This window comes from Phocoena sinus, chromosome 17, assembly GCF_008692025.1.
Source record: "Phocoena sinus isolate mPhoSin1 chromosome 17, mPhoSin1.pri, whole genome shotgun sequence".
Classification (NCBI taxonomy): domain Eukaryota; kingdom Metazoa; phylum Chordata; class Mammalia; order Artiodactyla; family Phocoenidae; genus Phocoena; species Phocoena sinus.
The window spans coordinates 77,988,038-78,051,593 of NC_045779.1; the positions used below are offsets into that span (position 1 = coordinate 77,988,038).

The following is a 63,556-nucleotide window of genomic DNA, read 5'->3' on the forward strand; positions in this document are numbered from 1 at the left end:
CTGAAGTGCCTATGAGGGGAGTCCCTGTACATTTGGGGCCAGAAACCCCTCCCCATGGCCGGGAGCCCCTGGGTCAGGGAGACTGACCCCAGGGGCAGCTGAGCCCTGAGCGCGGAGAGGGAGGGCCAGGTGTGACAGGACGGGCCTGCGCGCAGAGCCAGGGCTGGGCACACCCTGTGCAGGTCGGGCGAGGTGGCACCAGGCTGCCAGTCTCCCCTCCAGCCCCACAGCCCAGTCTGATCTGGGAGGGACACCTCTGCCAGACCGTGTGGAATTGGCCTCAGGCGCTGGAAGCCAGGAGCGGGGGTGACCTGGCTGCAGCCTGGCGCCCCCAGGTGTCCTCAGTCACTCACTGGCAATGACCGCTCAGGGCCTCGGGCTCTGGAACGGCACCCCGCGGAGATCCTGGCCACCTTGGAGCCTGGGCAGGGCCTTTCCCAGAGCATGGAGCCCTCTGGGGTCCCCAGGTTGACAGGTGGGGAAGCCAGAACTCCAGGGACCCCCCAGTACTCAGCCCTCCCCCAGAGCCGTCAGGATCAGCAAACCCGGTGCCCCCCACTGCCCTGAGGTCTCCCCTGGACGGCCCTGCTCGCCACCCACCCCCCAGCTTTCGAAGGAAGCCCAGCGCCCCCCAGTGGAGGTCCTTGTCCTCTGCGCTCTGGGCGAGGCAGAGAAACAGTGCGCCGAAACTGTGACTTCAAATTTTCTAGTAGTCACCAAAAAAAATAAAGAGATGAATTAATTTTAATCACTTTTTATTTAACCCAATATATCCAAAATATTACACAGTGTAGGAAGTATTCCATCCTCCAGGCAGATGCGATCAGGATGGCCCCTTGTCAGGTGTGCAGAGCTGGTGGGGGGAACGTGGCTGATGGCACAGAACAGGGAGGCACAGCCCTGTCGTGGGATGAGACCCCGTCTACTGGCTGGCTCTGCAGCAGCCGCACCAGCCCCTGAGGCCTGCATTCCACCCCCAAGCACCCCATCCACTGGCTGGGTGGGCGGGGCGGGAGGCGGGGGAAAGGGAGGAGTGAGGCAGCAGCTCAGCAAGGCCCAGCCCCGCCCTGCCCAGCCGGCTCTCCTCTCCCACCCACGCAGCTCATCGGGACTCCAGGCACGGAGCTCCCAGGTGGGCGGGAGGCCAGATGACGGGCGGGGGCTGCTGTCAGCAGTGCAGGCACCGACCCCCGCTTCCCCCACCCCCACCCTGGCTGGGAGCCCCTCTCCCCTCAGCCCCCCCTGGGTCCGGTGGCCTGTGTCCCGAGAGGGCTCTGGCCGTTTGACAGAGGCCCCCTCCCCTCCCGGCCAGTGCTGCCGTGGCAGGGATGGGGAGACGGACGAGGGAGGAGGAGAGCCAAGGCGACAGCAGGCACTGGTCCCCAGCGAGTCTGTGGGGAGCCGGGCCAGCGTCCCCACACTGGGCACTGAGTCTGATCCTGACCGCGGCCTGCAGGGGAGACAGGCCCAGCACCATCCCAAAGCCGCGACGGGGAGAGGGCTGGTTCAGCCAGAGCCACCCAACTCCCCCCAGAGGCCAAAGGAACGGGACCTCAGCGAGGGCAGTAGGGACAGGGCGACGCTGTGCCGTGGCCTTCCTGGACAGGGATGACCAGGCTGATGTCACCCGGGACCACAGGATGGTGACAAGGACGACGCAACCATGAGGAAAGGGAGGGTGGCCGTGACGGGGTGTGCCCTTGGTGGGGATGCGGGAGAATCACAGGAATGTGGGGTCTAATAGCCCCTCCCCCGCTCTGGACCTCCTGACCCCAATCAGGAAACCTCGGGGACCTTTCTCAAGCCCCGCCCACCATACCACCACACACGCATTTACAGACACACACACACATGCACACCCACGCTCCAGACGCACACACATGCACACCCACAGACACACATGCACACACACAGGTGCCCCGAAATCTGTCCATCACAGATGCTGTGGGTACCACAGCCTGGTTCCCATAGCAACACCTAGATGGTGGGGGAGGGGAGAAGAGCGGAAATGCGGAGAAACACTAACTAAAGAGCAACAACTTTAAAAAATGAGCACTCAGGGGGAAATAATCTTGGAGGGATGGCCCAGCCCTGGGCTGAGGGCACCTCTGCCCGTCACTCACACAAACCCACTGGCCAGCGCTGGCCGCAGAACGGCACTGCTGGAAGAGGACCAGCTCATGCAACGTGACTGAGTCCGTCGTGGGGGTGGCCGGGCCGGGTGTGTGGGAGGAGTATCCTGAGGGGCGGAGGGATTAGCTGGTCTTGGGGGCCTGGAGTGCCAGCCTGGGAGACCTCTGCTGTCCCTGCAGTGGGAAGACCGGCAGGACCGGAGCAGGGCTGTGATGTGAGTGGCTTGTCAGAGGTGACTTATTTGCTGGGCTCACCTGGATGAGAGCGTGCATGATGGCAGGCTTCCTAGAGGAGGCAGCCCAGGCGTCTGCCTGCAGAAGATGGAAGGATTGGAGCTGTGGTGGGAGCAGTGGGCTAGGGGAGGGCGTGACCAAGCGAAGCCGCCAGGCAGTGCGTGGGGTCTGCACAGGGTGGTGGGGGGGGATGGGGTGGAGCGGGTGAAGGGCCTTGCAGACCTGCCAAAGGGGCCCGAAGGAGGGTGCCAGGGGTACCTCAGGAGCAGGGCTACCAGACAACTTCAGGAGGCAGGGCTGAGGGGATGCATTGTGGTCTGGGGGTCGGGAGCTGGAATCCTGGGCGGGTGCTGGCCCCAGATCTTTGGGTGTGTCACCTGCCCCCCACCACCGGCTGAGACGCCTCATTCCATGTTCCCTTCCCATAGGTACCTCCAGCGCAAGGAAGGACTTAGAATCCCGGCCCCAGTCTGCAGTGTGGGCGCCCACGCCCCATCTGTTCCTGCTGGGGAAGCCCCGCAGAGCAACGGGTTTTCCTACACTTGCTAAAACGAGCAAACCCCAGGTAAGGTCGCCTCACAGGCTTCAAGGAGCAGCAGGAACATGGGGTCCTTCCTACCAAGGACGGGGCTCCAGGAGATGTAGGGGTCTGAGAGGACCTCACGCTCTTGCTTCAGCCAGGGACCAGAGGAGAGCAGTGTTTCTGCCCCCAAACCAGGTCCGAATCCTCACTGGGGAGAATTCACCGCACAGATGGCTCCAGTGCACCTCCCCCGCCAGGTTGTCTCTGAGGCTATGGGAGCACAAGAGTGGCTCATCGTCTGGGACCCCTGGTGCCCTCGATTGGGAGGTGTCAGAACCTCCTGTAAGGCCCCCTCCTGGCCTTTGTTAAGTGGAGCCACAGCGGACAGAACAGTGTGATCAGAGGAGGTTCTCTGACCACCATGCCTGACACCCTCCCTCCAGGGCAGGTGCCCCTCGTCCTCATTTCTCCTGAGTGCACAGAGACAGACTAACATTTTCCAGCAGAAATGTACCAAAAGCACCAGGGCAAAATAAAGACAAGATAATTACGGGGATAACAGAGGCTAAAAATAGCCTCCTTCACAGCCCAGACTCCTGGCATGGAAGATGCCAGACAATCCAGCAGCAGGTGCACGGAGCCCAGGGCCGTCCGAGGAGAGGAGGGGCAGACCCCCGGCGTGCGCAAGGGCCAGGAAGGGGTGCAGGGCTGGCACGGGGGCCTCTGTGCTCAGGGAGGGACCTCCGGGACAAGGAGGGATGGGATGGGGAGGACCCAAGAGGTGACATCCAGGGTGGGGGGCAGGGAGGTCTCCGTGGAGGAGAGGAGGAGAGCAGGGCTTTGGAGGATGAGTAGGAGTTTGGCAGACAGAGGCCATTCCCTGCAGAAGGGGTGGAGGCAGGAGTACCGTGGGCAGCTCCCAGTGGGACAGTCAGAAAGGCAGGCAAGCGTGGTGTCGGAGGGGGCCTCCGAGGTCCCTGGTCTGAGCCGTTTGGTGACCCTCAGCGTGGGGAGCTCACTCCATCCTCGGGAAGCTTCTTTCTTTGGGGAGCAGCCTCTAAGCAAGACTTTCCTCCCGTGGGTGCCCTGAGCCAGGCTTGGCGTGCTCTGTACGGGGCTATGGCTCAGAGTCAGGGCAGCGGCTGGCCCCCACCCCTGCCCTTTCCAGCTGAGCCCCAGCTGCCTTCGAGGCTGCTTCATGGGCCAGAGCCAAGCTTGGGGCTTAGCCATGGACATGGGAGGGGACAGACACCTGGCAGCCCTGGGCCTTTCTGGTGCTGAGCTCAAGAGGCTGTGCTTGGAGGGCCCTGAGATGGGGCCGTGCCCGAGGTCCAGGGCTCCTTCACGGAGAGCAGTCAGAGGAAGGAGGCACTCTGCTGCAGTGCCTGGTGGCCAGAGGTGGGCAGCAGGAAACAGCTAATGAGAGCCAGGCAGCGGGCAGGGGCCTTTGGGAGAGAATGGTGGAGGAGGTTTGCTTCTAAGGGATTCTGGGAGGACAGTGCCTGGCGGGATGGGGAGGAACCAGAGGACAGGAGACAGAGGAGGCAGAGGCAGAGGGGTGGGTGTAGAAGGAGGGGACAAGGGGGGATGGGGATCGCTGGCAAAAGGGGGGCCGGGGAGTAGGTGTCACCTTCCACTGTGGGGCCCTGGGGGCTGGCTTGGAACTGGGGCTTCATCCAGAAGCCCTGGGAGACATTTGGAGAGCTGGGCTCAGGACCTTCCTGGTAGCGATTTTATTCTCTAAAGATCTTTTTATCCCAGGAAGGGGGTTCCGGGAAACAGAGCAATGCAAACTAAACGCACAAGCAGACCCCAGTGGGAAGTGTCATACAGTGGCATCTCTGAGGGGGAAGCGCATGTGTGGTGATGGTAGCTAGAATGAGAGAAGCTATTCGAAATCCCAGGAAGAAACAAAACGTTGTATAAGGAAGGAAAACTAATTCTCTGGCCTGGAAGATGCCAGGTTGGGATAACTGAACACGGGATGTGAAGTTCGCAGAGATGGCGATCTGGCCTCCTGGGGAGAGGCAGGAGGTGTGCCGCTCTGGGACGGGTTCCATGAGCCCGAAGCTGGCGGATCACGAATTCTCTGTGGCAGGTACAGAGAAGACACGGAGCCTCGGCCAGCTTGCCTGGGAACGGGGCTGAGCGGGGGCACGGGGGGAGCCTGGGGCCGTGGGCTGCGGGGAGGCCAGGACCTTCCTAGGGTCCCAGCCGCAACGGGGCCATCATGAGACGGGGAGACCCAGGCTGGGGGCAGAGCCGCAGCTTCAGGTGGACAGGTGGGTGCAGAGAGAAGAGCAGGACTGGCCAGCCAGGGCGGGGGGCTTGGAGAGAGCACCCCGGCCGGGCCCACGGCTTCGCACTTCCACAAAGGCCACGCCGCCAGCTACTCCGCAGCCCTGGGGTCTGGCTTCAGCTCCTGCCCCCAGGCCAGGCTGCTCTCCCGAGGTTCCCTGAGCTGGGCCCAGCGTCAGCACTGGGGCTGCGGGGTCCTCCTAGGTGTTCAGAGTGGCTGAGAGCACAGCTAGTTTGGATGGGCAGAAGAGTGACGCCGGTTCAGGGTGACTGACAGAGGGCAGGTGGGACCCAGAGGATGGCGCCCGAGGAAGGAACGCCGGCTCCCTTGGCCTTGCCCCTGGCCCACGGGCCAGCCCGAGGCCAGCAGAGGAAGCCATTTGGTGCACCTGGGGACCCCTGCTTCTCTTGGGCCTCAGTTTCCCCATCCATAGGAGAGGCCATTCCAGCTCTGAGGCTCCATCACAGAGAGGAGTGGTAGCTGAGGGCCAGAGGAGCCCCCTCCAGCTGCTGCCCTCACATCTGGGTCCCCCCAGACCCGAGGGCTGGGCGCTGGGGCTGCCTGGCCTCCTTCCTGGAGGAAACAGGCTAATGTATGCCACCCGCCCCGGCTGCTGCAGAAGTGGGGCGCCAGCTGGGAGCTCGGCAGGCAGCGTGGGAGAGCCCCTGAACGGTGCTGGTGGGTCTGCGGGGGCCCCTGGGCGGGTGGGTGGGGACCGGAAGTGAGGAAGAGGCACGAGGGGAGCCTTGTAATTTGGGCCAGTGGGCAGGCCGGGCCGGGGTCAGCGACTGGTCAGAAGCAGGGGTCGTGAGTGGCCCAGGGGAGGGGTCCGTGGGTGACCAGGGCCAGGGATCGTTGGGGACCGGGAAGCACATTGTCCTCCAGTAGACGGTCCTCTGACCCTCAGCAGAGCCACTGCAGACTCAGTGCCTGCCTCTTTCTTTGTCCCCAGCAGGAAGAGAAGCAGGCTTTAAAGCAGCAGCCCCGGTGGTAGAACCAGCTTGGATCTCAGAGTCAGGCACATGTGGGTTCCGGAATAGGCCTTCAAGGAAGTCAGTATTCTGAGCATGTTCCAGGAGGCGTGGAGGGCAGAGGATCCTGGGCAGGTCCCTGCATCTCCCCGAGCCTCAGTTTCGGCATTGGGAAGGTGGGGCTGTGGAAAGGGGCCCGTCGTGGGCGACCCCGTCATGGGCGGGGCCCGTCGTGTGCGACCCCGTCATGGGTGGAGCCCGTCATCGGGGAGCCCCAGCAGCTCCTCTGTGCCACCTCTCTGCTGGCAGAGTTGATGCTGCACCCCAGCGTTGGCAGTAGGGGAAACCCTTGGCCTGGAGGAGGGCAGCTTCCTGGGGGTGGGGAAACCACAGACATCCCAGGAAGAGGCATCCAGAGAGATAGCTGTGCCCTGAGCCCCTGAGCTCCACTGCCCAAGCCAGACCTGCCCCGGTCCCCTGGGCCGGCGCACCTGGGGGCACCTGAGGTCTCACCGTGGGGAGTGGCTTTAGGTGTCCCCAGCCTCCTGCCTCCTGTCTCAGGCCCAGACGGCTGGGCGTGGGCTCACTGAGGCAGAGAGAAGGGAGAGGGCCGGTGGGAGGCCCAGGGGAGGCTGGAGCACACATCACACCTTGGACCCAGTGAGGTGGGCCTCTGGAACCCTCAGGTGGGCCAGCTACTGGCTATGCGCCCCCCACCCGCAGGCACAGAGAGTCTGTGACATGACACCCCTTGGTGGCCAACCAAGTCACACACAATAAGACCCAACCTGACGGGCCGTGAAAGCCCACCGGGGGCACGGGGCCCTGCTGACGGCCTGGGCTGAGCCTCGGAGGCAGCCGCACGTGACATCCTGAGTGCCTGCTCTGGTCGGCACCGTGCCCTTGAACCCTCACATCAGCCATGTAGGCAGACTTGATTTTATAGAAAGAGTGGCCCTGGGACTTGAGCCCAAGCCCACCTGGCTCAGAAGCCCCCTGGGTGTGCAGGGTTAGCCTCTCAGGGCTTCCTGGCACCCCCAGCCCCAGTCCCAGCTCTGCCTCCCAGGCCTCAGCTTCCCGGCCCTCCACGGAGGAGAGGAGGCGGGGTCTGTGATACGTGGATGGGCAGGACAGGCATGTCCCGGGGCTTGGGCTGTGGGCTTCATGATGTCTGCTGGGGGTCCGGCCCCCGACCCCCGCCACCACACCCCACTCCGCCCTCCCACCTCTTTTCTTGGGACACAGAGACACAGAGCTGCTTCTCAGATTGCCTGTTCCACGATCATCCAATTACAGACAGGAACTTTTTATTAAAAGGAAAAGGCATCTACAGCTCCCAGCTTTTGATGTGAGCAGTAGTAGTTCTCCCGGAGAAATTACTGCCTCTCAGGAATCACCATGGCGCCAAGCCTCCTGTTCCTGTCAGTTTCCTTCCCCATCTTGTCAGCACTTTCATTATTTAAAAGGAATAAAGGAGAACAGGGAAGAGGCGGCCTTCCACCGGGGAGCATCACACTCGGGCCGCCGCCCTCTGCGTGGAGGGTGACGACTTTCCTGCCAGTGGGCGGTTCTCGGCTCCTGATGGTTTCCTGCCTCCCCAGGTCCCCCGTGCGTCCCAGCTGCGTCCTCTCAGCAGGGGCAGCCCCACCCGTGCGGGGGGCGGGGGGCTGAGCTGGCACCGCCTGGCCGGGCACCCCACCTAGCAAAGCAGCCCCTTCTGAGGGCAGACGACAAGTACCTGTGGATGACCACGGTGGCTGAGAGGGGACTTTTACCCGTCAGCCTGGCTAGGCACCGCCCCCAGGCATTCCATCAGATCCTAACCTACACGTGGCTCTGAAGGTCTTTTGTGGGTGTGATTGACTCTAGATGGTCGGTGAGAATCTGGGTGGGCCTGGGTCAATCAGTTGAAGGGCCTGAAAAGCAGAGCTGAGCCTTCACCAAGGGAGACATCCCACCTGTGGACGGCAGCCCAGCCCGTGCCTGAGAGTCCCACCTGCCCTGCGGACTCTGGACTGGCCCCGCCACCCCACGGTCAGGTGAGCCAACTGCTCGGAGCAGAGCTCTCAGTGTCTGCCTCCCCAGGCCTGCTTCTCATTCAAGTGGCTGGTATTGGGTCCGAGCCCGCTCCAGGCCATGTCTCCATCTCTCTCAGGGACCTGGCATCCCCCATGAAGGCAGGTGAGGTCGAGACCACCCCCCCCAGCGAGGACGGCTCTCATTTCTAAGGTCTTGGGCCCCAGCATGGATTATATAACTGATGGCTCGCCCGTTTTGCAGACGGGGAATGTGAGGCTGAGAGAGACCAAGCTTATGACCCTGCAGCCAGGACTTGCCAGGGTCCCCTCCCAGCAGGGATCTTTCCCCACCCACCAGGGATCCAGGGCCTAAGAAGTCCCCCTGGGCCCACAGGCCTCTGTGCGGGCTGAGTCCTGGCAGCAGACGAGTGCCCAGCACCCCCGCCACGCCCACCCCGGCGGGCAGTGGGTGGGAGAGTGTACAGAGGGTTCGGGGGGCCTGTCCTCAGCGCAGCATGAACAGTGGCCCTTCCCAGTCACTCCCACCGCTGGCTGTCTCAGGTCCCCAGAGACCCTTCAGTCTGTACTCACTGGGTTCTAGGAGCTGGCCGCCCTGAGCTGCTTCCCTCAGCAGCCCCCCTCCAGCCAGCCCCAGCCGGCAGAGAAACAGCGGCACACACACGCCAGGAAGTTTCAGTGTTTTATTAACAAAATCTTACAAAAAGAGTCTGTCTTCGCGTAAGGTGGCAAGGGTGCACACAGCCTGGCCTGACGTTCAGGGCTTGATCCACTGGGGGGACGGGGAGTTGGCCACACCCTCTCGACCCTGGGGCCTCCCTGCTGCCTGCACCAGCCTCGGAGTATGGGTTATGACTTATGTGCAAAAATAAAATCTGGGGGAGCTGGCAGAGTTACCTGTAAGTGTCATTCCCCCGAAGCTGGGCCCCCAGCGGACAGGCAGAAAGGGGGCTGGGGGAGCTGGCAGAGTTACCTGTAAGTGTCATTCCCCCGAAGCTGGGGCCCCCAGCGGACAGGCAGAAAGGGGAAAGGCAACCCCCAACCAGGCCTGCTCGGGCCACAGACACGAGCGGCCGGCCAGCACCAGGGTGTTGGCGCCCTGGGGGAGGCGGGGGTCCAGGCCTGGGCAACGGCAGGGCCCGGTAGAGAGCCCACATGAGCCTCAGGAGCAAAGGCCGCCGGGTCTCCCGGGGCTGGGCTTGGGGCCGCCAGGCAGAGGCAGCGGCTCTGGTCTCAGCCCCAGGCCTCGCGGCAAGCTCTGGCAAGAGAGGATGGCCGCGCAGTGGGCAGCGGTTCCTGGGCTGGAGCGAGGCCGGACCCGGGGTGGCGGCCCTGGGGGCGGGTGGGCGGGCGGGCGGCCAGCGGGGCGGGCATAGCGGCAGGCCCCGGCCCTCACGCTGGCGCGTCTTCACCCCCAGCCTCTCGCCGGCCTCAGACTTCTCCTCTCGTGCAGGCAGCTTGCAGGGGGAGAGGAGAGGAGGCACTGCCAGGCACAGCAGCAAAGGCTCCGCAGGAGCCTTGAGACCTGAAAGGAAGGAAGACGGATGGTCAGGGACTCAGGAACAGGCCACGGCCGGGAGGGGCTGCACGGGAGGGGCACGCGGCAGGCGTCACAGGGCTGCTCTCCCAGGGCTGCTTCTCAGCTCACCCAGAGGACTGCGGGAGTGGGGGGGCGGCCTGGGACCTGGGGGCTGGGGAGGAGCTTGAGGGCCCCGTGTGAGGACAGCCGAGGGACGGGGTCTCCTGCATTACCTGTTGTCACTCTCCTGGCTCCGAGGGCCGGCTGCTGCCTCAGCCGGGTTTGAGGACTCAGGCCCTGTGGGACCTTCCGCCTGCCACGGGTGAGTCATCGAGCGGGGCTCGGTCCCTCCCCAGGCTGGCATGAATCAGTGGTGCTGAGGTGGGAGAGAAAACACGGTCGGTGTGAGAGCTGGCTCGGCAAACTCCCCCAGCCCTGCTCCCACCCCAGCTCCCTCTCCCGGCTCCCCCGGGTCTCTGCTCCTTCTCCGCCTCCCCACCATGTCACCCCCACCCCATCCGGTAACTTGCGGATGACCCTGAGCCTCGTGGGCTCGCCTGGAAAGTGGGCTTGGCCCGGACCCTCCCGGCTCTACGGTGCCCCCTGGTGGTGGTACCATGGGGCAGGGGCTCACCTGAGGGGCCAGGAGGGGCCAGGAGGCACCAGGACGCCAGGTCTGCTGCTGCCACTGCTGCTGCTGCCTTTATTGGCTTCGGCTCTCTTCCAGGGGGAGGGAGCCACACTGCCCGAGGCTGGCCAGCTGCCCTGGGCCATGGCAGGGGTGCCAGTCGGCTACGAGGCAACTGCCAGGAGAGGTGGCTTCCCAGAAGCCCAGAGCTTCTGCCCCGGGGTGTCCCTTGAGCTTGGTGCCTGCGGGCCCGTGCCGTCTGGATGCTGGGCTTCTGAGTGCCCAGAGGGCCGGGACGTTGAACAGGACGAGGAAGCTGTCCTGGCCTGAGAGTATGGAGGGTGGGGCCGCTGGCCCAGGCCGGCCCGTGCTGGGGAAGACAGACCGAGGGAGGGCGAGGGGCAGGGCCCCGCAGGGAAGGGAAGCCCCTCTGCTGTTTGGGGGACGCTGCCCACATCTGAATCACACGTGTCTGTTAGGGTCAGGCTAGGAGGCTGAGGTGGGGTGTCCAGCTGCATGAGGACAAGGGCTCCCCCTGCAGGGATCAGCCCACTCAGAAGTCCCGGTGGGCAAAGGCCACGGCAGGCAGGCGGGGGCGGCGCCCTCTATTCGGGCTGGGTCCGGTCACTGGCTACAGACTCGCTGGTGAGGGCTGGTGTGAGGGCCTCGCTCTCCTCCTCGGTGGGCAGGCGGGGGCTGGCGGGCTCGGCCGCCTGCTCCAGGCCGTCCTGCACCTCCATGCCCTTCTGGATGAGCTGCTCCAGGGTCTTGGGCAGCGGGGGCCGCAGGAAGCGCTTGAGCTTGGGCTGCAGGGTGCCCACCACGTACTGGATGATCTCCTCTTCCTCAGCATCCACGTACAGCGTCTGGTACAGGTCCCGCTTGCGCCACAGGAACTGGTCCAGCGGCTCTCCCTGCTTCTGCGGCAGGTCCAGCTCGCGCTGCACAGCCTCTCGCGACAGCGCGCCCTCGCTGTACTGCAGGAACTCCTTCTTGAATTCCACCCAGTTCTTCACCGAGCCCTGCTTGAACTCCCACCACTTCTTGGCCGGCCCATTCATGTGGTTCTGGATCTGTGACAGCCAGTACTCCTCGGAGCCGCCCACCTGGCGCAGGTACTCCTCCAGGTGGCTGAGGAACTCCCGCGGGTCCTCGAAGATCTGCGTGTCCACGCCAGGGCTTGGCTGCCCGTCCTCTCCCAGCCCCCAGGGTGGGTACTGCTGGGCCTCCACCGCCTCTTGTCCGGGCAGCTCACCTGCGGCCGGTGGTGGGGTGATGGCATAGGGGCTGACCGTGTAGTCGTAGGTGTCAGCCTCGTGGCCGTAGCTCTCGGGACCCCCGACACCTACGGAGGTGGTGTGGCGGGAGGGGTTGCCGTCAACCGGGTATTTGCCGCCCATGGACTCCAGGCGGTCGGCCCACCTCTCCAGCCGGTAGAAGACCTCCCGCCACACGTGCATCTCCCGCTTGACCCAGCGCTCCAGGTTGGCGATGGTCTCCTGGCAGCGGCACAGGCAGGCCTTGATGGACTTCCTCCAGCGCTGTGAGTCGCCCGTGGGCACGTACCCGTCCAGGTTGCTCTCCAACTTGCCCACCGAGCGGTGCAGCCCCTTCAGCTCCCGCTCCACCTGCTTGGACACCTCGGTCAGCAGGTGCCGGTGGGTCCTCCGCACGTGCTCCAGCATCTCCGCCCGGCACTTCCCGATCTGCAGGATCACGTTGGGCTTGGCCACCGGCCCGCCGCGGGGCGCGGGGTAGGCGTGGAGGCCGCCGGTCGTCCTTTGGTCCAGCTCCATCTGTTCGCAGGTGGCGGCGGTGCTCGGACAGGCGGGGTGGGGTAGAGGCTGCAAAGTCCTCTTGGGGCCGACGGAGAGCTGCTGGGCGCCGGCTACGCGGAGCTGCGCGTGGCGGAGGGTCCCGCGGAGCGGCGGCTGGCCCCGGCTGCTCTCGGCGGCCGCGGACCCGGAGGACCCGGCACCCGAGCTCTGCGCTCAGCCTCGGCCGCCGGCTCTTTATGCCGCCAGCGCGGGCCGTGGGCGGCCCCGTCACCGAGCCACGGCTCCCATTGGCCCGGGCGCAGGCTCCCCGCCCGCGCCCCCAGCCTGCCGGCCCGCCTCCCCGCGCCCACGCGCGCTCCCGGCGGAGGGAGGACCCACCCCCTGCACACGCGGCGGCGGCGGCGGCGGCGGCGGCGGCGGCGGCGGCGTGACTAATGCGCTCGCTCGCACCGCTCCCTCCGTGACCCATTCAGCCAGTGGGACCCAGAGAGACCGTACTGGGAACAGGCCGGCGACGCGCCCCCCCCCCCCCCCCCCCGCCAGCCAGCGCCGGGTAGGGAGGCCCGGTGAGCGCCCCGCCGCCCCCAGCCGGAGGTAAGGAGGAAGCCCCTCCCCCGGGCCTCAGGGTCAGCTTCCTCCTGTGTCTGCTGTGTCCTGACTGGGGCGGGGGACGGGGGCGCTGGACTCTGCTCTCCGGGGCCGCCGGCCGCAGACCTGATCCTGCCCAGTCCGGGGCTGCAGGATGTTCAGCCACAGGTGAGACGTGGCAACGACCCCATATTGAGACCCTCTTTCGCTTGGGCTGAAGACCTCCAGGAGTTTTCCTGTGCACACACGCTCCCGGGTGTCAGGTGTGAGCTCCCGGACGTGGCCTTGAGCTTCCGTCTATCCCCGCCCCGGGCACCCTCGCGTCCAGGCCCTGGGCTGGTCCTGCGCCCCGGGTGAGGGACAGGCACCCAGGCCTTGGCTCTCCCAGGGCCCCTGGACTTGGTATGGGTGTGTGTCGCCTAGGTGGCGTAGCTGGACAGGACTGCCCCGTGCCCCCCTCTCCCAGGTCTTTGCTGAGGCCCAAGACTTCTCCACTTAGTGCCTCCCAGGAAACCTGGCAGCTGCTCTCGGGGCGTGGGGGTGGGGGCGTGTGGAGGAGACGGAGGGGCCCTCCACCCACCGCAGGGTGTAGGCCCTGAACCCCAGGCCACAGCCCAACCGGTCAGAAGCTCCAAGACCTCTGCAGGGGGGAGAGGGTGCTGGTGGCCTGATGCAGTCAGGAGAGGTAGAGAAGCAAAACACCATAAAAGGAATGGGGCTCCGGAAGCTGAGACTCCCGCAGGAGGGAGGCCCCCTTTCTGCCTCCCTGGCAACAGTGGTGGGGAGGGGCCCTCCCCCGGGTCCCCGTCACCATGGGTGTGGGTCCAGGTCCTCTGCTGCTCCATGCACACAGGTAGCACATACCATGTGCCACACACAACCAAGGCCAGTCAAGACCCCCTAGCCCTGCTGCCGGTCTTCCGCTCTCACACGCACACTGCACACTCATCCCCCCTCCCCCACAGAGATACTCATAGCTCCCCACCCACCCATCCTCCCCCAGTCCAGTCATCCCCGTCCACGCCCAGCCCCTCACACCAGGCCCGCCGGCCCCCGGGTCTCGTTAGCACACTCAAGGGCACGCGGGTACCCCCGCTCTGGAGTCCCCACTCCCTGCCCCCCTTGGAGGCCCCTTCCCTGCCACCCCCTGCCGCCCCCCAGAGGCAATCTGCCACCTCCTTTCCCTCTCTGAGCTTCCACCCTTGGCAGGGGGAATGTCTCTGGCAGAAACTCCCCCAAAATCGCTCTCCTGGCATTTCTAATTAAAGGCAAGTGGGTGAGCAGAGAGGGGAGGGTGGAGGGGCAGCACGCAGCAGGGAGGGGGAGTCGGGCCAGAGCTGCGAGAACAGGAACCCCGGAGCAGGAGATGGCTGCAGGCCCGAGTGTGCGAGCCTGTGTGTGAGATGCCTGTGCCGCGCGGCGAGCGGGCTGCTCACCGCGGGGCCTGAGTGGAGCCGCGAGCCCGCGACCGTGTCTGGGTGAGCCCAGGCCTGCGTCCGAGGGCCCTGCTCTGGAAAGGCACGCGATGAGCCAGCTGGGCAGGGGCCGCGCTCGCACACCTGCGTTGTGTGTGCGCGCACGTGCACACGTGTGCGGCGGGAGTGCCAGAGCCATCACTCGAGTGACCAGGAGCCACCCCTCCACTTCCTCCCACGGTTGACAAAGGCCATGTGACCCCCGGGGGCCGGCACCCAGACCCAGGAGCCCTGACCAGCTGGGCGGCCCAGGCAGGTGACTGGAAGGGGAGGCATCCCCTTTGTGGGGGGAGGCAGGCAGGAGAGGGGCTCTTAGGGCAGCCCAGCAGGCAGGGCTGGTCTTGATCCAGACCCTTGGTGGCCCGTCTGCGTGGCCAGCCCAGCCTGACATGGGTGGGGTGGGGGGGCACGGCCCAGGGGCTGCATTCGCAAGGCCGCCGTGACAGGTGACAGGCCACAGGCGCTGCTCCGAGAACACCTAATTGCTGTCAGCTTTCGCGCCAGAAGCCCTCAGCACACCCCACACTGCAGCCTCAGGCTCCACTCTTCTGCCTCCGCGAAGGGGCCTGGCCAGCTCCCGTGCCTGAGGTGGGGGCTGCCCCCGCCCTGCTCCTCCGTGCCCCCCTCCCGCGGGCAGCCTCACGCAGAGCAGGACGACTCAGGGCCGCAGGCCGAGCGTGGCAGGTGGAGCGGGGAGCCAGGCCTGGGCCTGGAGGCGGGGGGCCTGGGCTTCCCCAGCTCTCAGAGCCAGGCTGGTCCGTTGCTCCTCAGGCCTGCCAGCTCCCGAGGCCTCGCCTGCCTTAGAAGATGGGGGCTTTGCGGGGGAGGGTGGGCAGGCAGGGTGACCACAGGAGGGTCTGCCCAGCGCTGGGAGCCACGCAGCCCCCATTCCAGCCCCTCTGGGGCTCCGCCCCTCTGCCCCAGGGCCCCGGGCTCCCAGACCCCAGTGACGCGCTCATGAGGCTAAGATGCTCATTTCGAGGGGGGTCTCCCCGCAAGTCCACAGCCTCAGGAAACCCACCCCACACAGAGCCCTGGGTGTCTCCACTTTCCCCGGACGGCCCCCGCCCTCCCAGCAGGGCTGCTCTGTGACGAAGTCCTCCCCGATGGGGCTCACACACCGGCCTCTGCAGACCCTCGGTGCCGGTCCCTGGGCCCCCAGAGGTGCTGGAGGTACCCCTCAGCAGGGCAGGACAGGCCATGCAACCCGAGCTCCCTCCCCGGCCCTCCTGGGGGCCAGAGCTGGCCTGCCCTCGAGCAGGGCCCCGGCCACAGTACTGCGACTCCCAGCCTCACGTGAGCACCCAGCGCTCGCAGGAGCACCTTGGGGCGGAGCTCCCGCATCTCCCGCACTCGCGCTCTCCCGGCCACCTGCCCAGGAGCCGCTGTGGCAGCTGCTCGCGGAGGAGAAGCTGAGCCAGGGCGGCTGTCCGCCACTCACTCTAACCTGACCCTTCCTGCCTGGCTTTGGCCTGGGGTCCAAGTGCCCACCCTCCACATGTACCCACTGCCCGTCCTGCGCCCAGGGGGACCGTCCTGGGTCACGTGGCCTCATCCCATCTCCCCGTGCCCGCCGGGAGCCTGCCAGCGGGTTGTCCGGGCCTGGGCGTCCCGGTGCCGTAGGATCCGCCCACCTTGGCCGCAGCTGCTTGTGGCCGCTCGCCTGCCCCGGTTCCCCGCAGCAGGCCGCTCCTTCCTTCGGCCCAAAGCCAGGCCTCCCTCGGTGCTGCTTCCCTCTCGCTGGCTGCGACTCTGGCACCAGGGCCCGTGTCTGTACCTCACAGCTGAGTCGCCGGAGCCTGGAACAGAGCACACATTCGGGATGAGCCGTGGAACGGACAAAGTTATGGGCCCTTCTCCCTCCCTTTCTGGTTGGGAAGCATTTGGCCGTTGCCCACCTGAGCCTCAACTTTCCACCTGTAAAATTGGGTGACAGTGCCAGGGCCTGAGGTCCAGCGAGGCCGAGTGCTGGCCCTCTTGCCTCACCTGGTCCCCGCCCGAGGACTTCCCCCACCTTGTCCTGCCGACAGCCTCCCATCAGTGTCACTTCTGGGATCTGGGAGGTGGGACATGGTCAGGACCCCCTCCCTGTGGCCCCTCGGGAGGGGCTGCAGTGCTACTTCCTTGCTCTGCCCCCCGAGGCAGCACTGGGGCCAGGGACCTCTGCGCAGGCCCCGGTGATGAGGGGCGAGCAGAGGCGCTGGGGGAGCAACTGGCAGAAGGGGTCTGAGCCTAGGCAGCTGGGAGGATGCCAGGCCCCCCGCGGGCCTCCCCCGCCATGGCCGGCGTCCAGCTACCACCCTCCTCTGAGACTACCTGCAGCGGGGCCGGACCGTGGGGAGGGACAGACGGGGACGGCCGAGGGCCCGGACACAGGGGTTAGAGCTGAGGTCCGGAAAGAGAGCGTCCAGGTGGGAAATGGAGGGGCAGCGAGAGGGAGAGACGCCAGGGCTGGCGGGCTCCTGTCTCGGGAGATGTTCTCCCTCATCTCACAGAGGTTCTGCAAGGTGGGGGCCCTCCCCAGGCCCTGAGCCGGCAGGTGACACAGCTGGGGTCCCTCTGCCACACCTGCCCGAGATGTCTACTGCAGCAGAGCAGGCCCTGAGAGACCCCGGGAGGCCGGGGCAGAGCGGGGAGGGGTCTCTGGAGACCCGGCAGGGCAGGGCAGGCACTCGCTGACCTGAGACGGGAGCTGCCCAGGGAGGGGGCAGGGCCCGCCTCGGGGCCATGGGAAGCAGCGGCGCTGGGCCACAGGGAGGGCTTGGAGCGCCCCAGCCGCAGGGACATTGTTTTTCCCATCCTTGCCCCTCCTCCCGGACTTCCTCCTCTCTCCCGGTTTGGCAGGGTGTGCGCTGCATCCCGTCCCCGGAACAGGCAGCCTGTTCATTCCGGGCCTCCACACTCCAGACCGTCCTCCCTCCTCCCTCCTGCCTTCGCGCCTCCCGGTCCGGTCTTCAAGGAAAGTTTTGTATTTTTCCGATGATCCTGGCACGGCGGTGCCCGACCCAGCTGCTCCTTGCATCCTCCAGGCCAGGGGGCCGAGCTGCGGGGCCATAGGCACAGGGGTGGGAAGCCCATCCTCAAAGGACCTTCATTCCTCACCACCCCCAGCCATGGTAGAAGGGAAACCAAGGCCCCGAGAGGGTCTGGGGCTGGTCTGAGCCCCTCAGCCGGGAAGCCAAAGCCAGGAAAGGCTGGTGCGAGGATGTGGGGATGGGCCCGCCAGCTCCCGGAGGCGTCGTGAGCACGGGTCACCTCCTGCGTGACTGTGGGTGAGTCCCCTCTGCCCCACCCCTCCCTGGCCTCAGTTTCCTCGCCCGTAGAGTGGGTACAGCCACCGCTCTGCCCTGCTCAGCTGTGAGGTGAATCAGCCAATCAGACAACAGTTCCGGAAACCGACTTGGCAGGTGCTGAGCAAGGTGAGGTAACAGGGAAGTGCAGGTCGCCCCATGCAATAGGGCCATCACCGTGACCCCACACAGTCCCTGGAGGACGCTGGGCTGCGTGCGGCCCTCGGCGTGCTGCCTGCTGAGCCACCACCCTTGGCGCTGCGGGCACCAGCAGGCCGTGCCTCTGCTCAGAGGCTCAGGCTTTCAAGGAGCAGCTGCAGCTTCCAGGGTGCCTGCTGGGGCATCAGCGAGGTGAGACGAGGGGAGGAGGCCGCGTGGATCCGCCGGCGGAGGCTCGGGGTGGAGCCAGGAGGCAGGTGTGAGAGGCAGGAACACTGGACGGGGCTGAGGCCGAGGACACCTCAGTGCGTGCTGCTCGCCGGGCGGTCACCCACATGGCGTCTGGAGCTAAATGTCCCCTCGGCTTGGCAGGTGCCCTGCCCGGGTCTGCGTGTCCACAGAGCCAGGACGGGAGTCAGGCACCTGCCCTTCCCCCCACCGCCCCCGCTTCTCCCCAAGGCATTTGCTGTGTCACCTCCTGCAAATCACTTAACCCCTGTGTTCCTGCCATCCTCATCACACAACGGGGGTGGATGGCGGTGGTGGGTGGTGAGGAGGGAAGGGCGGACCTCTGAGTGCCCCATTCCCGCCACAGGAATGCCCCGGCCAGCCTGCCACCCACCGCCCCTTGTTTAGCTCACAAAGGCCTGCCCAGTTTTGAAACCTAAGCATAGAAGCTCAGCACGGCTTACGTGGGGTCTACCTCTGAGCCAGGGTCATCACCTCCAGGAAGGCTTCCCAGCCTCCCAGTGTGGTGTTAACCCCGTCTTCTGTGAGCCTTGTCCTCCCTCTTACGTGCCCCCCTTGGAGCCCCTGAACACGGCGTCTTCCTGCGTGTGCCAGTTTATGAGTGTGTTGTGAGTGTGAGAGTTTGAGAGCGCGTGTGTGTGTGTCAGAGTGTGTCAGAGTGTGTGTGCTTGGCTTCCTCCTGATCTCGTGCTCGCTGACTGCCAGGTCCTGAGCTTGCTCTGGGCACATGGAGTGGACAGACCCCTGCTGCCTCCCTGAAGAGTCTCCGTCCGGCCAGAGGTGCCCCCATACCCCAAGTGTGCCAGCAGCCCAGAGGGGCCCTGCCAGGCAGGGACAGCCTGAGGGTGGGCGGGGTGACGTGGGTGCAGGGGAGGCCGACGGGCTGGTTTGGGTCAGGGATGAGGGGAGAGCCACGGTCCCAGTGTCCGCCGGTGGCCCCGGCCGCGTGAGGGCTCGGCAGCTTGCCTGGGGAGCTGGAGCTGGGCGGCCGCCCCCTCCTCTCCAGCCCGCTGGGCTCCAGCCAGGCTGCATGCGGCCGCCACCGCCTCCCTGGACGCCCAGCGGGCCCAGATCGTGCAGCAGGAGCCCCAAGGTTGCTGGCCCCTCAGCCAGGATGAGTGGTTCTCCGCCAGCTGGCTCGGCTGGACGCCCCCGGAGATGGGTGTTGAGGACGCCCGTGCCAGGGAGGGGGTGGTGGCTGCTGTCCTTCTGTTCTCTGTGTTTCCATTTCCATCTCAGAGCGAGCAGAGTGCGCCAGCCTCCACCGCTCACTTCCGGAGCCATAAAAGGAGAGAGGCTGAGAATAGCTCATGTGACGGCGCAAGGAGCTTCCCCACGCAGGTGCAGGCAGCAGGCCGCGGCAGCGAAGGCAAGCTCTGTCCCAGCTCCTCCCTGGCCCGTGGTCCCTCCTCCATTCCCTCTGCTGCCTCTCCCTCCCCGCCCTGGGGGCTAGGGCCTGAACCCCAGCCCTTCAAGCTGCCTGCCCCACCTGGCCATCTCGTCCACGCGCACAGGCCACCTGGCCCTGCTGAGGCCTCCCTCGTGGGCTCCTGATCCCACAGCCGCCAACCCGGGTGCCCTGCCCAGCTGCAGGCTCCTGGGCGACCCCAGGCTGGCATCTTCCCCCACTCCCCCCGCCCCCCCCCTTGAAGGTGGGCACCTCCCTGTCTGCTGTCGGCCTCTCAGATGCCAGGCATGGGCCACGATGATCTTTGGCCCTCAGGGGCCCAGGGTCTGCCGGGCCTCAGCGTCCTGGCCCCAGGTCTCAGCTCGACATGTCCCCGGGCTGCCCCACAGGGTGCCTCGATGGGCATCTGTCCCTGGGGCACTGTCCGCTCCCTCCGGCTCTGTGCTCTGCCGTTGCGGCTGCGTAGTTCTTACTAACTGAACGAAGGGCCTGTGCTTCTGTTCTGCCACGGACGCCGCCAGTTATGCAGCCAGTCCCACCTGCCAGGGTCCCCTTCTTGGTTCTGGGGTCTCTCTGGAAAGAGGATCGACACAGAAGGCGTGTGGGAGAAGGGGCCCCACTGTGTTCCGAGCATTTCCCTGTGCCTTGGAACAGGCTGGGCAAACCATCTTTGTCACCCACTTTACAGATGAGGAAGTTGAGGTGCAGAGAGGGTGGGGAATGTGCTTGGGGAACCAGCTGGTGAGCAAATGACCGAGACTCCTGGCCCTGAGGCCGATCCTGCCTGACTGTCCACTGCCATCGGCCACTGTCAAAGTCCAGGGTCGGGCTGCTCCGGACACCCTCTGAGCCTCAGTTTCTTCAGCTGATGGGGGAGGGTTGCCCCTTGGAGGTTCAGGGTGGGGGGCGGGTCAGCAGGACCCCTGACCCGCATGCCTTGTTCCCAACCCATGTCCCCTCTTCTGCATCCTTGGTCCTAAGATCCGTGTCCAGGCAGCTGCCTGACCAGGGGGTGGCAGCAACCTCTGGAAGCGCTCCCTAGGGTGGGGGGGGCCGCCATGCCGGGTGGCTGGGGGAGCTCAGGGAGGGTGATGACGTCTCGGACATTCGCCTGCCCTACCACACGCTGGCACTGTGCCTCTTCCTGGTTTGGGGGTGCCTGTCTGATCCCCACAAGGCAGTGCAGACCCCGGAGGCCCGCACAGACCACTAGGCTCCTTCCACCATCCCGGCACGGCGCCCGCCTCCTGCTGTCCCCGCCTCCCTCCCCTGGCTGAGCTCCAGCCGGCTGTTAACCACGGGCTGGCTCGGGAGACGGTGACGTCCCAAGAGTCAGGAGTCGCCTGAGATGGCCGAGGAGCTGGGTGCACAGCCCAGACTGCCGTGGGTGTCCCTGCCCTCACCCCACTTCATGCATTCTTCTAAACACAGCCTCACTCCTCCTTGGCCACGCAGACTGGGCGTCAGGCCCTGGGGTGGTGGCGGGGACGGGACCCTAAGAGAAGGCCCGGCACCAGGGCCGGGGGGCCGCAGGCTCAGGCCAGGTTGGGCCTCAGAGCGAGGAAGGGTAGGGCCAGCCGTCCTGGGGGTTGGCGCTGCCCACCAGCTCTGGAAGCAGGCTCGCCCCGCCCCGTGCTGGCGCCGGCCCATGACTGCCCCGTGGACAGGTGTCCTCCCTGGAGGTGAGGAGCCTCTGGGACCCCTCAGGTTTTGGGCGGAGGCAGGGGTGGGCTCCAGGGCCCTCCCCGCCACGGCCCACTTGCCCAGACCCACGGCCGCCCCTGCCCTCTGCTCCCCTCCTGCCTGGGTCCCCGCCTGGCGCTCTCCCACCACCCCTCCCTCGTTCTCTCCCTCTGTCCGGTCTCTGAATCCAGGCCTGGTGCCCACTGGCCCGGCCCCTCAGCCCTCCTGCAGACGGTGGTCTTTGTCGGCCCTGTCCTTGTCCACCCAGAAGGAGGCCAGGCCCTCCGGTGTGCACCGCCTCTAGGGCTGCGGGGCAAACCACGGGGCAGAGAGGAGAGCTGGCGGGGAGGCCTGGATGCGGCCTCTGGGGGCAGAGGTCTGAGCCCCAGCCTGGAGGTCGGGGTGAGGTTTCAGGGCCCTGCGCTGAGAAACGGGGCCCTTTCCACAGACCCCCGGCCCAGCCCCCAGCAGGCGTCCGCAGGCCCGCAGGTCCACTCCGGTAACGGCCCCAAACACCCCTCCTCCTGGAGAGGGTGGGGGACACTGAGACCGACTGGGGGCTGCTCTGCGCTCTCCGCCCTGACGGCACCGCCCATCCCAGAACCAGGCTGTCCCCAGGGCCCTGTGTACCCCCAACAGGTGGGGCTTGGGGGCTTGGCTCCCTCACACCGGGTTGGGGCAGAGACTGGGGAGCCTCGGGGAGGAGTTGAGACACCCCTAGACACTGGCCTCTCCCCTGCAGAGTCAGGACTCCCACACGCTGCCCTCCCTCCCAGGCCCTCCTCCCAGCCCAGCTCGGCCCCAGGACCTATCCGAGCCGGCCTGTCACCCAGCAACTTACCGCCTACCACCCGCTTCCATGGGCAGGGGCAGCTTGGGGAGCTGTCCATCTCCTGCTACCCCAGCCCCTGCCGGGGGCAGCCAAGTGGAAATGGGCCCTCCATTTACACAAGGAAGCTACATTCGTCGAACTGGGCAGGCGCCACATTTTTCTAAATAAACGTAAAATGCCACGTCAGGAGCTCACAGGATCTAGGTGTCTCCCCTGGCAAGATGAGAGTGAGCCTGGGGAGGCGGGAGGTGGTATCCTGGAGGGCCGTCCCAGGCAGGCCTGCAGGGTCACGTGCCACCTGTGTTCCCCCACGCCACCCTCAGCAAGAGGCACTCAAGTGACACCCACGGCCCACGGTCCAGGCTCTGAATTCTAAGTGTCCCACTTGCAAGTTGTGTAATCGTCGTCACACCACTTCCTCCATGGCCACCGCCACCCCCTCCACCACCATCATCACCACCATCACCACTGTCACACCGTCATCACCACCACCACCCCCTCCACCACCATCATCACCACCGTCATCACCACCATCATCACCACCGTCATCACCATCATCACCACCGTCATCACCATCATCATCACCACCACCACTGTCACACCATCATCACCACCGCCACCCCCTCCACCACCATCATCACCACCGTCATCACCACCATCATCACCATCACCACTGTCACACCGTCATCACCATCATCACCCCCTCCACCACCATCATCACCACCGTCATCACCACCATCATCACCACCATCACCACTGTCACACCGTCACCACCACCACCCCCTCCACCACCATCATCACCACCGTCATCACCACCGTCATCACCACCGTCATCACCATCATCACCACCATCATCACCATCATCATCACCACCACCACTGTCACACCATCATCACCACCGCCACCCCCTCCACCACCATCATCACCACCGTCATCACCACCATCATCACCATCACCACTGTCACACCGTCATCACCACCATGACCCTCATCATCACCACCTCCATCACCACCATCACCCTCACCATCCCCACTGTCTCAGTCAGCTCAGAACCCTGCAACAAAATACCACAGACCGGGTGGCTTAAACAACAGACATTTATTTCTCAGAGTTCTGGAGGCTGGGAGGTCCAATATACGGGTGGCAGCCCATTAGGTTTCTGGAGAAAGCTCTCTTGGCTAGTAGATGGCTGTCTTCTTGAAGTGTTCTCACAGGGCCTTTTCTTGGCTTGCGAGAAAGAGAGAAACTGAGAGCGATCACCCTCTTCGGATACAGGCATTAGTCCTATCAGCGCCCCACTCTCATGACCTCCTCTCACCATAATTACCTCCTCAACGCCCTATCTCGAAACACTGTCCTGCGGGGGTTAGGGCTTCGTCACATGACCCTGGGCAGGGGGACACAATCCAACCCACAGCACCCACCATCCCCAACATCACCACCACCGTTAAAACCACCACGACCACCATCACCACGAGCTCCTCACTGCCCCACTTTCAGCACCAGCACCCTTACCACCACACCAACTTCATCCCCGCCTGCCTCCACCTGGGCTGCTCCGAACAGAATACCACCGACGGGGGGACTCGCGAACAACAGAAACTGACTTCGCACCGTTCTGGAGGCCGAGGTCAGGGTGCCAGGGTGGTAGGGTTCTGGTGAAAGCCCTCTTCTTGGTTGTGGACTGCAGAGCTCACTGTGTCCTCAGGTGACGGAAGGGGCGAGGGGGCTCTCTGGGGTCTCTTTTTTAAGGGCATTAACCCAAAGCAAGGCTCCACCCTCATAACCTGATCACCTCTCAAAGCCCCACCTCCAAGTACCATCACCTTAGGGGTTAGGATTTCAGCAGTTAAACGAACATCCAGACCATAGCACCCCCATCGCCAGCATCCTCTTCTTCATCCACTATTACTGTCACCTCTACCACACCCCCCATCATAACCGTGACCTCCACCATCAACCGTCCCCAGCCCCACCGTCCTCTCCACCCCCCATCACTCCTGTCACCACCGTCAAAGCCACCACCTCCCCTGCGCACAATACATACAACCATCACCACTGTCACTGTGTCCCGCCATCTCCTCTCCACCCTCCGTAACCACCGCACCCCACCGTCATTCCCAGCACAGCCATCGACATCACTATCACCACCTTCACCATCCACACGACCACCCTGACCCGCCTGCCGTCTGGCTGGCGGTGCACTTCACTGATGAAGAGTGAGGGCCTTGAGGGAGGCAGACCTGGGCTCAAGTTCCAGTCGTGCTCATTGTGGCCACGCACTTGAACCCACCTTCCTAATTGGAGAAAAGGAGTTCACCGTCCAGCTCCAGACCGTTGCTTCCTATAAGGACAACTTTGCCCTCTGGGGGCAGTGGGCGGCTCTCTGTCCAGGTGGCCCCATCTCCAGGCCCCCAGGAGAGTCTCCAAGAGGTGTCTGACTCGTGGGATGACAGCTGTGACCCAGTGGTCGGGCGAGGCCCTGTCGTCAAGTGTCTGGAAGATTCCGCTTTGTTGGACAGATCAGAGGCACCTGCAGCGTGGGCCGCGCGCAGACCCGGGGCAGGGCGCGGGGAGCACCGTGCTTGCCCTCAACAGAGCGTGGCTTCCAGCCCCCGTTCTTGCAAACAAGCTGGGAGGACCTTTCTGTCACTAAAGAAGAAAGTCCCTTCCTGTGAGAACCAGAGCTGAGGCGGGTGGTGAACTTCGAAGCGTTTGTGGAAATACCCATTTTGTGTTCTGACGTCCGACCTTCAGTCCTCTCAGTGACGAACTGCTGAACGAGGACCAATGCTGCTTGGGGTGGAGCTGACAGCAGGGCCGCGGGAGGCAAGGAGACGGGCACTGAACCGGGCCGGCCGGCGCCGCAAGCTCTCACCCTTAGCTGCCGCCCCATGGTCTCATCCAGGTCTCCACCCCCGGCCCAGGCTGCTTTGCCAGCCTGGTGCCTGGCAGTATCTCTCTGGAGGCCCAGGACCACCAGGCCTGAGCCTCAATGCCGAGGTCACCGCACCTGCTGGCTGGGCCCCCCTTCCAGGAGGGTGGGGCAGCCCAGACGCCCGCGTCTAGTGGACGGCGGCAACTCAAGGCCTCGTGGAATCCGCGGCAGAGCCTCCCGAGGACACCTAGACTCCTTTTTTGCAATTAGGAAGAATCGGTCAGTGGAGTGGCTGGCTCACGGAGAGCCCAGTGACATCACTGTTCTGCGTTATTAATAAAATGAGGGAACAGATGCCCACTCGCTGGAAACCGCAGCTGAGCCCCCTTCTCCGAGGAGCATCCCGGGGCCCAAGCTGCTTCCTAAGCTAACAGATCCCTCCTTAGACCCCTCTTCCGGCTGCCCCCTGCCCCCCGCCCTCTCTCGCCCTCCTGTTCCGTTTCTCCGTCTGCTGCCAGTGGGGCCTCAGCCTCCCACTAGCTGTTGGCCAGGCTGCGGGTACGCTGCTTGTGGCGGAGAGATAGAGAGCGAGCCTGGAGGATACAGGGTAGGGACCTGGACCCAGGGCCACCTCACCCTTGCTCCGTGGGGTCCTGATCTGGAAGTGGGGAGCAGGGCCACCTCCAGGCCTTGTTGGGGAACTGCAGGGATGCGGGAAGGCCAGGCACAGGCTCCCACTCCTGCCAGGTCCAGATGTAAAAGCCGGTGTCCGTCTTCTCCACTGCAGTGAGGCCCCGCCCACTCTCGTGGTGGCCAGTGTCTCGGTGTCCGGAGGCCTGAGCTCACACCGAAGCCTTGGGGAACAAGGGCGCAGGGCCTGCCCATCACCCGCTCCCCAGCCCCTCACTCCTCACACCTCTGTCCCCCAATCCCCACCTTCAGAGGTTCCCCACTGCAGTCGGGACACCACAGCCTGGCAGAGGGGCCCCCAACAGGAAGGTCCCACCCCCTCCAGGACACTGGCCTTTTGCTCTCACAGGCCTCTTCTGGCCTCCCACTGTCCCCCTGGGAAGCTCTCTCAGCCTGTGACTCCCAGCCCCTGGGCTACACTGGTGTCTGTCTGCGGGCCTGTGGAGGTGGGACCTATGTCTGAGTGAGCACAGGGCCAGGCTGGACGGAGAAGGAGGTTCCCCGCCCCTGCAGGATGCCCCCCGCGGGCTCTCTGGGGCCCTCCCCACCGCAAAGCCTACAGCCTGACTTCTGCAGCCAGAGGCCACTGGCCCCAGCTCATGACTGGGAGGGGCCAGAGCCCAGGTCCCTGGAGAGGGAGGGTCAGAGGCAGGGCAGCTGGCTGCTGGGCCTCCAAGCCCCATGGTCTCTGCGAATGGGGCTGGCTGGAAGGGTCTCGGCTCTGGTCCCTGTGTGCGCCTGCCCACCAGATGACCAGGGCCTGGCGCAGCCCCGATGCTCCCCCAGGAGCCGCCTGGACCAGCCGGGGTCTGCATTTGGGCGAGCCCAGCTCTGACACTCACACCTCCCCCGCTGTGCAGTGAGTCAGCTCCACAGTCACTCTCCACCCCCGGGAGACTGTCACCCAGGACCTGGAACCGCACTGCACCTGGAGTTGGGGCAGAGGCGGAGGAGGGGGAGTGTTGTGACCACAGAGAGCACTGAGTCACATGTGGGGGAGGAGGGAGGAGGTCAGCAAAGGCTCTTGCCTTCCCCCAGGAGAGGAGTGAAACCTACACAGGGCTCCAGGCTCCCTGGTTTTGCCCTCCTTATGAGCTAAGGGAACATGGGGGCCAGGCTGAGGGCTCAGCGTGGGACCAGGACCAGGGCCAGGGCTCAGCGTGGGACCAGGGTCAGGGCTCAGAGTGGGACCAGGGTCAGGGCTCAGCGTGGGACCAGGGTCAGGGCTCAGCGTGGGACCAGGGTCAGGGCTCAGGGTGGGACCAGGGCCAGGGCTCAGGGTGGGACCAGGGCCAGGGCTCAGGGTGGGACCAGGGCCAGGGCTCAGGGTGGGACCAGGGCCAGGCTCAGCGTGGGACCAGGGCCAGGCTCAGCGTGGGACCAGGGTCAGGGCTCAGCGTGGGACCAGGGTCAGGGCTCAGCGTGGGACCAGGGTCAGGGCTCAGCGTGGGACCAGGGTCAGGGTCCACCCAGGCCAAGCACAGCAGATCCCTGAGTCCTGGCTGATCAGGAACCTTCCAGCTCCTTCAAGCCTCTAGGCTGGGGCCACCTACACTCCCTCAGGAGCCCAGCAGAGGGCACTGTGCAGACCCTGAAGACAGAACAAAGGGCTCAGCGTGTGACCAGTCCCCTGGTCTGGCAGGGTCTGTGAGGGTGCCACAACCCCCTGCAGTTTCCACATCCACACACTCCTTGTCCCCAGGCTGGAAGACCGTCCCTGGAGAGGCTGTGTCAGAGGGGTGACAACCACACCTCACAGCCTGGCTTCTGCCAGGGGCTGGGGGCAGCCAGTGAAACCCAGACCCCAGGAGCTACGCTGGGGCCCCCACCCCGCTGGGCCTCTGGCTCCTCTTCTCACTGGGGCTGCTCACGACAAGAAGCAGGACTCGCTTCCAGAGCCCAGTTCCTGGGCCCTGGCCAGTGCAATGGGCTTTTTTTTTTTTTTTTTTTTTTTCGGTACGCGGGGCTCTCACTGCTGTGGCCTCTCCCGTTGCAGAACACGGGCTCCGGACGTGCAGGCTCAGTGGCCATGGCTCACGGGCCCAGCCGCTCCGCGGCATGTGGGATCCTCCCGGACCGGGCCACGAACCCGTGTCCCCTGCATCGGCAGGCGGACTCCCAACCACTGCGCCACCAGGGAAGCCCAATTATTTTTGCCTGATTGTTTCTTGCTTTTTTTTTTTTTTTTTTTTTTGCGGTAGCAATGGGCTTTTTGTGCCTGCTCACACGTCACAGGGATGTGGCCATTCCCCCACTGAGCCTGGGGTATCCAGCCCACCCTTCCGGCACTGCCCAAGAATCCCCTCCTGCCCAAAGTCCACAGCGGTGGCCACACTGACCGGGCGTCACACAGCGGGAAGTCTGCGGTCTGGGGCAGGCCTCAGGACCCCTCCGTGAAATGGGGCCGTCACGGGGACAGGCCCCACGTCCACCCGCGAAGGCTTGTGCCCCCCGTAGGCCCGGTTGGGTAGGAGAGGCGGCAGGCAGCAGCGGTGGCTCGGGAGGGCTGAGGGCCCAGCGCCACGACCTCCAACCACGACGGAGGACCAGGCTGCTACTCCCGCCTCGGCCTTCCTTTCTGGGCAGTGGGTGAGACTGTCCCACGTGGCTCTGAGACCATCCATCTTCTTCGTTCTTTCCATCCTGTTCTTTGAATGGCATAATCTATCAATCTCGAGCGCTATCAAGATCGCTAATTCTTCTGTTAGTTCACATCTACTGTATAGCCCTTCCAGTGAATTTTTCATCTGTTGTACTTTTCGACTCTGGAATTTCCATGGGTGTTTTTTTTTTAAGAGGAACGTTTTTTGTTTTTTTTTTTAATACTTGTATTAAGGTGTCATCTGTCTATTCTTAATTAAGATAGCTGAGTTTCCTTTAAGATGGTCACAGAAGGGCTTCCCTGGTGGCGCAGTGGTTGGGAGTCCGCCTGCCGATGCAGGGGACACAGGTTCGTGCCCTGGTCCAGGAAGATCCCATATGCCGCGGAGCGGCTGGGCCCGTGAGCCATGGCCGCTGAGCCTGCGCGTCCAGAGCCTGTGCTCCGCAACGGTAGAGGCCACAACAGTGAGAGGCCCGCGTACCGCAAAAAAATAAAAATAAGATGGTCACAGAAGCAGGGTGTGTTTGTTTTTTGACCACGCCCCGCGGCATGTGGGATCTTAGCTCCCCGACCAAGGATCGAACCCGTGCTCCCTGCAGTGGAAGCGTGGAGTCCTAACCACTGGACCGCCAGGGGAGTCCCTCCAGGTTTTTTAAAATAACTTTTTGTTTATAATCTTTTTATAGATACTCTCTACTTGATACCTTCCTTTCTTTTTTCCCCCTTTACTTCTTTAATCATGGTTTCCTTTTGTTCTCTAACCACATTTGTAAAGGCCAATTGGAAGTCTTTTCCTGTTAAATCCAACATCTCACTCCCTGAGGCAGTGTCCGTTGCCTGCTTTTTGGTAACAATATGGTATGTGGCCGTATTTTCCTGTTTCTTTGCACGTTCATAATGTTTGGTTGGAAACGGATCCTTTTAGGACATATATCTACCAGCTCCGGGTACTGGTCACCCCAAACTGGGACTTGTCATCTGTTTGTTTCATGTTTGGCTGGCTGGGTCACCTCAGTGGCTCCCCTGCAGCCCCTGACGGAGCCCCCATGCTCCTTCTCAGGGGTGCGGCCTCCAGCAGGCCCCCACTCCGCCCACCTCCCACCCCATGGCAGTGGTTTTGCCAAAGCTCTGTGTGGCCCCTGCCCACAGCCAGCTGTTAAGTTCCACTCACAGCTGGCCGGCTGCTCTGTTGTTTTTAACAACGCCCTGGGTGTACGCTGCCCCTCAGACCAATCCAGTCAAATTTGGCTCCTTTGAAGGAATCGATACTGAGCTCAGTGCTTGAGATTTTTTCCCTGACCCACAGACAGCCTACAGTTTAGCCTGCATCACCAGTACATCTATCAACCTCCTCCCACTGGCCTTTCTCCACGACGTCCGGTTTCAGACAGCAGCCTCAGGCTCGCACTTCTCCACACTCTGCAGCAAACCAAGTCAGCTCCTTAGCAGAGGGGCCAGGAGCTCAGTCCCACGGCCCGCTCCTCCCTGGGAAGAACCTCTGCGCACAGCTCTGGGGCTGGGGGTGAGTGACAGCCCTGCTTCCGGAGCTGAGTGGTAGGTGGAAGGGGCAGCAATCCAGGCCCCCGGGCCTGCCACGCAGGTGAAGCACCCTCACGCACACCTGGGCTCCCCTCAGCAACGCGCCCCGCGTCCTCGCGGACACAGCGGCTGCGACCCGGGAACGCAACTGCCGGACAGGGCGGCCGCCCCAGCAGCCCGTCTCGGGAGACCTGTGTTCCCTGGAAGCAGGACAGGGACTTTGTCTGGCCACCCTCTGGCCTCAAGCTGAGCCCGATGCCCGGCACGCGGCAGGCACTGAGCAACGCTACGCATGGATGAAACAGAAGCACGTTTACGAACCAAGAAAACCCACTGGAGCTGGTGCCTGTGGACGCCTCCTTCCTGGGGCTGCCCAGGCAGGTCCCGTTTGCCCAAATCCTGCTGCCCCTGTGCCACGGCCTCCCAGGAACAGAAGCAGCGCGTGTCCCTGCCGCCGACCTCCATCCCTCCAGGAACATCTGGCTACGGTGGCCCCGAGCTGCCTCCAAAGGGCTCTGCCTTCCGACCTGGGTGATCCTGGCCGAAAAAGGTCCAAGCAGAGGCTACGACCGCCTGCCTTCCTTTCTTCATTCATCTGCCGCCCACCCACCCACCCTCCAACCCCCCACCCCACCACCTGGCTCACCAGAGGTGTGAGTGCTACCACGTGGACACGCCCAGGGCAGGGCCTCACTGCCTCCCCCCCGCACCGCCCCCCCCCCCCCGCAGGAAACACTGGTGAGGCGGGGCAGTTCACCCCAGACCCCTACGCAGGCTCAGCCTTCCCCAACTGGAGGACCTCCAGGACCTCCCACACCGTGGGTCTAACCTGGGGCGCCTGAAGACCCCCCAGCACTGGGGAGCAGGCGCTGCAGGCAGCGGATCCAAAGCAAAAGAGACTGTGAAGGGCCACCGACCCACCCAGCCCCCTGGCAGATGCCTGAATTCCAGCTACAACCTGCGAGTCCAGCCTTTGCTCGGCCAGGCTCAGGCAAGGGGCAACCCCGGCAGAGGCTGCCTGTCCTGAGTCGGGGGCCCCAGGCCTCCCAGAAGACTCTGGTCTCCTCTCCCTGGATCCCGGCACTGCGGGTAGTGCCCAGGAACGGTTCCTTATCCACCACAGGCAGGGGTGACACCTGCTGCCCGTCCAGCTCCGGGGACGGTCCCCCATCCACCACAGGCAGGGGTGACACCTGCTGCCCGTCCAGCTCCGGGGACGCCCCGATTCCTCCCGCGGAGGGAAGGAGAGGCTGAGGACACGGTGCGGCCACAGGCAGCTTCCTCCCAGCTCGGGGTCTGCCAAGTCGTTTTGACCACCGAGAAGGGGGAAGGTCAAGGTGGGCAAACAGACCGGAAGGGGCCCGCCGAGTCCCGACAGGGACGACTCCCGGGCTTATCCCAGGGCACCGGTGCTGCCTGCCTGGGGCGGGAGGAGTATGCATCACTCCCGCTGTGCCTGAGCTCGCTGCCCCTGCAGGGTGAGCAGGGGGCCTGGCAGAGGCTCTGCCAGCGGGATGGAGACCCCACTGCCCCCGGGGGCTTCAGGAGAGGAGACAGAGGGGCCGATGCTCGGGCGGATGAGGAGGCCTTCCCACCCGACTCCGATTTCGCACCCAGTCCAGTGGGGCCCCCTAAGACTGTTTAGGAAAGATTCTGAGACCAGAACATTCTGACCCCTTGAGCCTCTCAGAAACTGGATGGTGAGTGAAGAGCAAAGCCCCAGGGGTGGGCACTCGGGGGTGGGGCAGAGGCGGGGGCACCCATGGGCGGCTGGGCGCCGCCGGGCTCCGGTCCTCCCTGGGCACGCGCACCTCACGCTGCACCCCGAGAAACCTCGCACCGCCCAGGATCTCCAGCACTGAGGCCATGAGGAGGGGGCGTGCCAGCTCGTTAGGGGAGAGGGAAGCAGGCAGAGCCGAGTCCTGCCCCTGAAGAACAACGCAGCACAGGGGGCATGTCTGGTCCTGGAAGGAGGACAGACTCCCTCAGCTGGTCGGTGATGAGTGCTCATTGATCGCCACAACACAGCCAGGATGGGGGCAGGTTGTGAGGGCAGGACAGGAGTCTGGCCTGGGGTCTACAGTCTGGTGGGGACACAGCACCCACGGGGGCCGTCCCCCCCCAGCACAGTCCCGCTACTCCAGAACCACTGGGCTGGGGTCGAGGAGCTGACAGTGGGGAAGGAGCTTCTCCGCGTGTCCGTCCATCTCCACGCTGCCGCCCCTAACGTCTAACCCTGTCAACACCTCAAGCAGCTGCAATTCAACCACACAGGGGACGCACAGGAGTCCAAAAGTGGCACAGAAGTACACGGTGCACAGATGTCGCCCCATACACGGGAAGGAAACCGATGTGGCAACACAGCAGGAGGCAATCTGGCCCAAAGAATCAGCAACGACACTGTGAAAACGATCTGTGCTTGTTTCACAATCTTCATACCCGCATTTAAAGCAGGAAACGCACGGTCCACAGAGCAGCGCCGGGCTGGCCATGACTGCCACCGCACTAGAGCAGCGCCGGGCCGGCCGTGACTGCCACCTCGCTGCTGGGAAAGATGTAGAAACACCAGAGAAGCCGACTGCGAAGCAAGCTCTCAGCTCTCCTCGGCTCTCACGGAGGGCTCTCGGCACGCAACAAACACAGGAATGAAAACTACGTGCCGATTCAGCTACCCAAGAAGGGGATGCAACTGAAGGCGAAGCAGTGAAAAGAGCACAGAAAAGCACACCCATTTCACGTACATTCGAAGAGGGCGACCACGGCCGATAAGGGGCTCTCTGCCCTACGGCTGTGCTGACGAGCGACATGGCGGAACAGAGGCTGGGAATAAGCTGCAACACAGGAAACACGGCCGCGCCATCCCGCGACTGGCCTTTGCGAGACCACCAGCACAGCCAGCTTTCCACAGCTGAAAACAGGAGTTCGAATCCTGCCAGACAGCCCAGCTGTGTGCTTTACTGTTTTTGTTAGATCGCCTAAGGCTAATTTCTGAACATCTGGTCAAAGTTTATTAATGCAGAGACTGTAAATGTGAAATTATGGGGGGTGAGGCCTGTAGGCTGGACTCGGAGCCAAGATGCTCGAAACACTGGCAGTGCCCTGTGGCCCCACGTTGAGGTGACGGGCCCAGCCGCCCACTCCTGCTGGCTTTAACGGAGCAATTCTACCACATCAAGTAGGCGTGCAGCCTGCTGCATCTTGGGGTCTGAGCCTGAGAGGCGGGACGTGCTGGCAACATGGAGAAACTCTGAGAGACCTGTGCTGCTACGTGAGCTCACGACTGAAGGGGGACGTGTGGCCTGTAGAGCCACAGGCAGGGGCCACACCGACTCTTATTCTATTGAGTCCCACCCTCGGTGACCTGCCCGACTCAAGACTGGCCCCCAGACCAGCAGACTGAGTCCTGGAGGAGGGGAGCGGTGGGCCACAGGAAGTGCCAGCCCGGTCAAGTGGCATCGGGTACCGCCATTGGTCGGCTGAAGGCGGCTCTTCCCCACCTGGACAGAGAGACATCTCCCCCCTCGGACACAGCAAGGCTCAGCCAGAGAACATGAGGCTGGCTTCCGGCCACCGGAGGCTCCGGTACGTTTTGGGTCTGGGTGGGCCCTTCAGGAAGACCCCCCTGGCGCCCATGTGGCACGACAGGCCACACGGCAAAACCCCGACGGGGCGGGCCGTCCTGAGGGACGTGACCCCTGAGACCGCAGGTCGGGCCCTGCTGCCTCAGGCCTCACCCGCTGTGGACGAGCCGGCCAGAGGGGAGCGAGGCGGGACGCCGCGAGGCCCAGCGTGCTCCCAGGGCGCCTCGAGCTTGACGGCGGCCCTGAGGGCCCCGCGCCGCTGTGCCTGCTGCCGCCTGCCGAACACGGAGCGCAGCGCGCGCAGCTGGCCCACCTCCTGTGCCGAGAAGCAGCGCTGCCCCTCTGCAAAGCGCACCACGGCGTCGAAGGACGCAGCCGCCTGCTCCCAGGCCGCCTCGTCACCCACCCCCTCCTCGGCCAGCTCGGGACTCCCGGTGGCCGCGCTCCCAAGGCGGGCCGGGGCGCCTCCCCCGAGCCCGGGGATGTGCACGAAGGTCTGGTCAGGAGGCTTCGTCCTGAGGCGCTCGGGCTCCTCCTCTGAAGACGAGCCTTCGACGAGTGTGACCTCGGGCCACAGCTTCCTCCAGGCCCGGCTGAAAACGGCGCCCGGCACCGCGTTCCAGGCACAGGCCACGTCGAGCACGGCGTTGTGCACGCTGCAGCGGGGGGTGAAGGCCTGCAGCGTGCCGCGAGGGGTGACGAAGTTCCTCATGAAATCCCTGCGAATGCCCTGGTCCATGGGCTGGATCAGGGAGGTGACGCTGGCGGGCAGGAAGATGGTGAAAATGTTCTCTGAAACCAACTCGGCCTCCCGCGGGTGGGCGCGGGAGCCGTCCAGCAGGAGGATGGCCTTGCTGTCTTCGGGCAGAGCCACAGCTCGGAAGTGCTCCTTCACCGCGGGCACAAAGATGTGATGGAACCAGTCAGTAAAAATCTCCTTGTCCACCCACGCGTTACCTTGGGCCTTGTACGCGACAGGCAGGTGCTGGATGCCCTGGACCGCCTTGGGGCCGCCGTATTTCCCGACCACCAAGGGTTTGATCCTGTGGGAGCCCGTGGCGTTGGCACACATGAGGACGCTCAGCCTGTCCTTGTTCTGCTTGGGGCCGGGCACCGCCCCGCCCTCCGGGCTGGGACTGGGCGAGCTGCGCCAGAAGAGGCCGGTCTCATCGGCGTTGTACACCTGCTCGGGGGACAGGCCGTGCTCGGCGGTTAAGCTCCGGAAGAAGCCGCAGAACTGCTCTGCAGCCTGGTGGTCGGCCGCCTGTTTCTCGCTGGACGCGTCCAGCTTCTTGATGCCGTGTCTGGCCTTAAAACGCCAGAGCCAGCCGCCAGAAAACACGCAGGGCTCGGTCAGCTGCATCTGCTCGTAGAAGTCCTTGGCCTTTTCAATGAGCATGGGGCCCGAGACGGGCACGCCCTCGGCACGCTTCACCAGGAACCACTCGTACAGCACGCGGTCCAGGTGCTCGAGCTTGGGCGTGTGCAGCGTGCGCCGGTGCGCCAGGGCCTTGTCCGAGTCGGAGTTGGCGAAGAAGCGGAGCAGCTGGGCCTTGTGGGCCCTGATGTCGTACAGGGTGGACATGCCCACGTTGTACTCCTGCATCAGCGCCTTCCTGCTCTCCCCCTTCTCCAGGCGCCGGCAGATGTCCATCTTCTCCTTCAGGGTCAGCACCACCCTCTTGCGCTTCTCCCCCAGGCTCCTCCCGGCAGCCGGCTTGGAGGCCATGAGGAGGGGGCTCGTCCCGGCCGACAGGGGTCGCACCTGGGCCAGTACTGGAGGACTTTCCAACCCTCCTTCCCCTCCCAACACCCTCGCCCACTGGCGTCCTGCTGATGCTGATACGGGCCCACCACGAGCCAAGGCCTCTTCCGGGCTCGGGCAGCTTCCCGGCCCTCTCTGCAGGGGGGACGAGCGTCAGCCACACGAGGCTTCCACGGCTGGAACCTCCAGCCTTCTCTGCGGGGACGGTGGCAGCTTCTCCCTTCAAGCACGGACCGGAGGGTAAAGGGGCCCCGGGAGCTGGTTTCCGGCAAATCGAGATTTCACCGTCTGAGCCGTGGGTGCCTCTCTCACGCACATCGTGCTTTAGCAGCTGGAAAGCAAAAAGGGGAAGAAAGAAAAACGTTACGGAGCCCGTTACTTTCGACGTGCTGGGGAGCGGCAGGGGACGGTGTCGTGGAGGCGATGAACACGCGAGCTGGCTGGCAGGTGGTGCAGGGAAGAGGCCTGCCCGGTGGAGGGGGGCTGCCTGGCGCGCTGGGCACACTGGCACTTCTCAGCTTCCACAGTGACCTCCGAGTCGCTCGCTATGGCTCCAAATTGAAAGTGGCTCTCTTGGAAGCAACCTGGCCTCCCGGGAAAAATGCCAAGGGCGATGCCACTGGACAAAGCAAGGAAGCCATAGGCGCTGAGCGACCTCAGAGCCACGTCCCACCTCCAGAACCAACCTTCCCGCTGTAGCTGCTCTCGGCCCACCTGACCTATCCACCTTCACAAAGCCCTTGTTCCTTTGAGGGCGGCCGAGGCAGGGGATGGAGGTGCTGCAGGGGGCAGGGATTCCTCTAGACTTCCGGGGCTGAGGAACCTGCAAACCTCTTCTGAAACAAGGTCCCCTCAAACCCTCTCTTTGACAGCAGGCCCCAAACTGCTTCTAGAAAACCAGGCCTTGGTAGGCCTCGGGCTCCTCCCAGAGGGGCTGCCAGTCTCTCAGCTACTGGTCCCCACAGCGACATGCTCAGACGCCAAGGATGCCTCTGGAAGCACAGTCACACGTGAGTGTGCAAACAACACTCACACGCACCCTCCCTGCCTCACACACACACAAGACACTGGAAATGGCCAGGCCAGAGCGGGCTTCCTGAATACTTGTTGATCGAGAACACTCTATGAATAAATTACTAATTCATGCTGGAAACAAAAATACGAGAACTGTCTTCTGGCCCCGCTGGGAGCAGGGTGGTCTTCCTGCATCAGTTATATATCCTTGTAAGTAGTAAACTTTGTGTTTAAGTTGACATACACGTCTTTGGTTAAAGCTAGTAAGAGAACATAAAGGAAAGTGACTTATATAAACCCCACAGCTCTGGTCTAACTTGTCTTTCATCATCATCTACCTTTCATCCTCATAAAGATCTGGGTCATTACAGTCCCTTCCAGCTGGTCATGTCCATCCCTTTATGACAATTTCCCCAAACGCCCCCCACCCCTCCCTGCTCCGTGGAGCAGACATGTAGGACTGAGCAGATGGTCCTGGCTGACCTGGGCAGCCTGTGAGAATCACAGCCCTGTCACACGTCACCTGGTAAAACGCCAACTTCTTCCAGCCCCCGAGGAGTGAAGAGCTGTTATCCCCACACTGACCAGCCCTGGCTGGTCTGCTCGGGCCGTGTGGCGTGTCTGCCACGAGTCCTGTCTTCTCCCTCCCGGCCAGCTGTGTCCCCTGGCTTCCCTCGCACCCGGGAGGGACTGCCAGTCACCGAGGCAGCACCACAGGCAGCTGACAGCATCCGTCGCCAGGTCCCAGCGTGGAAAGGCAGCAACTCCCACCTCACCTCCCTCCCGAACCCTCACACTCGGCTCTGTCCAACTTCACGCCACGGGTGAGGCCACAGGACTACTCACGTATGCAACATAAAAAGGTAGCCCCTTGAGACCACAGCTCAACAGAAATGAAGTTTATTCAGATGTAGCAAGAGTCCCAAAGACAAATCCTAGGCATGTCAGCAGCCAGCCCAAGGTACGCCCTTTAACCCTTCTCCGTCAGACTCCTGGTCTGCAAAGTGCGGGTGCTGGGACCTATTTTCATTCTATTGGCTTGGCTATAAAGTTTGTTCAGGCTTTTCCATAAGATGCTAGGGAAAATCCCGAACGACCTTTCCGGCTAACGCAATATTTACTGGGGGACAGTGTGACTGTGCACTGCTTGGCCCTGTGGAGAGCAGAGGGAACTAAAGGCCATAATCCATCCTTAAGGAAACATTTAATTTAAAACCACCATAAAAACCAGGAGGAAATAGGGGACCCCCGGTCACTTGCGAGGGACTGACTCTAAGCACAAAAGGCAGGAGGAAGGGCCAGACGTGGCACCGGGAGGAGGCTCAGCGCCAGACACGGGCTCACTGTGGACGCTTCCTCACGTCTGAGCCTGATACAAGGGAGATGGAAACACCGGTCCCGCTGGAGAGACAAAAACTTCCTTTAAAAGTGAAATTCAGATATTACTTCTGAAACAATTTCTTAAACCAAAAGGAAACAACACGGCCAAAAAATTAAAACGGTTTTAAGCCTTGCCACTGATACCCTCTTGGGCCACAGGGGCAGAGATGGGGCAGGAGAGAGAAGAGTGGGGCACCACCTGCATTCTGCCCCTTCCTGTAGGCGGGGAGACGCTCTTCCTTAGAGGAGAGCCTGAGGAATTTAGGAGGAGGATGTGAGAAACCACGTTTCCTCGGCAGTAGCCAGTAGTGTGCAAGGGCGTGTGTGGGGAGCGGGGCGACTATCAGAAAAATACTCCGGACACAAGTGTTCCGGCCCGAAGAAGGGCTGGATTAAGTCTTGAGGGGCAAGAGGGAATGGGGAGGGGTCCTGGGTCAGGGGCGGACATGGGGGTGCGCACCCTGCAGAGAGGGGAGGCGGGCAGTTAGTTACCCACGCAGACCCCTACTTCGTGGGCGCAGGTGCGGGGCCGTGGGCAGCCCGAAGCAGGGGGACGGCTCGGGTTAGGGGAGAGGCTTGTTTTGACAGCGTTTCTAACGCCGGGGGCCACGTCTGGGGCAGAAAGGCAAAAACCAAAAAGAAAAGAAAGCAGCCAGGTCTCAGGCCGGCTCCTTCCTGGCGAAGGGACCTCGGGGTCTGGTCCTTCCTCGGGGGGAAGCCCCGGCCAGGCTCGCAGGGAGGCTGCGGAGAGACCAGGTCGGTTTCGGGGGCCCGGGGGAGGCTCCGCACCAGCAGCTCGGCCCCGGGCCCCGCCCGGCGCCCCCGCAAGCCTGAACGCCACTCACCTGCTGACCACGAGCCGCCACCGCCGGCCGGAAACGCCCCGCCCCCCGCCGGTCCGCGCCGCTCCGCCTTCCCCCAGCCACTTCCGGGACGCTCTAGGCGGCCCGGGGGACTCGGCGTTTCTGTGTCTCCGCGGGTAGCGGCGGGCGCGCGGTGACCATAGGCTCGGGTTCGGAGATGGGTGCATCTCTGGGCCGAAAAGGCGGGGCCTCTTGTCCTGGGCAGGGGTGGCAGCAGGGCAGGGTGGGCCCGGCACCCCCAGCCGGGAGGCCTCGTGTGGGGACGTTTCTGATGAAGGAGGGCAGTGCTTGAGCCCCTCCCTTTGCGAAGTCCACCGGCCAACGCTGTTTTCCTCCTCTCTGGCCTCATCCACCCCTAATTTAGATGATTTGGATGATGAGATTTGAAATTTCTGAGCTGGGGAGACTTGGATGAGATTCAGACTTGAGTTGATGCTGTAATGAGTTGAGATTTGGGGGACCTTCGGATGGGGTGAATGTATTTTGCATGGGGGGCAGAGGACGTCCAAGCTCGAATCCCCAGAACCGGTGACTGGGTCACCTCACATGGCATCAGGGACTTTGCAGATGCAATTGCGTTACGATTTTTGAGATGGGAGATTATCCCGATTATGAGGATGGGCCCGGTGTCATCACAGGGTCCTCATAAGAGGGAGGAAGGAGGCACAGAGCCGGAGAAGGATGTGAGGATGCAGGCAGAGGGAGAAAAGGAGATGTGACAGCAGCCGCAGGATGGAGTGTGCGCCTAGAAGATGGAGGAAGGGGCCACCAGCCAAGAATGCAGGGCCTGCAGGAGACGGAAAAGAGCCTGCAGAAGGAAACAGCTCTGTGGACCCCTTGATTTTTAGCTCCGTAAGGCTCGCGTCAGACTTCTGACCTCCAGAACTGTAAGGTGATAAATGTGGGGGGGTTTTGGGGGTTTTTTTTTGCGGTACGGGGGCCTCTCACTGTTGTGGCCTCTCGCGTTGTGGAACACAGGCTCCGGACGCGCAGGCTCAGCGGCCATGGCCCACGGGCCCAGTCGCTCCGCGGCATGTGGGATCTTCCCGGACCGGGGCACGAACCCGTGTCCCCTGCATCGGCAGGCGGACTCTCAACCACTGTGCCACCAGGGAAGCCCTGTGTGTTGTTTTAAGCCCAGTTTATGGTCATGTGTTGCAGCAGCAACAGGGAACTAGGATAGATTTGCATAGTTCTCTCCCTCTTCGTTCACCTTCTTCCCTTGGCTCCCAGGACGCGACCACCCCTGGCCCTCCTTCCTCACCCTCCCCTGATGATTCCCAACGGGCCAGCTTCACCCCTCGGCTCTCTCCTCTCTGCCCATGCCCCCTCCTGGGATCTCCTCCAGTCTCCTGCTGTGACTACCAGCAAAGGCAGGCAGCTCCCAAATTTATGCCTCCTGCCAGGACCCCTCCCGCAAACTCTAGCCGCCTGTGCCCTACCCAGCGTCCCGACGTACGTAGCCTTCTAACCCTCGAGCCGGCATTTCTACACCTGCGCTCGCACCCCTCCCCTGGCCGGGCTCCAGCTTCACACCACCCACCGCGGTGAGTGGCAGCTCCACGTCTCCATCGCTCCGGCCAAAAACGCGGAGTCGTCCCTGACTCTCTGTCCCCCCACCCCCCACGCTCTGCCCTCCACATCCAGGCAGCGTCTGGCCTCTGCTCACTCCCCCCAGGCCGCCCTGAACCCGCTGTTGCCTCCCCTGGCCCTGGCTTCTGCCCTTGCCCCACGGCGGACTGGAGGGCCCTTAGCCATCGGGGACTCCGGGGATGGTGAGGTTGACCCCAGGAAGGCCGTCTTCATCCCCGCATGGACTCTGCTGCCACCTTGTGGGAACCGGATCTCTTGCTCCCCTAAGAACCTGCTGGGGCCGATGCTCCACGATCACACTGGGAGCCTTGGGCCTCGTCTCCAGGACTGAGTCCACTCTGGCAGAGAGGAAGGGGTCGGGAAGAGACAAGGAGAAGGAAGACCATCCCCTGGTGTCACATGAAGCCTGGCATGGAGGGCCCCCTCCCCCAAGTATCTCCCCAACGCACAGGGTCAGGCCCCCCACCAAGCCAGACTGTCCACAGCCCAAAGGCCTTGGAGAGGGTCTGGCTGAGCGGACGCCCCCTCACCGCCCCCTCCAGTGGCATCCCACGTGCCCCAGAAAGGTCCTCCTGGGCCACCAGGCCTGGCAAGGTCCTGCTCTCACTGTCTTCCAAGCCCACGGGGCTCCTGAGTGCTGTGGCCCCTCTGCCCATGGCCCTTGGCCTGCGCCATGCTGGGCACCCAGCCCAGGTTCCAGACCCTCGGGTGGAGAGATGTCCGGTCCCCCCAGAGCCAGGGCGAGGGTTTCTCACAGCAGAGAGGACTTTACTTGGGGGCTGGGGGTGTGGCCAGAGCTCCTGGCTCCCCGACTTTACTCGGGGAGGTAGGAGTGGACAGGAGAAGGGGGGCCGGCTAGGGGCTCAGTCCTGAGAGGCCCCGAGGCCCTGAGGACTCGGGAACACACAGGAGGGGCACCTCTGCGACCAGGGCTCTCTGGGGACAGAGACCCCTGAGCCCAGGACAGACGGTGTGGGGCTGGCACACCGATCAGGTGGACGGGGTCTCAGTGCCCTGCACGCACACTCAGTTGTGGGACACGCATTTACACACGCCCTCCACGTGCACTGTTCACCCAGGAACACACCCTCACACATGCATTCCACACGGTCGCTCCCACATGCAGTTTTCACACAGAGACACCCTCACAGAGTCAGAGCTTGCAGTACACGGCTTTAATTTTGAGAACCTATAATGGGGAGCCTGGCACTGTGGACACTCTCCCCAATGTGTCAGGGATCTGGCAGTGCACCAATTACCCTCCTGGTGATACATGCATTTTTCTAAAGGAAAATGTCTACAAATGTGGAAGAGAATTCAGTTGCAGTTTTGCAGTAATACCCCATCTTTATTTTTTTAATTAATTCTGCATAAAATAATGAATTCATCCAAAACTGATGTCCATGAAAGTGTGGAACCACGTGGAAGCCCCAGGAGGTGGCAGTGGCCCGTTGGTAAGGAACCCCTGTGAGGTGGGTCTACCCTACACAGCCTGCCTCCCCCCAGTGCCCAGCCCCACCACCAGTCCTAGCAGCCCCAGCTTCACACTGACAAGATCAGGGAAATCTCTGAGCTATGTGAACAGGCAGGATTTCCAGGGAACCCAACCGGTTAGGGCGGGCAGGTGGAGGGCCACGAGAGAACAGGAAAATCTGGAGTCCTAGGAGGTGGCCGCAGAGCAGAGGAAAGGAAGGGGGCTAAGGGGAAGTCACATCGAAGCCACACCTCGACCCCATTCCTGTGTGGAGGGACCGCAGGCAGTCACGCCCCCACAGGCCTTCCCGGAAAGCTGGATCCCACCAAAGGATCCAGGCTCCATTGAGGCTCACTGCATGCCCAGTGCATGAGTGACGGGATGGGGCTCAGCATTGGCCCAGGGTCGGCGCTCAGGCTTTGACCCCAGTGAGAGCTCAGTTTGGGGCCCAGGTCAGAGCTCAAACTGTTATGAGGAGTGGAGTTTAATAACTGTCCACAGGGCATCACAGCCGTGGTCTTCTATATTTGAGTCATGTCCATTAGGTCATCTATCTCGGTCAGCTTGGGCTGCCATGACAAAATACCAGAGTCTGGGTGACATAAACAAGAGAATTTTTTCTCTTCCAGTTCTGGAGCGCAGCAGTCTGAGATCAGGGTTCCTGGGCGGGCAGGTTCTGGTGGGGACTCTATTCCTGGTTTGCAGGTGGCTCCCTCGTACTGTATCCTCGCGTGGTAGAGAGAGAGCTGGTGCCACATCTTCTCAGGTCACCGAATCCCATCGTGAGGGCCCCAACCTCATGACCTCATCCAACCCTGAGGCCCCCTCTCTGAAAACCATCAGGGTGGGGGTTAGGGCTCTAACATATGAATTAGGGGAGGACACAGTTCAGCCCATAGCACTGCGCCCTTGGCCCTCGAAATTCATGTCCTTCTCACATGCACGGCGCATTCCCGTCATCCCAATAAGCCCAGGAGTCTTAACTCATTACAGGGTCCGCACTAACCCCTAAAGCCCAAAGTCTCCTCCAGACCCTCTCTACGTCAGACATGGCCGAGTCCAGGTAGGATTCATCCTGGCAAATTCCTCTCTGGCTGTGAATCTGTGCAACCAGACAAATTACGTGCCTCCAAAATACAGCAGAGATTCCCACCACAAAGGGAAAAATCGTAAGGGAGAGTGGCGGGTCCCAACCCCAGCAAAGCGGCGTCACCGCCGGGGCTCCCGGCGGGTCCTGCCTGCGTCAGCCAAGGACTGTGTCGTGCTGTGCTGTGCACGGCCGGGTGTGGAGCAGCATTCTCGGCCTGCACACCTGGACACCAGGAGCACCCCCATTCGGGCGACTGAAAATGTCTTCACACCCCACCAAACGTCCCCTGGGCCACGGAAACGCCCCCATCTGGGAACCACTGCCTTACAGCAACCACTTCATATCAGATCACATCAGCGAACACACGGGCAACTGTCAATATTTGAAGAATGAGTGCTTCAGGCTGGTGCTAGGTGCTGGGTGCCTTGAACACAAAACAGATAAGAAAGGCCCCAGCCCAGGGCACCGCAGCTCCCCGTGAACTGGGGTGGGGGAGGGGCGCAGACGGGCAGCCCCACAAGGGAACAGTGAAGGCACAAACATTTTACATCCCACGTGAGGCAGCTGAGCTGAGGGGGCGGGGGGCGGGGGGGGGGCATGTTCAGAGAGAAAGTGCCAGGCACGTAGCGTAGGCAAGGAAGGTGCACTGGTGCAGGGGACACGCTCACCTCTGTGTGACCTTGAGCAAGTTCCTCCCTCTCTGGGCCCCAGGCTCCAAGGGACAGAGCCCGGCCTTGGGGGAGCCGGGGGGCTGGAGTTGGGGTAGACCCCAGGAGTGCTGTGAATCCCGGGAGGGCCGGGTCTCAAGGCACCCCTGGCCCACACCGCCCTGTCACCCTGCTCCCAGGCTGCCCCCCACTGCGAGGCATCCACTGCCCCTCGGCCTTCCCTGCGGCCCATGGAGCCCCTTCCCCTAAGGATGTTGCGCCTGGCAACATCCTTTCCACCCCTGACGTGCCCTGGGCCCTTTTCTGGGGGGTAAACCAAGGAGGGGAGTGAGATGTGCTCCACGAGGCCATCCACAGGGCCAGGAAGACCTGAGGAAATGAGAGGCCCTCTCCCCCTGTAGGAGGAGCTCGTGCCCCCAGACACACCCTGGGGCCAGCAGGCAGTGGGTGCAGCCTGTGCCTGCCACCACCGGGTCGACACTCCAAGGGGTCCCAGGGAGACTGGGCACAAAGGGAGGGTCAGGTTGAGAGGGCAACAGGGACCACTCATGGCCCCCAGGGCAACAGCAGCCAGGAGCCACTGGCCCTCCCAGGTGCAGAGGAATGAGGGGAAGGGCCAGTCCCAGAGGCTGGCTGGAGCTGCTGTGATGGGAGAAGGCTGGTGACGCCATGGTGGCCCAGGCGTCAGGTGCGGCAGAACAGGTGGCCTGACTGCTGAGCATCTCACCCTCAGGTCTTGGCCAGTGGAAGCCTTTATAGGATCCTTATGGGACCCAGGACACAAACAGGGTGGAGACGGGGCCTGGGTCTGGATGGAAAATATCTGGCCCAGTGCCGAGCTCTTGTCACCTCCTCGTCCCGCAGAGGCCACTGACACGGCATTTCCAGGACTCCCTTGCAGCTAAAGTGCCACGGTGTGGTGGGGTATTGAGTAAGGTCATGAGGGTGAGGCCCGCAGCTCCGGCCCGTACGTTGTGCTCCACACCCGCGCGCCCTGGCAGCCTCCCCAGAAGGTCCCCACCAGGCCCCCTCTCTGCAGCCCACATTTCCTTCCTGCTGATTGTGCCATCTGATCAAGGCCTGTCACCCCAGTGGGACTCAGCCACAGGGGTCAGCATGGCTCCCACACAGAGCACAGTGGGGCCGAGGGAGGGGCCCTCAACCTGGGCTCAAAGACAAGAGTGAGTGAATCTGGGGAATACGCTCTCCTTTCTCTGGCCTTGCCGCCCCTCTGAGGTGGTGAAGAAGTGGTCTGCGGCCTCGTCCTGGGGCGGCTGAGAAATGGCCCCTGCCCCGGGCAGGCTCTGCCTTCCCGAAGCAGAAAGAAGGCCAAAGGGAGCGGGAGGGTGCAGCCGTCGGGGGGGCTGGAGATTGGGACCTGCCCCGCCCTGGGGCCCTGCAGCCAGGAAGCTACTGGTGTTGACTGTGGGCAGCCACCCCCCCCCCACCCCAGCCAGCAGAACCATATAAAGCCGCCCAAGGTCTGCTCCCTGCTGCCCACCCACCACCATGAAGGCTGTCCTCCTTGCCCTGCTAGCCGCTGTCTTGGCCCTGCAGCCAGGTGAGACCGCAGGGGGTCACGGGGCAGGGTGGGGGGAGCAGGGCCGGGGCGGGGGGCGGGGGGGGGATGATCGAGGAAGGCCAGAGGGGCAGAGAGGAAGGAGGGGGCAGGCTGGGCGGAAGGACACGAGGCAGGGGCGCAGAGAAGGGGCTTTGACCCCACCCAGCTCCCCCTGGGGCAGCTCTTAGTGCAGCCAGGATACCGGGTCATCTCCTAGCTGTTCCCCGAGGCGGGAGCAGGCCGGGCAGCACGGGGGTCTCTCCTCCAGCGCCGTGGGGCTGGCCTGGCTGCTGGAGGGATGCGCAGAGAGCCTGTGGAGTGGGTGGGGGGCACAGGGGCAAAGGGCCTCAAGTGAAGAAGGGCCACAGAGGGTCGGAGGGAAGAGATCCTTCTGCCCAGGCCCAGCCCCGGCTTCTGATGGGGGCAGCAGGGGTAGGCCGTGGGCCTGCACTGCTCCAGTCTGGACTCAGGCCCGGTAGGGACTCTCCCGGGCCAGGGCCCCGGGTGATCAGTAAAGCCCTCAGAGCCTCAGCACCCTCTTCTGGAAAGCAGGGATCATGGTGGTGCCCGAGGACACACGGGTCGGCCAACGTGTGTGGTGCCCGAGCACAGGCTGGCCGTGGGGAACCTGTTGGCACTGGGGTGACGTGGATCCCAGCTTCATCATTGTTTTACCCAGAGGAGACCTAATCATCATGACAGCTGGGGCCACTGCCCCCAGGGACAGAGCAGGGCGGGGCCGGGGCGCACCTCCGGGCTCACAGCTCCGGGTTGGGGGGAGGGGGATGCTGAGAGGGAGTGTGAAGGGTCCTGTCCATCCTGCCCTCACCTGCCTGGTGCGCGTCCCTCTCAGGAGCGTGGGCATTGTAACAGGGCCTTAGAAGCAAGGGGGTGGGCGTGGTGCCCTCCCTGTGAGGGGCCTCCAGTTTGTGGCTCTTGTGTACCAGACAGTGCTCTCTACTGTGTGACCTATGAGAAAAAGAGGTTCCCCCCACACCCCCGCAGCGTGGGAGGGCAGGCTGGGCAGCCTCTGAGCTCCACCCCACCCCCACCTTGCAGGCACCGCCCTGCAGTGTTACTCCTGCCAGGCCGAGGTCAGCAACCAGGACTGCCAGCACGTGCAGAACTGCAGCCACTCTGAGACCCAGTGCTGGACCGAGCGCATCCGTAAGTGGCCCTGCTGTCCCCGCAGGCCTCCCTGTGCCCCTGCCCTGCCCCCTGCACCATCCCCTAGAAGCCCTGCACCTTCCCTCCACTGGCAGGGATTCAAAGGGCCTGGGATTAGGTCTCTGCGCTGGACTGTTCATCCTTCCACCTGTCCACCTGCCCACTTGTTCTCCTGTCCACACATAAATAGATGCCCAGCTTCCCATCTATATTTGGTGGGTGAGTATCCAGGGCCCGGCCCTCGCCCAGTGGTCCCCATGCCTCGCCCAGGTGCTGTTGATCTCCTGACCCTCATCAGGAAGGGCTGCAGCTCGCACTGTGTGGAGGACTCAGAGAACTACTACGTGGGCGAGAAAAACGTCACATGCTGCTCTACTGACCTGTGCAACGCCAGCGGGGCCCACGCCCTGCAGCCGGCCATCGTCACCCTGACGCTGCTCACCGCTCTTGGTGTGCTGCTGTTCTGGGGCCCCGGGCAGCTGTAGGATCCAGGAGGACGCTGTTGTGTCCCATGCTGGGCAGTGGTGCCCAGGGGCCCGGGGGGCACTCCTCACACACACCCGGTCCAGTCACGGCCCCTTCTGAACCCTAACTCAGGTCGGGCGATGCCCCTCTGCCCTTTCCAGCCCTCCCTGGCTCCCTCCAGGACTCCGGCCCAGCTCCCACCGCCCGGCAGGCTGCGCTCTGTGATGTGGAACAGCGTGCAGATGGCCCATCAGACCCCCTCCCAATATTCCGACCCACCCCTTAACCTTCACTCAGGCACCTCTTCCTCCAGGAAGCCTTCCCTGCTTGCCCCCTCCACGAGCTGAGCCAGGTCCTGTCCGTGGTGTCCCCCGCACCCAGCATGAAGCAGGCTCTCAGGAGGGCCCCAAAAAGGCTGAGAGGAAATGTTCCGAGTAGAATTAGGGTCAGAGGTGGGAGGTCCTGGGAGCCCCAAGAGATGAAGCTTGGAGGGGGGAACAGCTCCCCATGTTCATAGGGGTCCTGGGGCAGCAGCAACCCCAACACACAGTAGGCCCTTAATAAAGGCCCATGGGCTTGGTTGCAGAGAACTTGTCCTTGCATGCCTGCAGGCTGAGGTCAAGGTTGTGGTCCAGGGCTGTGAAGGGTTGCCACCTGGGGGCCACGTCTGTGGCTGTGGCTGTGCACTTGGCTCCAGCCAGGGCAGGAGCAAATGTCTGACTCCTATAAGGGAGGACATTGCTGCAAGGCCGTGTCCCTGGGACCTCCCGGCTCTTGCTGTGTGGCCTCGCACATGTTGCTCAACCTCTCTGAGCCTCAGATGCTCACTGGGACCCATCTCTGCTGTGAGGACTGACCCAGAGACTTCAAGGCATGGAGACATTTCTGGGTGGGAGGGGCTGCTGCTGCTGCATGAGGCCGCCAGAACCCCTGCCCTGTCCTCCCCCTTCAGCTTGAGGACAGCCCCTCTGTCTGTTTCTTCAATTTCTTATTTTGTTTGTTGTAAGGGCTTCACACCCAGAGCAAAAAATTCAAACTGTACAAGAGGGTGTCCAGTGCTGAGCCAGTTCCCCAACCCCGACCGCGGGCCCCTCCCCTCTCTAGGATGCTCCCATCGCACGCTTGGGGCTCCTTCCGGGGTAACTAGCTGTGAGGCCTGGGGGAGCCCCAGGGGACGCGGCCCCTGCCTGGCCTTTTTCATACCTGGGAAAGTCCTTTTGAAAACCCAGTTGGCCCCTGCCCTCGGGCACCAGGGCTCACGGAGGGCCGGGCCCTGGGTGAGACCTGCCTGCACAGGACGGTGCTTCCAGCCCACACCAGGCGCTGGGTGGTAGATTAGGCAGAATTAGAACCCGGGTACTGGAGAGACCCTCCAGGTTGGCACAGCAGCAGGTGGGGTGGGGTCGCACTCACCCGAGTCCAGGCCAGGGCACCCCAGGGAGCCCAGTGTTGCGGCTGGTGACGTCGGGAGGGCAGAGGAGACCAGAGGTCCCCGCACTCAGAGCCCAGGACGACCCACACCTTAGCGCCTCCCTGTGGAGGGGTGCTCCGCCCTGGGGCCAAGGCTCATGGAGGTGAGGTACCCTGGGCCCCAGTGGTTTGAATTCTTTGGGTCAACATGAGAGGAGAGAGATGGCGGGTGGGTCCCCACGCCCTGTAACCCGGGGCCTCCTCTCGCCTCCTGAGCCATCCCTGAGGTCACGCAGCCTTGAGCCTCCAGAAGAGGGACAGGCCCCGGGAGGTGCAGGAGCGCTCCCGACCCAGCACCGCGGGGATGGAGGGCTGACGGGGGCTCTGCCTCTCCAAGGGTGAGGACAGCATGGGGGCCACCTGCAGGGGCAGCCCAGGGTCCCTGAGCCAGCCCAACGCAGCGTCTGGACTGGGACCCCCACCCGCTCCACCCCACACCACTTCATCGTCAGAAACTGTGGGAAAGCAAGAAAGAGGAAGTGCAGAACCCTCTCCCCACGCCCTAGGATGGTCCCCATTTTCCGTCCCCATTTTCACCCTCATGGTGACGCTTCTTGTGCAAGAATAAGGAGCATCCTGCGAGTTTACACACCTGGTCACACTCTCTTCAGGAAACCGCTTTTCCTTTTTTTTAAACCTCTATCTCTCCTTGGTAAGGACGAGACACCCCCGTGGTGGCTGAGGTGATCCTCCGGACAGACCGACGTGTTTTTGTTTTTAAGATGCCACTTGCCGAGCATCTTCCGTGGGAGAGATACTGTCCTGGTCTGTCTGCATCTATAGTAATAGGTGACGACAAAAGCAGACATGGCATAGCGCTCACCACGGGCCCCGCACTCCTCTGCCGCCTCCCTTGCAGTCATTCATTCATTCCTCCCCCCTTGGGGGCAGGGCTGTGCAGAGGAGGAACCCGAGGCAGAGAGAGGTGAAGCAACTTGCCCAAGATCACACAGTTAGTTAGAACTGGTGAGGCTGCATTCCAACCCCGGTAGAAAGAGGCCCAGAGAGGTGAAGGAGCTGACCCGGGGTCGCACAGAGGGCTCCTGCCCACCCCAAATCGGGCCCCTGAGTGGGCATCTCCCGCCCTGGCCCCAGCTCCCAGCCACACCAAGTCCTGGGCTTTCCTCCCCTGAGGACTCTGGCTCGGCTGGACGTCTCTCCGCCAGGGCTGAGGTTGCTGACTGGTCTGGCTCCCCGGGAATGTCCCCACCCTCCCCACTGGACTCCAGCTGCAGCAGGGAGTCAAGCTAGATGGGAAGGAGAGTGGGTCTCCAGTAGGTGCTGTGCAGTCCTGGAGTACCCCAGGGGGCCCTTCCAGAGTCAGAAGAGATGCAGAGTTCTTGCCCAAGCGCCCACAGCTGCAGGGCGCAGAGCTGGGACCCCATCCATCCACCCCACAAAAGATGTGGGGTGTTGGGGCAGCCCGCAGGTGAGCAGTTCGCCTGTGCCCAATGCTTGGACCACCACCGTGGCCCGCTGCCTGAACGTCAGCACATGCCCTGGGGGCCCAGGTCTGCCTCACCAGGGACGCTGGCTCCGGGACTCGCCCTGGGCAGACAGCACCCAGAAAAGAACCCCAGCACAGAAGTAATGGAGTCGGTCTCCCCCAGGGCTGTTAGGGAGACCGCCCCCTTTTTACGGAACTGAGTTTCAAGTCCACGATGGGCCGGTCCCCCAGTTCGCACTGCGGACAAACAGGTCTGCGCCCTCGCGACCCTGGTTCTGTCCCGCCCGCAGGCTACCCCTTCGTGGCACTGTGGTGGTGACCAAGGCGTGCGCGGACCCATGTGAGCCCTCGAACGCGGACGGGCTGGGCCAAAAGGGCCCACAGAGCTGCTGCCGCCAGGATCCGTGCCCCACGCCGGGCGCTGCTGGGGTCCGGGCCGGGCCGGGCCGGGCGGGGCCCGGGAGCCACCCTGGGGGCGGGGATGGGCGGGGCTTGGGCGGGGCCGGGGCGGGGCCGAGCTTGGGTCCCGGCCCAGGGGCTGCCCGCCGCGTTCCGGCCACTCGCACCGCGGCTCCTGTTTTGCCGGGCGGCATCCTGAGCCCCCGCTCCTCTTGGGTCTGGAGCCTCGAATCCAAGCAGGCAGCCGCTAGAACTTAGGCTGCGGGCCTGCCTCTGGCGGTGACGCCCGGTACCCCCCAGACACGAGAGTCCTTGAGGAACCGAGGGGACCCAGAAGTACCCCTCCTCTGCTCCTCCACCCTGCTGGATACTCCAAGCCAGGGCCGAGGGAAGGGATCGAGGTTCCGCGCCCAGGACTCCTTCCAGCCTCCCAATAAACGGCCAGTGACCCATCACAAGATGCCTGCGTCCATTGTGTGGGACTGAAGCGGCCCGATGGTGGGGGGAGGGGGGGCAGAGAAGGCGCTGGTCCTTACAGCATTCACGTTTTGAGGGCCCTCGGTGCACTGGGCATCCCGCTGGCCCTGGGCTTTGGCAATCAACGAGACAGACCAGGCCCTGGCCTCCTGGCCTCAAGGTCCAGCAGGGAGAGAGCACCCCCTGCCTACGGATCATATCTGTGAGAAAAAGTGGAGTGAGACCAGGGCTCTGGGGATCTAGCCCAGTCCGGGATTCAGGAAAGGGGCAGATGGGGCAGGGAGGGTTCCCTAGCAGGGACAACAGCATGTGCAGTGTGTGTGTGTGGTGTTGGGTGGCCTCCTGGATAGCAGAAGCTCAGAAGGAAGCCAGGTGGGCAGGGCCGTGGGGGGAGCACAGGCTGTGAGGAAGTTGGGGTCAGGGGTCTCATAAGCTCCCGGCTGGATTCTCATTCACCAAACTTCACTGACATCTCCAGAACCAGGTCTCTAGCTTCGGGGCCCTCCCTGGGGGGACGGGACAAGGTGGGTGACAAGGAGGCTGTGTTCTCAGAGGAGCAGCAAAGGGGGGCTCCAAGAACATGTCATTCTTCTATTCGCCCTGAGAAGCTAGCTCACCCCCGGACAGACAGCTCAGAGCCAAGCCAGGGCAGGGAGAGCATTACAGGGACACGCGCGAGCAGTGTGCGGGAAGGGCCTTCTTACCGCCAGGGCTTCCTAGGGCAGCTGGGCCTGCCCTGATAGGAGACGAGCTCCCTGTCCCTGGGAGTATCCAAGCAGATCCAAGGCCCAGGAAAACCCAGACCCCACTCTGCCCAGCTGCTGGCCCCAGAAGCAAAGCCAGAAAAGCAACAAACTCAGCCTCTGCCCTGACAGTGAACGTGGCATGGGAGCCCGCCCAGCCCCAGCGTGGACTGTGGAACAGGGCTACCCCTAGATCTCCTTCTTCAGGGGTTTTCAAGAACCCCGCAACCCGAGCCCAGGCTGGGTGTGGACTGGATGAAAGCCCAGTTGCCTCAGTCCAGCTGCTGCCAGATGCATTCTCAGAGCCTTGGGACCTCAGCGACCACTCCTTAAACCCACCCATCCCGGGACTCCAGTACTGACCTAAGGAGGCGGCCTCCAGGGCCACTGGCAAACGCCTTCGTTGGAGAGGCCTGGAGGCCGGCCGGCCGGGCCTTCTCTGGGCCTTCCCTCCCGGCCTCGCAGAAAAGAGGAAGAGGACGCCTACTGTGCGTGGCAGTCTGCCAGGCCAGGCGTCCCAAGTGCCTAAGGCAAGGCCTTTGAATCGATTGCTGAGTCATTTACATTTACTGACTCTTCCCTCTCCTTCCGGGACGTTATTTGCTCCATCTTCAAAAAAGTGCAAAGGGTGGGAATGCTTGGAAATGAGGTTGCGGTTATCAGGACCTTTGGGGAGGAAGGGGTGAATGTGGGGGGAGGGGTAATGAAGTTACAGGCTGAGACTGAAAAGGTGTATTGGGGCCAGACTGAGATACTCCCTGAACCCGCCGCATATGGGGCTGTCGCCCTGCGAAAGTGGGGAGCCAGCCCCTGGCGGTTCTAGAGTAGAGGAGGGTCGGTTTCCAGCAGCCTCCAAGCAGCGCCGCTAGGGACCGGCCTATGTCCATGTGTCCTGCCAAATTCCACAGCCTAGGCCGGGGAAGTGCTGGAGACTCTGACCCTCGGAGATCAGAGGCGGAATCTCCAGGGTCACTCCAAGTCTTCAAGAGCCAGGGAAAGGCGCGAGGGGCTCGCGCTCGCAGAGGGCGGGCAACGCTGCGGGAGACCCGGAACGCTCCTGCGCCTGCAGCGCGGGGAGTCACCGCCAGATGCCGCTGTGGTGCTCGGAGCGCCGCCCTGTGCCCCGCCCGCTCCGGGAAAAGCAAAAGCGGCGCGGGCTGCGGGGGTGGGACGGACCACTGAGAGCGGGGAGGGGGGACCCGGGGCGGGGGGCGGGGCTCCGCGCAGGCCTCCGGCGCGTCTCCCCCCTCAGCCAGCCTCGCGAGATGGTTCGCTCCGGCCGCGCTGCGCTCAACGGTTCCCAGGCTGGCCGGCAGAGCTGGGGCATCAGGGCTGCATTGCCGCGCGCGCTGTCGGCACCAGCGCCGAGGGCCCCGCAGCACCGCTGCGCCCGCCGCCGCGATGCTGGGGCTGCTCATGGCGGTGCTGGCCCTGGCGCTCGCCTACTTCGCGCTGCTGGACGGCTGGTACCTGGTCCGCGTGCCGTGCGCCGTACTGCGCGCGCGCCTGCTGCAGCCCCGCGTCCGTGACCTCCTGGCTGAGCAGAGCTACTCGGGCCGCGTGCTGCCCTCGGACTTGGACCTGCTGCTGCACATGAACAACGCGCGCTACCTGCGCGAGGCCGACGTGGCGCGCGCCGCGCACCTGGCCCGCTGCGGCGTGCTCGGGGCTCTGCGCGCGCTCGGGGCGCGCGCCGTGCTGGCCGCTTCGTGCGCGCGCTACCGCCGCTCGCTGCGTCTGCTCGAGCCGTTCGAGGTGCGCACCCGCCTGCTGGGCTGGGACGACCGCGCCTTCTACCTAGAGGCGCGCTTCATCAGCCTGCGCGACGGCTTCGTGTGCGCGCTGCTGCGCTCCCGCCAGCACGTGCTGGGCACCTCGCCGGAGCGCGTTGTGCAGCACCTGTGCAAGCGCAGGGTAAGCGTCCCCCGCCCCGAGCGCACTCCTCCCGCTGGACCCTGAGGACTCATGGTCCCTGCCCCCTGCCCCTGGGGAAGGCCTGCCGCCTACCCGTTTTGGGGTGCCCCTGTCCGGCCGAGTACCGCTGCAGCCCTTTCCTTTGGACCCAGGGCCTTCTTCACTGATGCCATTCTTCTTGGGACCTCTCAGGGTCCCCTCATCAACTCTCTGTAGTCGGACTCAGCATGCTCCCCTCCTGCCATCCCTTATTAACCCCTCAAGGCTCCCTGCCCCACGCTACGCCTTTTCCAGAACAGGGAAGGCCAGACCAGGCGTCTCCCAAAGAGTCTAAGTGTGGCTTGGAGTGCGGAGCCGGCCTCACTGGTCCTTGGTTCTGAATGTAGCATGGAAGCCGGGTGGGGGTGGGGTGGGGAGATGGGGGCTGGGGCGTTAGTGAGAGGAGGTTGCTGGGAGTTCTCAAGGACCTGAGAGCCCTTTCACCCAGCTTAGACCTGAGGGGCTGGGTCACCATCACCTGGGTTAGGGGTGAGCCCTGAGCCCTATAGCGCTGCAAGCCCTTCTGCCTTTTCCAGTTGGAGAAAAGAAGGCTGCAGCACCTGCCTGGGGCACAAGGCCCCTCCCCAGGGCCTGCTCCTCCCAGCACAGCCTGCTGCCGCATCATGGCACCCGGGCCCTGGGGATGCTGCTGCGGTGCTGGGTGCCAGGGCAGGCTCCTGCTGCAGGCACGTTCCTAAAAACATGCTTGGAGCCTCCATGCCAAAGCCAGGCCCGCTGGGCCCGAGGTGCCCTCAGGCAGGGTGCTGCCCTCTCTGGCCCTGGACAGGAGCAGAGGAGGGACACAGCCGCACGTTAGTCACAAGAGGCTAGCCTTTCCTTTATATCGAAGGTGGGGAAACTGAGGCTCAGAGGGGCAATGCGAACTGCTTGAGGCTGCACAGTGGGCCACAGGCCCAGTCCCCTGGTTTTCTGTCTCTTTGAGTCAGGGACGCCCCCAAAGGGCCTGGATGCCTCCCACCCCGCGCCCACAGAGGTGCTCTGCATGTCCCTTCATGCGTCAGGAGGCTGGGAGGGGATGGCCATCGAGGCTTTAAATCGATGGGCTGAGAGCTGCGAGCAGAAGGTGGAGGAGAGGGAGCCAGGGCCACTGTCCTGCAGGGGAGGGTGGTCAGGCGGGGGCTGATGGGTGAGACCTACATGAGAGGCAGGGGGCGCCCACACCATGGCATGGCGAGGACACTCGGCCACAGATGGCCAGGAGTCACCCGGCCTGAGCCCGTGGGTCGGGAGGGTCCCGGGTGCAGTCCTGGGTTTAGTGTGGGACAGGCTGAGCCCAGTGCCCAGAGATCTGCATGCTGAAAGGCTGGTGTGGGGCAGCACGGCCTTGCAGGGAGAGCTGGGCTACAGCCAAGTCTGGATCTGGTGATTCCAGCTGGGCTGGGAGGAGGATGCTTCCAGGAGCCAGGCCCGGCTCTGCCCAGACTTACCCTGTGACCCGACTCTGAGCACCTCTGCCCAGCCTCCCTGACGCCCTGAGGTGGGCGGGCATTCCCCCTCCTTCCTGAGAGGCCCGCAAGTCCTCGGACCCCTCCAGCCTGGCCCAGCCCCTTGCCCCGTCACAAAATGGTGGCCGAGTTTGCAGGGAGGCGGCTGGTGTGGCTGAGCAGGAGGGCGCAGGAGCCCGGTGCTGAGCTGCGAGGTGGCGTCCGGCTCCTGTTGGCGCGCTGAGAGGGGGCCTCAGGCATGGCCCTGTCCTGGGCTCTCCTGGCAGAGCCACTCTGACGCCGCTTCTTCCCCTCCATCCCCTGCCCTGCCTCTGGCCGCTCTGGGTCTCCCGTCGCCCCCTCCAACCAGCTGGCTTCAGAGGTTTTTGCCCCAGATCTGGGAATGTGCAGAGGGCTCAGTTGCCACCCAATGGGGGAGACAGGCCTGAGGAGGGGCATGGTACCCCGAGAGCTGGGATGGGGAGGAAGGACGCCTGGGAGGGGCTGGGGCTGGGGAACGGTGTGAGCCGAGGTCCAGACGTGTGAAGACAGCAGCCTGGCTGTCCCCGCGCCCCCCCCAGCCCTGCTGGTCCCCATGGCAGCGGGTGGCCCGTGGGAGTCTCACCCTCGTCTTCCCCTGCAGGTGGAGCCCCCTGAGCTGCCAGCCGACCTGCAACACTGGATCGCCTACAACGAGGCCAGCAGCCAGCTGCTCCGGGCCGAGAGCGGGCTCGGCAGTGTTGTAAAGGACCAGTGAGCGCCACAGCCTACCCGCCCTGCCCACCAGCCTTGACCTCGGGGCAGTTGCCCACCTTTCCCCGCCTGCCAGGAGGCAGAGAACGCAGAACGGGCTGGCCGGGCTGGGCTCTCTCTGAGCTGGAGTGGGCTTGTGACCGGCCCAGCCCCCTTCGCACGCCCAGGGCCCTCCCCCGCCCCCATTATTGATGCCCCTCTCCGCCCCGTCCCAGGCGAAGCACAGGGTGCGGGTGACACAGGCACCCAGACCAGCTCCGACGCGCTCAGGATGACAACGATGGGAAAACTGGGAGGCCCAGGGCCCTTGGCATGCAGGCAGCGGGGTTTGGGGGTGGCCCACCCAGCAGGTGCAGCCCCGTGTCCGTGTGTCTAGCTGGGGGAGAGTGCCTGGAGCAGGGGACTGGCTGGAGTTGCCCTGAGCACCGGAGCTTGGAGTCCGAGCTGCCGTGGGGGTGAGGCCCAAGCAGTCCTGGAGGCAGGGCTGGGGCTGGCCGGGGCCGGGGCCTGGGCCTGGGGGCCGGGCACGTCAAGGAGCTGGGAAGGATCAGAGCAGCATTTCAAGGCAGATCCCTCTGGCTGCGAGTGAGGGAAGGGGAGGCCCAGGGCAGAGTCTGGCAGACCAGGGCTCAGGCAGGCTGACCCAAGGGCACTCAGGAGGGAGGCCTGGCCACCGGGCTCCTGGGATGGGGCAGGTCCTGCCGCAGAAGCTTGTGGCCCTGGAGCGTGTGCTGGGGCCAGTGCAGGCCAGATGGCGCAGGGGCTCCAGTGGAGGTGGTGAACTGTCGTAGCTGGGGGTGTCCTAGTTGGGGCCTGCTGCTGAGGAGGGATTGGGGCGTGGGATTCTGCCTGGGTGCCCTCACCCATCTTCACCCTTCAGTGCCCATAGGACTGTGCTGTGTGACGCTGCAGGGGCGTCCTGCCCTCTCTGGGCCTACAGCACCTCAGTTGTCTGCCCTCCTGCTGGGGCTGTCCCTGCCTGACATTCCACCCCGCTGTTGACTTTCTTCCTTCCTGTGCAGAGAGCTGCTTCCCTCAGTGGGCTGAGGCTGGAGAGGGTCTTCTTGGTTTTGCTTGAGTGGCTCTGTCCTGGCAGCTGCTCTTGGGGCTCCCTGATGGCGCCACCGGCCGAGGGCTCCCACTCCTGCCCAGTCTCCCGCCTTGTAGCTGGGGAAGGGAGGCCTGGAGAGAAGCAGGCACTGGCCCGGAGCCTCCAGGAGCGCTGAGGGCAAAGCAGGTGGGCCTTGTCCCTGGCTGGCTGGGGACAGAGGTCAGGGCTCTGGGTGTGGGATTACTGCTTTCCCGTGTGGGGGGCTGCCCAGGGCAGGGTGCCTGCTCACCTGTGCCCCTGCAGCTGCCCCCTCCAGCCCACGGGGCAGGCCAGAGCAGCTGGGGCCCAGGACTGCCCCCTTGCCACCCAGTCCACGACCCGTGGCCAGCTGGAGCCGGGAGCACAGCCACACCCCTCATGTGTCCCCACAGTGTCACCTGCCTCAGCCACTGTGGGGACCTGCAGTATTTCTGTTTTATTTAAAGAAAGCCCAAGAGTAAAGGGTCTTAAACGTGAGCTTGCTGGGGAGTCCTCATTTCCGAAGCCCTGGTCCCCCAGGGGTGTTTTCTGGCGTGGGGGTCTGTCGGGCTTGTTGGGTGAGCTTGGGGACCACGCTGGCTGGCTGGGATGCTGTCCACATTCCACAGAACATGGGGTCGAGGCCAGAAAGGAGCTGCCCCAAGCCCCTCTGGCCCTGGTCCTCTCCTCATCTGCAGTTTTCCACAGGGACTTGGGAGGTCATGCCCCAGAGTCTGGGTCTGGGCCCCCAGGCTCCTGGGGTCACTGGGCAGGGTGTGGGTGCCAGGGGGGTCAGAGGTCAGTGGGCCTTGATGCGTGGGGGCCGGGGGAGCATAGGGGCTGTTCCGCAGGCTGCTCCAAGAGGGCAGGGAGTGGGACCCCTGGGATGTAAGGCAGGTGAGTGATGGAGGTGTGGGTGGTGTCCATGCTCTGACCACCTGCCCAGGAGGGCCCAGCACTGGGACCTGGGAAAGAAGGGCAGTTGGAAGCAGCTGGGTTTGCAAGAGGCATTCAGCGATGGGACAGTGGGGCTGGAGAGGCGGCGAGCAGGTCAGCGGTTTGCTGCCAGGGTGGTCGGCTGGGGCCTCGGCCCTGTCCACCTTTCCGGGCAGCCTGAGGGCCTTGGGGACTGATGGGCCATGCCTCATGCCTGTCCTGAACCAGTGGCCACGTGGGGGGCAGTTGGGCACCCGCACAGAATGTCTGTTTCTCTTTGTGTAAGAGGTGTTTGCACAGGTCCTGAGAGGTCGGGGGCAGGGGAGGTGGGGGGATCGTATTAGGTGTCTGAGCTGAGCATTGCCAGACAGGACAAGTTACGGGGTGGGACCACAGATAGGAAATGGTGCGTGCAGATGACCTGAGCCTGGGCAGGTCCAGCCAGTGGTCCTAATTGGCTGGCTGGGGCCCTGGAGCAGGACGGGGGGCTGCGGAGACAGGATGGGGGTGCCTGGGCGTGGTCTGACCCACTTGGCACTGTGTGTGTGTGTGTGTGTGTGTGTCAGAGAGAGAAGGGGTGTTCAGGATGGTCAAGGGCATCTGGGTTGCATGTTGCTGCCCCAGGGGCATGGGGACTTCTGTGTCCACTTCAGGGAGATGCACCCCAGCTGGGCAGGGGGAGGGGAGGCTCTCGGTCCACATTTGGAGGACAGGCCAACAGCAGAGGGGAGGAGGGTCCTTGTTGACTAGAGGGACTGGGGCCAGGGCTGGGGCTTTGGAAGTGTATCTGCAGCCTGGCTCTTGGGGCGAGTCCCACTCTGATCCTGTGGACTGGCCACTTTTGTTGAGAAATTCAAGTGACTGTTTCAGCCCGCATGCGGGCCGGGCACTGGTTCTCCTCTGGGCCATGCTCCCCACCTCTCACAGGCCGATGGCTACAGGGATGTCCGCGCCAGCACCCCGCAACCCTGTGTTGTCTGTGGGGTATCTGGCCGCCAGGTGACCCCCCCGCCTGCCACCTGCCTGCAGGACACTCGGGGCGGGGGCAGGAGGGGCGCCGGAGCTCCTGGTGGGGCAGTGGTGGCGTTCCACACCCTCATCTCTCCTTTTCTCGATTTTAACGTAATGGAAGAGGGACCCTTGCTCCTTTCCCTTGCCAGTGGGCAGGGGTGGGGGGGTTGAGCAGCCCTTGGTAACCCTTGGTGGGCATCTCCCCTCCCTTTGCAGTTCTCTGTGACCCACCAGCTTCCCCATGACTGGAGGTGGGGCGTGGGCACGGTCTGGCACCAGCTCCTTGCCTCTAAGGCCCCACGTGCCCGCAGATGGTGTGAGCAGCTGCCGGGCACCCTCTGGCCACTCCTGAGGCCCCTCCACCGCGGCCTCCCCATCTCCCGTGGCGGGTGCGGGCCGGTGGTCATTTCCAGGCCCACGGGCTGGGCAGAGACTTGGTGGGCCCCTTTGGGCTCAGACCACCTCACTGAGCTCCCGGTGGAGGTGTCGGCAGACGCATGACCTGGGTGCCCAGGGGAGGGGTCCGAGGGGCGCGTGCCGTCTGCTGGCCGTGTCGGCGCAGGGCGGAGGCCCCACAGGTGCCTGCTGCCAAGCACCTGCTCACCTGCTCTGCACCCCTAGAGAGCCCAGAGGTACCCTCCCTGTTGCTCCTCTGGTGAGGCTGAGGTGGGAGTGACTCAGCCTCCCACTCCGCAGGGTCCATTAGGTGCTGTCTAGAAGTCTGGCCGCAATGTGGAAAGTACCCAGCCCAGAGGCCCGATGGCACGGTGGGCAGAGACACCCTGGGCTCACTCTGGCTCCCGCCTCTGCCTCCCTATAATGGGGCTGGAGCAAGTGACCACCAGGGACAGCTGGGAGCCACGTGAGGGAGGGGCAGGAGCCTGAGACAGGCCCTCCTGGGACCTCAGGACCCTGGGCTCCTGGGGGGTGGTCAGCCTCCGAGGACGCTCTGCTGCCCACCCTTGGGCAGACAGGCCAGGCCACTGGGAGTGCTGCGGGCGCAGCACGGCCTGGACCCCCGAGCTGGCCCTGGGGGCCAGGGGTGAGCTGGCATGGCCTTCATGTTCCGTGCACACAGCCTCCTCTAATCTCAGCTGTCCCCAGGGCCCAGGGTGTAGTAGGCCCGTTGTCTCAGGAGGTGACTGAGGCCCGTGGAGATGTATGGGTGGCAGCAGGCCCAGGTGCGCCCCACTCCTACACACTCAGGAAGACCCAGCCTGGGTAGGCAGGCTGAGCTCCACACGCCCGCTTCCCCAGCCTCCCCTTGCTGCTGCGGCAGCCCTGGGCTAGACAAGCATACTCGCCCGTGGAGAAAACTGGATTGCAACCCCAGTTTCCTCCCCATCCTGGGGGTGGGGGGCGGGGGAGACGCCTACAGGGTCTCAGGGACTTCTGGGAGCGGGATCAGATTTTCCTTGGGCTGAGGAATGGGTCCTGCCTGGTCTGACATGCAGGAAGGCTGGCCCAGGATGCATTTCTCCTCCTAAGCCTCTGTTTTCCCATCTGTGAAATGGGTCAAAGTGGCCCTGGGCGAGAATGAGGCTCAGGGGCCAGAACACGCCTGGTTCCAAGCCCAGCTGCCTGAAGGCGGTCTGTGGGCTCTCAGTGTCCAGAAGAAAAGAGGTCGTCTCCAGCCTCACCTTATTTTCTACAAGTTTGGTGGAGGAGGAGGGCAGAGAGTGCCCTGAAACTGTTCTCTCCCCTAGGATCCCACGAGTAGCCTGAGGCCCAGTGAGCTTGGGCCATGGAGGCGTGCCAGCAGCGCTGACCGCCAGCAGTGCCAGGCTCTTCAGGAAAGGAGGTGACCCAGGATTATGGCCCCCGAGGGGCCAGGGCCCCAGCACTGAGCCTGGCAACGCCCATAGAATTACAGAGGTCATGGGAGCAGCAGTAGCTGGGGTGGGCAGCCCCAGTGCTGTCTGGGTCAGCGGCCTCGCAGGAGCTGGAGCAGGAACTGGTCACCCCGGGGCTGTGGTTGAAGCGGAACTCCGCCGGGGAGGGCAGGCATCAGGGCCTGCGCCCCGCCACCCAGCGCCTTCTTCAGCCGCCCCAGCCTCCGTGCACTTGACCTTGCCCTTCCTGCCTCTTCCCGTGCTCCCCTGAGACCCCTAAGCTAACGGCTGCCCTGGGAAGTTACCCTGTTGGGGTCTGCAGTGTGGCCCCGAGGCTGGTGCAGCCCCACAGAGCCAGCCTGCGGGCCCCCAGCCTCACCTGACTCCACCATCAGCTGCGAGGTCTCGCACGCTGTGTCCTCCGGCTTGCAGTTAGTAATGGTCTCGCACAAAGGAAGGGCCGTGGGCTGCTCACAGGTGAAGCACCTTAAGGCCTCACCTGGGAGAGGGATAGGGACAGACCCTCATCATCCGGCCTTGAGACCCATTCTGGACACAGGAGGAAGGGCTGGAGAAGAGGCCAGGGATGGTGCAGGCCCTGGGCCATTCCCCACGGATCCACCTGGAGCATCTTCTGTCCCTCCCTGGGCGAGTGGCTCGCCCTGCTGAGCCCCTTCCGGCCCAGGCCACCAGCACAGACTTGAGCACCGCGAGCCTCTACCCGAGCTTTGGTTCGCCTTCCCGGAGAGCGGGCTGTGACCCCTGTCCTGGGTGAAGCCAGGCTCAGGACCAGGAGGCTCGTTTAGGGTGAGGGAAGGTGAGCCCAGTGGGGGACCTAAGGAAGCCTTCCCCTCCAAGTCCCCCGATGGCCCCCTCCCCACTGAGGAGGTGGGCCAAGCGAGAACCAGAGACAGGGCCCCTCGCCAGCCAGCCGCACTCGCCCGAGCTCACGGTCGAGACAGGTGAGCAGCGGCGGCTGCAGGGCCCTGGGAAAGGCCGTTCCTTGTGCTCAGGAGCCGGGAGGGCGGCAGCCTGTGCCGGCCTCCGGTTGGGATTTATAGCCAGCCCTTGGGCCCCCAACTGGGTGGCACAGGGCAGAACTGGGAGGCAGCTGGCAGGAGGATGCGTGGCCGCCAATGCACTCACAGGCCCTGAGGGGGCAGCACCCCGCAGCGCTGGAGCCTGCCCTGGCCCGTTCCTGCCACTCGGGAACTGTAGGCCTGTTTGCCAGGCTCTGGCCTGGACTGATGTCCATCTCAAACCCAACCAGGCCAAGGTCCACCTCCTGCACTCCCAGATGTCCTCTACCTGGTGCATACCTGACCCAGGGACCCACCAGAGCAGAGGCCCGGAGCTGGGGTGTCAGGCCAGGTGCAGAGGAAGTGAGTACCTGGTGAGGGGGTGGGTGTGGGGCAACCAGGCCCCCTTTGGGCTGACGAGGGTGGTGCCCGGACCAGCCGCCTCATCACTGCCGACCCCTTCCCCGCGAATGGCCTTTAGACCAAGCCTGAGCCTCCTGGTTCTAGACCCCAGACAAGAGGGCTCTGCCCACACCCCCAGGCTCCTGGATCTTCTCCACTGCCCACCTCCACCGCACACTTTCCCATTTCCGTGCCTTTGCCTGTGCTCTGCTTCTCACTGAGCGGCCTCTGGTCTCCCATCGTAGCCTCCAATCTCACCTGTGCTCTAAGACCCAGTCCACGTGCTTCTCACCCAGAGTCCTTTCTGGTAGCCCAGCCTCTCTGGTTTCTCTGTCCTCTGAGGGCTCAGTGAGTGCTTGTGTGGATGGATGGATGGGTGGGTGGGTGAGTGGATGGATAGACGGAAGGATGCATGGATGGATGGTTGAAAAGACAGACGGGTGGATAGATGACGTTTGAGAGAGTGGATGGGTGGAGGGAGGAATGAGTGGATGGGCACTGCATGAGTGGGGGGCTGGCTGGTGGGAAAGGGGGGTGGATGAAAGAACAAGTGGATGGGTAGGTGGTGGATGAAATGGTGTATGCTGTGTGGACGGTGGAGGGGGGCCGGCTGCAGGGTAGGAAGTTACCCCCAGTCTCAGGGCAGAATGGCATGCTGGGAGGAACTCAGGGCTGGCACCCGGGAGGCCTGGGTCTGGGCTTTGCTGCCGTCTCCACGTGTGGCCTTGGGGTGACTCTCTCATCCCTCTGGACTGGATTTCCGTCTGTATGATGAGACTAGGGACCCTGGGCCGTTGTGAGGGCAGAAGTGACCTGGCCACGTGGACTGAGAGATGGTTGCGCGGAAACAGAGCGGGGGCGTTGTTTGCAAAGGGCGAGACTGTGCTTAATGCAAGTCAGACCAGCAAGTGGCAAACGGCAGGTGTGGCACAGACAGCAGCAGGGCGGCCCTCCCCTGGGGCTTGGTCTGCACTAAGGACTTGGTGAGAGGAGCCGGGGCGGGGCTGGTCTGAAGCCTCGTAGACTGAGTGGGTCCCCGCCCCCCAATCTCCCGTGCTCTTGAGCCACCCTTTTTTTGTTTTTTTTTTTTTGCGGTACGCGGGCCTCTCACTGCTGTGGCCTCTCCCGTTGCGGAGCACAGGCTCCGGACGCGCAGGCTCAGCGGCCATGGCTCACGGGCCCAGCCGCTCCGCGGCATGTGGGATCTTCCCGGACCGGGGCACGAACCCGTGTCCCCTGCACCGGCAGGCGGACTGTCAACCACTGTGTCCCCAGGGAAGCCCCCTGACCCCCTTCTTTTATGTGTAGACCAGGCAGAGGATCATCACCCAGAGGGCAGCTGTGAAGCTGCCCGTGAAGGTCACAGCGGAGGTGGACGTGAAGCAGTGGTGGGGTGGGCGTGCCGAGAAGCAGGGAGACCCTGTGTGCTGTCGGGGAGGCTGCCTGGAAAGGGCCTGTGCCCGGCTTTGAAGGAGCCGGAAGACCTCGGAGGTGGCCGCTGGCAGGGAGGGTGCTGCCGGGGCAGCAGCGGGGTAGTGGCCAGGAAGGGCACGCAGCCTTCTCGTGTTTGCCTGTAGGGCTGCGTGTGTGCGTGTGTGTGTGTGTTTACTGAGTCTCAATCCAGGCTTTAAGGCCAAGTGACCCTCCGTTGTCCTCATTTTTGTGAGAGACGCGAGAAGAGCCAGGTGAGAGGTATGATGCATGACTGAGGGCAGTGTCTCCCCCTTGACAAGCTCAGCGCTGAGTCACAGCCCCAGATGTGGCATCCAAGACAGCGTTTGAACGTTCCTGGCCTCCCAGCCCAAGGGTCCGTCCGCCCAAGGCAGGGGGTCTGCGGGGGTCCTGCCCGCTGGGAGCTGGCTCGGATGGCAAGTCTGGCCCACAGGAAGCAGATGTGTGGAGTTGCCAGGGTCCGAGGAACAGGGGGCCTTCTAGGCCACCACCGGTCTCTTCTCCCGCAGGCCTGGGCGCCCTCGGAGGCACCTGGCCATGAGTCCTGGCTGCTGCCTTCCTTCCTCCCTTAAAGGAGGTGATGGCTGACAGTGAGGCTCTCTGGACCCAGGGTTGCACGCTGGGGGCACCCTGCGGTGCAGAAGGAAGGCTACACAGCCCCATCTCAACTTGGCTGGAGACGCTGGCTGCTGGGCGCCCCTCCCAGATCCCAGGGGCCCACTCACCCAGGGGCCTAGGAGAAGCTTCTGGAGCGGGGCAGGGCAGGGTGGTGGGGCAGAGAGGGGATGTCCCAGGGTACCTAGGGCCCGTCTCCTGCCCTCCCCTGGGTCCATCCTTCCTCAAGTTCCCTGGGCCCGTGCTGAGTGCTTATAGGACCGTGTATGCGTGTGTGTGTGTGTGTGTGTGTGTGTGTGTGTGTGTGTGTCTCACCACCCCCGTCTCAGTCCCTCCGTGACCCAGCCCCTCCTCATGTCCACCACCGTTGCACAGCACTCGTGGTGATTTGCTCCAGAT

The 63,556-nt window shown here is 63.8% G+C and overlaps 6 protein-coding genes and 1 long non-coding RNA gene across 7 annotated transcripts; 4 read left to right on the forward strand and 3 right to left on the reverse strand.

Annotated features, from left to right (window-relative positions):
• Positions 1 to 8,864: 8,864 nt before the first annotated feature.
• ARC (activity regulated cytoskeleton associated protein) lies at positions 8,865 to 12,333 on the reverse strand. The gene is made up of 3 exons (XM_032609391.1): positions 10,349 to 12,333; positions 9,948 to 10,090; positions 8,865 to 9,720 (listed from the first exon to the last, which is right to left on the reverse strand). The coding sequence occupies exon 1, from the start codon at positions 12,136 to 12,138 to the stop codon at positions 10,948 to 10,950; it is 1,191 nt and encodes a 396-aa protein (XP_032465282.1). The 5' UTR covers positions 12,139 to 12,333; the 3' UTR covers positions 8,865 to 9,720; positions 9,948 to 10,090; positions 10,349 to 10,947.
• A 23-nt stretch (positions 12,334 to 12,356) lies between these two features.
• LOC116742261 (translation initiation factor IF-2-like) lies at positions 12,357 to 15,599 on the forward strand. Its single transcript, XM_032609586.1, has 5 exons — positions 12,357 to 12,547; positions 12,664 to 12,714; positions 13,674 to 13,794; positions 14,821 to 14,938; positions 15,346 to 15,599. The coding sequence occupies exons 1-5, from the start codon at positions 12,357 to 12,359 to the stop codon at positions 15,597 to 15,599; spliced, it is 735 nt and encodes a 244-aa protein (XP_032465477.1).
• Positions 15,600 to 17,396: 1,797 nt separating this feature from the next.
• LOC116742262 (formin-2-like) lies at positions 17,397 to 21,984 on the forward strand. The gene is made up of 7 exons (XM_032609587.1): positions 17,397 to 17,455; positions 17,539 to 17,602; positions 17,666 to 17,891; positions 18,888 to 19,222; positions 19,335 to 19,533; positions 20,977 to 21,611; positions 21,715 to 21,984. The coding sequence occupies exons 1-7, from the start codon at positions 17,397 to 17,399 to the stop codon at positions 21,970 to 21,972; spliced, it is 1,776 nt and encodes a 591-aa protein (XP_032465478.1). The 3' UTR covers positions 21,973 to 21,984.
• An 899-nt stretch (positions 21,985 to 22,883) lies between these two features.
• Positions 22,884 to 27,375, reverse strand: LOC116742741. Its single transcript, XR_004346556.1, has 2 exons — positions 25,319 to 27,375; positions 22,884 to 24,937 (listed from the first exon to the last, which is right to left on the reverse strand). It is a non-coding gene; the product is annotated as an uncharacterized LOC116742741 (long non-coding RNA).
• A 4,541-nt stretch (positions 27,376 to 31,916) lies between these two features.
• On the reverse strand, positions 31,917 to 38,156 carry JRK (Jrk helix-turn-helix protein). The gene is made up of 2 exons (XM_032610409.1): positions 38,099 to 38,156; positions 31,917 to 35,190 (listed from the first exon to the last, which is right to left on the reverse strand). The coding sequence occupies exon 2, from the start codon at positions 34,821 to 34,823 to the stop codon at positions 33,237 to 33,239; it is 1,587 nt and encodes a 528-aa protein (XP_032466300.1). The 5' UTR covers positions 34,824 to 35,190; positions 38,099 to 38,156; the 3' UTR covers positions 31,917 to 33,236.
• A 4,731-nt stretch (positions 38,157 to 42,887) lies between these two features.
• On the forward strand, positions 42,888 to 49,464 carry PSCA (prostate stem cell antigen). Its single transcript, XM_032610544.1, has 3 exons — positions 42,888 to 44,502; positions 45,562 to 45,669; positions 45,940 to 49,464. Exons 1-3 carry the CDS (start codon positions 44,451 to 44,453, stop codon positions 46,152 to 46,154), a joined length of 375 nt encoding a protein of 124 aa, XP_032466435.1. The 5' UTR covers positions 42,888 to 44,450; the 3' UTR covers positions 46,155 to 49,464.
• A 2,537-nt stretch (positions 49,465 to 52,001) lies between these two features.
• Positions 52,002 to 56,378, forward strand: THEM6 (thioesterase superfamily member 6). The gene is made up of 2 exons (XM_032610543.1): positions 52,002 to 52,584; positions 54,712 to 56,378. The coding sequence occupies exons 1-2, from the start codon at positions 52,072 to 52,074 to the stop codon at positions 54,823 to 54,825; spliced, it is 627 nt and encodes a 208-aa protein (XP_032466434.1). The 5' UTR covers positions 52,002 to 52,071; the 3' UTR covers positions 54,826 to 56,378.
• The last annotated feature ends 7,178 nt before the right edge of the window (positions 56,379 to 63,556 follow it).

What these genes read in the sequence shown, in the direction of transcription:
- LOC116742262 (XM_032609587.1), top strand. Translation starts at nt 17,397, where the DNA reads ATGGGCCCGCCAGCTCCCGGAGGCGTCGTGAGCACGGGTCACCTCCTG. An exon ending in GGTGGAGCCAGGAGGCAGGT is followed by an intron (nt 17,892 to 18,887) that starts GTGAGAGGCAGG and finishes CCTCCTCTCCAG; the next exon opens with CCCGCTGGGCTCCAGCCAGG. An exon ending in CAAGGAGCTTCCCCACGCAG is followed by an intron (nt 19,223 to 19,334) that starts GTGCAGGCAGCA and finishes CCTGGGGGCTAG; the next exon opens with GGCCTGAACCCCAGCCCTTC.
- THEM6 (XM_032610543.1), top strand. Translation starts at nt 52,072, where the DNA reads ATGCTGGGGCTGCTCATGGCGGTGCTGGCCCTGGCGCTCGCCTACTTC. An exon ending in AGCACCTGTGCAAGCGCAGG is followed by an intron (nt 52,585 to 54,711) that starts GTAAGCGTCCCC and finishes CTTCCCCTGCAG; the next exon opens with GTGGAGCCCCCTGAGCTGCC.
- ARC (XM_032609391.1), bottom strand. Translation starts at nt 12,138, where the DNA reads ATGGAGCTGGACCAAAGGACGACCGGCGGCCTCCACGCCTACCCCGCG.
- LOC116742261 (XM_032609586.1), top strand. Translation starts at nt 12,357, where the DNA reads ATGCCGCCAGCGCGGGCCGTGGGCGGCCCCGTCACCGAGCCACGGCTC. An exon ending in GCGGCGGCGGCGGCGGCGGC is followed by an intron (nt 12,548 to 12,663) that starts GTGACTAATGCG and finishes CCCCCCCGCCAG; the next exon opens with CCAGCGCCGGGTAGGGAGGC. An exon ending in GCACACTCAAGGGCACGCGG is followed by an intron (nt 13,795 to 14,820) that starts GTACCCCCGCTC and finishes TCCCGCGGGCAG; the next exon opens with CCTCACGCAGAGCAGGACGA.
- PSCA (XM_032610544.1), top strand. Translation starts at nt 44,451, where the DNA reads ATGAAGGCTGTCCTCCTTGCCCTGCTAGCCGCTGTCTTGGCCCTGCAG. An exon ending in TGTCTTGGCCCTGCAGCCAG is followed by an intron (nt 44,503 to 45,561) that starts GTGAGACCGCAG and finishes CCCACCTTGCAG; the next exon opens with GCACCGCCCTGCAGTGTTAC. An exon ending in GTGCTGGACCGAGCGCATCC is followed by an intron (nt 45,670 to 45,939) that starts GTAAGTGGCCCT and finishes TGCCTCGCCCAG; the next exon opens with GTGCTGTTGATCTCCTGACC.
- JRK (XM_032610409.1), bottom strand. Translation starts at nt 34,823, where the DNA reads ATGGCCTCCAAGCCGGCTGCCGGGAGGAGCCTGGGGGAGAAGCGCAAG.